General features: G+C 44.6%; 2 protein-coding genes across 2 annotated transcripts in view; both read right to left on the reverse strand.

Moving 5' to 3' along the window:
* Positions 1-22630: 22630 nt before the first annotated feature.
* LOC311226219 (amino acid transporter heavy chain SLC3A2) lies at positions 22631-44551 on the reverse strand (the record flags this gene model as incomplete). The annotated part of the gene is made up of 9 exons (XM_084311607.1): positions 22631-23056; positions 25541-25591; positions 26099-26206; positions 28087-28273; positions 39529-39581; positions 39978-40094; positions 40727-40830; positions 41780-41944; positions 44155-44551. 9 exons carry the CDS (start codon positions 44549-44551, stop codon positions 22631-22633), a joined length of 1608 nt encoding a protein of 535 aa, XP_084167733.1.
* A 10579-nt stretch (positions 44552-55130) lies between these two features.
* Positions 55131-72089, reverse strand: part of ppm1na (protein phosphatase, Mg2+/Mn2+ dependent, 1Na (putative)) — a gene marked incomplete at both ends in the record, with an annotated part of 25262 nt that continues 8303 nt past the window's right edge. Inside the window, 4 exons of the mRNA XM_084311620.1 lie at positions 55131-55293; positions 58691-58805; positions 60685-60802; positions 71074-71292. Of these exons, the coding sequence (XP_084167746.1) occupies positions 55131-55293; positions 58691-58805; positions 60685-60802; positions 71074-71292 (615 nt within the window). The remainder of the gene's footprint in view (positions 55294-58690; positions 58806-60684; positions 60803-71073; positions 71293-72089) is intronic.

Genomic DNA, 72089 nt, shown 5'->3' on the forward strand with positions numbered 1-72089 from the left:
AACGAATTTGAAGCAGTGACCTTTCCAAGCACCAGTGTTGTAGTTACACATACTGATTTTCAGGACTCGTGACTCGACTTGGACTTGAGCACCGATGACTCGGACTTGGACTTGGACTCGAGGATTGACTGCATTTGGACTCGGAAGGTGCAGACGAGGACTCGGACTTGATCATTGATAAATTAAAAAAAAATCTTTTTGTAATAGGCCCTAATCATTTGGCATAAGATATTGATGGCTAGTGCATTTGTTTGGCTATTGTGTCACAAAGTAAATAAACTCCCTTTGAAACGGTGACCGCTGTGTCATTTATGTTTAATGTAGACCTTCTTTTATTTGTACGTCAGCTCTTTGACTGCCAGAGTGGAGTGGACTCAACCTTGATGACTCGGACTCCGACTAGGGTAATGGGGACTCGACTCGGGCTCTTCTTTGGTGACTCGGACTCGAACACTGGGGACTCGAGACTCGACTCGGACTCGACATTTAGTGACTCGACTACAACACTGCCAAGCACACCACCCACCTACTGAAATACATTCTCTCTTTATTTTCTGTTCCACCTGATCAGTCCCTCGGTCGCTTTGACTCGCTGTGAATGTCGGTAGAATGCAGTCAGACAGACACGACCTTGTGTTCTTGTGAAGAACAAACACGCACAGGAAGAAAAAGCTTACAGTATGTCATCTATTGTGTTTTACAATGATCTCGGATTTTTGGAATCTGAAGTGCAGAATACAAACCAGAGTCCCCCGAGTGCATCTGTCATCATCGTTGTTGTGGAAACAATAGCCAAAAAGGCCCCCATTATTTGACTAAGACCTGGTGGTATTTAGTGGTAATTTTAGACAGGAGTCTAACCACATCCCTGTGGTTTTAACTTTGAATCCCAGCTCAACATGTTGTTATTCGAAAAGTAGAGTGGTTACATATTTATAATATTGTCCTTATCTGAGGTGAAAAGCTTTTTTCCATGACCTACTCCAACCACCAACCTGAATAACAAAGCAATGTCTGAATTCTTGTGAAATGTCTTGTGAAATGGGAGGAACAGATGGCAGCCTGGTGTCAAGAGTAAGACTAAGTGATTACGAGCAGTCAGCAAAAAACAGAACATTGCCTTGGCTGCATTTATTTATATAGCAGCTTTTATCCAAAGCGCTTTACCATCTTTGTTCCTCACATTTTACCCATTCACTCACACACCGACGGCGGAGGCAATCATGCAAGGTGCCAACCTGCTCATCAGGAGCAGTTAGGGGTTAAGTCAGTGTCTTGCTCAAGGACACGCTTCGACACGCTGCCCGGGAGGAGAGGGAATCGAACCGGGAACCTTCAGATTCCCAGACGACTGCTCTACCTCCTACTGTCGCCCCCTAGTGGCAGTAGAACAGAATCAAACAAACCCAAGGTCCAACGGCGCCTTTCACATGTCAACACCGTTGAATGAATGAATGAAAACTTTATTTAACAGATTGCAGAATGGGTACAATACAGTACGCCTCAATACATACAATTGTTAAGGGGATGCAGACCTGAGAAAGACGTTTGTCTTGTTTCCATCAGGGTCCCCCATTTTCAATTCATATAGACATATATGACATACATGACATACAGATAGTCAGTACTGCTACATCTATACATTTATGACATACCAGATTTGCAAATACAGTACTGTTTGTGATACAGAAGGAGTCAAGAAAAGGGAGTATATACATTTGACGTAGAAACTGTACATTGGAGGAGGTTGGGTGGGGGGGGTTGGGTACATTGGGATATTGACAACCATACTGGGTAATTTACATTGGAGGTGGTTGGGGGGGGGGGGGGGGGGGCGGGGGGCACACTGTATAAACAAGTAACACTGTACATTGAGGGGGGGGGGGGAGACACTGTACAAACAAACACAATTGTACATTGAACTATTGACAAAACCATACTAGGTAAATGACTGTACATTGGAGGGGGTTGGGTTAGGATATTTACAGGGGCCAGTGTTGAATTGCAGTCTCCCGTAGGTGTCCCTTGAGAGAGGTTTTGAAAGTGGGTAGTGATCCACATTCCTTTACAGCTTTGGGTAGGGCGTTCCACATTGATGTGGCATAATTGCTAAACGTGTTTAGTCCCTTATTTGAGCCGAATCTGGGTTTAACATGATTTGTGGAGCTCCCTCTGGTGTTGTGATCGTGGTATTCACTGACCTTTGGGAAGTATTTTGACATGTACATGGGTACCTTGGTCGTGTAGTGTATCTTGTAGACCAGGCCCATTGCAAGTTGTTGTACTCTGTCGTCTACTCTAAGCCATCCTAGGTTGTCAAAGTGGGCAGGGGTGAGGTGGGTTCTAGGAGTAAGGTCAAGCAGTAGTCTGACCAGTTTGTTTTGAGATGTTTGTAATTTTGTTTTTAGCGCCTTTGAGGTGCTTTGGTACCATGAGGTGCAAGCATAGTCGTAGTACCCCTGAATGAGTGCTCCTGCCAGAGTCTTCAGGGTGTTCTTGTTTACCAGAGAGGAGATCCGGTACAAGAATCGAGTTCGTTGGTTGACTTTTTTTATTACATTATTTACGTACATTTATTACGTTACTCTATCTATCCAATCAGCACCCAGCCACACACAACTGATGACATAATGCTGTGATCTGGTTAACTTGTGGGTGTCATAAGGATATAGGCCGGTGTACAAAGTTATAACAATATTATAATTATATAATTATATAACAATTAACAAGAAAGAACCTTCTTACAGTCTTGTACTATTATGTACTACTACTACTATCCACTATGCCTATACTACTACCTAACTTTCCCCCCCATATTATCACAGTTTGAATGTTTAAGAACATATTTACTGTAACAGCTAACACTAACAGTTATAGTATCTCTAAATAGTAACAGTTTGTGACACAGGTCTATAGTACCTGATTGCCAAGGTGTTAAAAATGCAAACTTTAGATTGGATTTCTCAGTTTTTCTCTGCTCTGAGATTCAAAGAACTATATCTTCTTCAAATATGTTCACACATCCTGTACTTTCATAATCTGTAAAAATCTGAAAAATTACAGAGGGAGACTTGTGCCACGAACTGCTGGGCTCGGTCACATAATGTCTATACTACTATGCACTCAGAGTGTAACACTCAAATTCAACACTGTTTGACAAACAATACCGCACTGACCCTTAGCTGCCAGATATGTACCCCTCACTTGTTGTTCACAATTTGTAAATCGCGTTGGATAAAAGCGTCAGCAGAATGATTAGATGTAAATGTAGTAATAATGACCTTATTGTCATGGTCATTGGTCATGCCACACTACTGCCGAGCGACTAACTTGTACAATAGCGCCCCCCTGTGGTTATGTAGCTACTTTCACAACCAGAGGCTCCCCCGTCACGTGCTCGAGGTGAGAGGCTCGTGAACCCCGTCTCGTGCTCCAGGTGAGAGGCTCCCCCCCCCCCGTCACGTGACCACACCACTCACATCCCTGATTGTGTGTCTCGTCAAGTAAGTAGCTGCGTTCATAATTAATAACAACAACCAACTACATTCATAACTTCACTTACATCCCTAAAGTTTAAACGTTGGTGCTATTTGCTTTGTGACAATAATCTACAGTAACTAGTATCTAAACTAACCTGCTAGAGAATGTGACATTGAGCTAACGTTAGTTATTATAACTATGTTTTAGATTTGACTAGTAGTAGGTTAGTTAGTTAGCCGCTAGCTAATGATGCTAACGGTCAAATCTAAACTAGTTATAATAATTCACGTTAGCTATAGAGGCCGTTGGTGGGCACAGTTAGTTAGTTAGTTAGTTAGTTAGTTAGTTAGTTAGTTAGTTAGATGATGCTAGTAAAAATCTAACGTTGGTTAATGAAGGTAACAGTTAACTGGGCGTTTGGATCGATGATAACGAGGCGAATCCTCCCAGTTAGTTAGCATAACCCAGCAGATTAACTAGTTACTGTAGGTACAGATTGATTGATTGATTGATTGATTGATTGATTGAATGAAAACTTTATTAACAGATTGCAGAATATATGATAAATTGAAAATGGGGGACCCTGATGTAAACAAGACAAGTCTTTCTCTGGTTTTTGATTGATTGATTGAAAACTTTATTAACAGATTGCAGAATGGGTACAATACAGTACAGCTCAATACACACAATTGTTAAGGGGATGCAGACCAGAGAAAGACTTTCGTCTTGTTTACATCAGGGTCCCCCATTTTCAATTCATCAGTCTGCATCACCTTAACAATTGTGTGTATTGAGCCATACTGTATTGTACCCATTCTGTAATCTGGTAATATCAATCAATCAATCAATCAATCAGAATGGGTACAATACAGTACGGCTCAATACACACAATTGTTAAGGTGATGCAGACCAGAGAAAGACTTTCGTCTTGTTTACATCAGGGTCCCCTATTTTCAATGCATCATAATGTTGGCAAATGAAAGTAGCTAACACTAACAGAAATATATTTCACATTTACAGCGTTGTTACAACAATAATGTCACCAACACCAGTGTCAGGGAAGGTGGTTCAAACGACATCAACAACAGCGACACCATTAAACAACAGGGGAGCGGGCAACAGCAATGGTGCTAAAACAAAACTCCCCCAAGAGGTGAGTAGCCTTGTATTAACGTTAGCTTGATTGATAGATAGATTGATTGATTGAAAACGTTATTAACAGATTGCAGAATGGGTACAATAGCTAACTGCTATTAATTAACTAAGGCTGATTGATTGATTGATTGATAGAAGGATAATGGCAGTGGCAGTCATTTCCCCAACACATGAATATATACACATTATGTTATAATAGTAGCAAGTTTCTTTTCAATAGATGGAACACGCTCCTGCACGTCAAGACAATTCCCCACCAAGAAAGAAAAAAGCTCCCATCAGTAAACCTGCATCTACTGATTCAAATAGTTTTGAATTTGAGGCTACAGTTGCAGGTATGCTATGACATTGACAGCTACATTGAAATGTGTTTACTGAATGGAAGAATCTGTGTAGACTGTCGTTGACTACTCTCTGAATGGTTGTCCTGGCAGTCACATCGGTTTCTCAGTAGCACCAGAATAGGTGACAGCCATGTTTTCTTGGTCCCCACATCATGTCTATACTTGTAGCTATATTTTAAAGGTCATCATATCAGTAAGATTGTTAATTGTTGAATCAAAACTGTCCTCACTGTTACGGAGTGTTTGATTGATTGAAAACTTTAAATTATAAATGTTCACACATTTACTGTAACATACAGGCTGGCATCAGCCACTTGGCATTGTAGCATGTTGATATTGAAATTTCATATAAATAAATTACATCTACTGGATTACTGTGTTGCAAAATGGCTGGCGGTTAATAAAAAAAAAAGGTGTGCTGTGTCTGGCAAAATAAATGGTAAAAACTAAAAAGTAGTGAATGGTGCATTTATATAAGAGCTTTTATCCAAAGCGCTTTACAATTTGTTCCTCACATTTTATCCATTCACTCACACATTCACACACCGACGTCGGTGTGAGAATGTGTGAGTGAAGGGGTCAAATGTAATGTGAGGAACAAATTGTAAAGCGCTTTGGATAAAAGCTCTTATATAAATGCACCATTGGTGACCATACAAGATGCCAACCTGCTCATCGGGAGCAGTTAGGGGTTAAGTGTCTTTCTCAAGGACACTTCGACCCGCTGCCCGGGAGGAGGAGCGGGAATCGAACCGGGAACCTCCGGATTACCAGACTACCTCCCGAGCCACTGTTTTACTGTTATTGAATATAATTCTGTGTCATTTTATGATTAACAAGCAAGGGCATGTGTAACTATTTTGTCACAACTTAGTGGGCTGTATTTGAGTAATGCATAGATCAGGGGTTCTCAACTGGTCTAGCCTCGCGACCCAACATTTTCCTTAGTCATTAAGGCGCAACCCAACATTTTTAACCACTATGATTTATAAAAAATAAAGCAGTAATACGCAATCTTTCATGCACTGTTAAAAACATGAAATAAACACAAAAAAGTGCAACAAAAGTGCAACTAGGGCTAAAAACCCAATGAAATAAAATAATAATAATAAATAATTATGCTTCAAGTTCTTAGCTTAACATAACAGACCTACAGTAAGTTTGGGGGAACTAATAGGATAACTGGGGTTGCAACAAAAGTGCAACTAGGGCTAAAAACACAATGAAATAAAATAATAATAATAATAATAATAATAATAATAATAATAATAATAATAATAATAATAATAATAATAATAATAATAATAATAATAATAATAATAATAATAATAATAATAATAATAAAATAATAATAATAATAATAATAATAAATAATATATCCTTCTTAGCAGACTTCTTAGCTTAACATCCCAGGAAACTAATGGGATAACTGGGGATGTTGTTTGCTCCTGACAAGAGTCTCAAAGTCTGGGGTGATGGTAGACAAAGCTAGGTAGTAAAAAAAAATTAAATTAAAAAAAAAAAACGTTTTTTTTCTTAAATGTTTTTTATTATTTTTTTTACACACACATCCGCGACCCACTCAAAATGGCCCCGCTACCCACTTTTGGGTCGCGACCCACCAGTTGAGAAACACTGGCATAGATCACAACTTAGTGGGCTGTATTTGAGTAATGCATAGATCACAACTTAGTGGGCTGTATTTGAGTAATGCATAGATCACAACTTAGTGGGCTGTATTTGAGTAATGCATAGATCACAACTTAGTGGGCTGTATTTGAACTCACTAACTTCCTTCATGGTGCAACATGGCTGCTGATCCTGTCTAGCTTGATAACTCACTGAACGTTACCTAGCGACTATATGGTTCTTCATACTGTCATCACGTCACTGATAATATCACCATGATGTACCACTTGCGTACCACTTACCAAGTATTTCTATTCAGTGAAATTGACGGTGTTGCACTTATTGATTTGTCGTCTGGCAACAGGTGTGAAAAGTGAGGTCAGCGTGCTGTTGTCTGAATATGCTGAAGTGTTAAGGTAAGCTCATGGTTACTACAGTAGCAATTAGGGCTGCATCTAACGATTATTTTGGTAATTGACTAATCTGTTGATTATTATTTTTTCGATTAGTCGACTAATCTAACGATTATTTTTGTCATTCGATTAGTCGACTAATCTAACGATTATTTTTGTCACACCCTCAATCTCTGCTTCCTGTGGGCATGGCTCCTTCTCCAATGCATGTTTTACCTCACATGCTCAAGTCTGCACACCTGTGAATGTCACCCTGTTGTCCAGTCCCTCTGCCTTAACAGTTAACTTAACATAACATGATGATCCCATAGCAAATTAAAATAATGACTCATGAAACATTTGAATTTGGATCTTAAGCAACTTTAAATCAAAATGTATTTGAACAATACAACAATCACTCATAACAAGATAAATAAATTAAATAATACAAATTAAAGTGGAAGTGTTTAAATAACAAACAAAAAATATATAGCAGACTTCTTAGCTTAACATCCCAGGGAACTAATGGGATAACTGGGGATGTTGTTTGCTCCTGACAAGAGTCTCAAAGTCTGGGGTGATGGTAGACAAAGCAACTCTGAGGTCATGCTCAAAGTCCAATCTGTTCCTCTGCTTTGTCTTCAGCTGGACCAGAGCTGAGAAGCCACTTTCACAAAGATAGGTAGTGAAAAAAAATATATATATTAAAAAAATATATATATATTTATGACTAATCGACGCAAAAATTCTTCGTCGACGAGTTTTTATGATCGACGTCGTCGATTATGTCGACTAATCGTTGCAGCCCTAGTAGCAATATGCTGAAGTGTTAAGGTAAGCTCACGGTTACTACAGCAGCAATATGCTGAAGTGTTAAGGTAAGCTCACGGTTACTACAGTAGCAATATGCTGAAGTGTTAAGGTAAGCTCACGGTTACTACAGTAGCAATATGCTGAAGTGTTAAGGTAAGCTCACGGTTACTACAGTAGCAATATGCTGAAGTGTTAAGGTAAGCTCACGGTTACTACAGTAGCAATATGCTGAAGTGTTAAGGTAAGCTCACGGTTACTACAGTAGCAATATGCTGAAGTGTTGAGGTAAGCTCACGGTTACTACAGTAGCAATATGCTGAAGTGTTAAGGTAAGCTCACGGTTACTACAGTAGCAATATGCTGAAGTGTTAAGGTAAGCTCACGGTTACTACAGTAGCAATATGCTGAAGTGTTAAGGTAAGCTCACGGTTACTACAGTAGCAATATGCTGAAGTGTTAAGGTAAGCTCACGGTTACTACAGTAGCAATATGCTGAAGTGTTAAGGTAAGCTCACGGTTACTACAGTAGCAATATGCTGAAGTGTTAAGGTAAGCTCACGGTTACTACAGTAGCAATATGCTGAAGTGTTTAGGTAAGCTCACGGTTACTACAGTAGCAATATGCTGAAGTGTTAAGGTAAGCTCACGGTTACTACAGTAGCAATATGCTGAAGTGTTAAGGTAAGCTCACGGTTACTACAGTAGCAATATGCTGAAGTGTTAAGGTAAGCTCACGGTTACTACAGTAGCAATATGCTGAAGTGTTAAGGTAAGCTCACGGTTACTACAGTAGCAATATGCTGAAGTGTTAAGGTAAGCTCACGGTTACTACAGCAGCAATATGCTGAAGTGTTAAGGTAAGCTCACGGTTACTACAGTAGCAATATGCTGAAGTGTTAAGGTAAGCTCACGGTTACTACAGTAGCAATATGCTGAAGTGTTAAGGTAAGCTCACGGTTACTACAGTAGCAATATGCTGAAGTGTTAAGGTAAGCTCACGGTTACTACAGTAGCAATATGCTGAAGTGTTAAGGTAAGCTCACGGTTACTACAGTAGCAATATGCTGAAGTGTTAAGGTAAGCTCACGGTTACTACAGTAGCAATATGCTGAAGTGTTAAGGTAAGCTCACGGTTACTACAGTAGCAATATGCTGAAGTGTTAAGGTAAGCTCACGGTTACTACAGTAGCAATATGCTGAAGTGTTAAGGTAAGCTCACGGTTACTACAGTAGCAATATGCTGAAGTGTTAAGGTAAGCTCACGGTTACTACAGTAGCAATATGCTGAAGTGTTAAGGTAAGCTCACGGTTACTACAGTAGCAATATGCTGAAGTGTTAAGGTAAGCTCACGGTTACTACAGTAGCAATATGCTGAAGTGTTAAGGTAAGCTCACGGTTACTACAGTAGCAATATGCTGAAGTGTTAAGGTGAGCTCACGGTTACTACAGTAGCAATATGCTGAAGTGTTAAGGTAAGCTCACGGTTACTACAGCAGCAATATGCTGAAGTGTTAAGGTAAGCTCACGGTTACTGCAGCAGCATCCTCCAGCATTAGTTATGAGTTATGAGTTATACTACAGTAACATCCTCCAGCATTAGTTATGAGTTATACTACAGTAACATCCTCCAGCATTAGTTATGAGTTATACTACAGTAACATCCTCCAGCATTAGTTATGAGTTATGAGTTATACTACAGTACCATCCTCCAGCATTAGTTATGAGTTATGAGTTATACTACAGTAACATCCTCCAGCATTAGTTATGAGTTATGAGTTATACTACAGTAACATCCTCCAGCATGAGTTATGAGTTATACTACAGTAACATCCTCCAGCATGAGTTATGAGTTATACTACAGTAACATCCTCCAGCATGAGTTATGAGTTATACTACAGTAACATCCTCCAGCATTAGTTATGAGTTATGAGTTATACTACAGTAACATCCTCCAGCATTAGTTATGAGTTATACTACAGTAACATCCTCCAGCATTAGTTATGAGTTATGAGTTATACTACAGTAACATCCTCCAGTATTAGTTATGAGTTATACTACAGTAACATCCTCCAGCATTAGTTATGAGTTATACTACAGTAACATCCTCCAGCATTAGTTATGAGTTATGAGTTATACTACAGTAACATCCTCCAGTATTAGTTATGAGTTATACTACAGTAACATCCTCCAGCATTAGTTATGAGTTATGAGTTATACTACAGTAACATCCTCCAGTATTAGTTATGAGTTATACTACAGTAACATCCTCCAGCATTAGCTGCCTGCGGTCACAATTGGCGCTGATGATATTCATGTTTCTTGGGGAAATTAGCACCTTATTTTCCTTAGTTTAGATTGTGTTATAAGTAGAGGTGCTACTAAATGATTTTAAGTAATTAATTACAATTACAGCTTCATGAAATGGAGCTGTAATTAACACAACACAAGGATTCAATGTCACTGAGTGGTGGCCATGTTCAAACTCATTACTCTCAATAACTGTCAAACTAAATTAATGTGTGCAAAATGGTTTAGAGTTTTTGAATGTGTGACAAAATAAATCAGCATTGGTTTTTGGCAAAGTGCCTCTTTAATAGACTCTGTGTTTTTTAAATATTTGTTTTGAATTATCTTATATCTAGTGTGGTAGTGAAAGGGTTAATATTAGGGGTGTAAAGGTACACGTATCCGTACTGGACCTAAGGTTCTGGACCTAAGGCTGTGTACTGAACGAATACAACGGTATGTTAACCACTAACAACCACTCACCGGGGGCTGTTTTTGTCACAATCTAATATAATTATAAAAAAATATATATATTATTTAACAAATCAATATAGAATATTCGTTGACAGCCCTACAAGTACAATCAGTTACTGCACACTACATCACCCCTGAGTGGAACATGGAAAGCCAAACTTTCCCCCCACTGTACCGAAAACCCGTACCGAACCGTGACTTCAAAACCGAGGTACACACCGAACCGTGGTTTTTGTGTACCGTTACACCCCTAGTTATATACTCGTACTGGCAATCGCGTCTCGCTCTTCGCCATATTGAGATATACCTCATCTCCAGTACCTATTGTACTACATGAACGAAAACAAAGCACCCTTGCACTTGACCAGGCCCCGCCCCAGTGACCTCCTATAAGTCACCAGGCGTGGTCATACTCGCCCTTCCTCTTTTTCGTTTTCCATCATGGACGTGCTTTGGATCCCATGTAACTAGGGAAATTGAACAATGTTGGTTTTCGCCGGAGATTTGCCAGCTCCTGGAATCTTCTTGGCATGTTCCAACGGCTCCTCGTATGGGTTCTGCGGTCCTGCAGCTGGATGCATCTCGATGCATCTCCGCGTCGGGCCTGTCCTGGTGTTTCCTCGTCTTTTGACAGCAGATCGAGGGACGTCACGCGATGTTTAGCTATCGGGCTAACTCGCGTCCATGTAGGATCTGCGCCACTAGGCATAACAAAAGGGGCTCTGATTTGTTTCCTTTGGCTGCGGGCCGCGTGTCTTCAATGAAGCGCAGGCGGCCCCACGTTCGCTTCTCATGGGGACAGGGGCTGACACCCAGTTGATGGCTGAGACTGGGTCTGTCCGTGAGAATGTTGTGCTGTCAAGCGGCTCCCACACCATAAGCTGTGTTGGTTGAGCCTGGTGTTAGGTCTGTCAACTACAAGGGTTGTCAGCAGGGGGGCTCGAGACCTTTTGAGGCAAACAGTGCAGGCTTCCCCGACCTCGCCTTCGCCAGGCCGGGTATCACGTTGGTGCCTCCCACTCCTGCAAGATTGGCAGTGGTCTCGCAGGCGCGCGTGATTTAGGTGGTAGTAATATCACTGCAGGGCTACGGTGTGTAGGAACCCATGGGGGCCTCACACCTTGCATGTCCAGCTGCAGAACAACTCAGCATGTTCTGGAGGGGTGTTCAGTAGGGGAGCTTTTGTCACCTAGTATGATGTCAGCTTCCCCCGTATCAAACCGGCCCTTTCTGTCGGGGTCCCCCCTTGGGTGCGATTGCCTCGTGGGTAGTGTCAGGGTCCGATGTCCCGACTCCACGGAACACTCTGCTTGCACGGGTCCAGGGTTGGCTACGCACAGCGGGTGGGACCGGGCCACCTATCTACAGTTCCTAGCGGACCTGCGCCAAATGGCGGCGGGTGCATTTGGGAGTATCACACATATGGCTACAGCAGTACCATATGTCGAGGTGGATGGAGAGAACGCTGAGGCGGGGACTTGTATTTACACAACCCCACCCGTTTTCAGGTTTGGTACAGACCCTATTGTCAGGGTCACCAGCAGTGACAGCTCTGGTCAACGAGATCCAATCTCTGTGGGCGAAGCAAGCCATCGTCGTGGCGTTTTCCTCCCGGTATTATCTGGTGCCCGAGAAATCGGGAGGGGGGGGTGTCAGACCCATGCTGGACCTGTCCCATGGGAAGGTTCAGCATTTTGGACCGTCTCCTACCTGTTGAACACTGTCAGGTGGGGGCCTGGTTCACCTCCATAGACCTGTAGGATGCGTATTCGCATCCCCGATCTTCCATCCTAGGGATTACCTACGCTTCCTTTGCAGGGTTTAGCGTATGAGTACCAGAGGTTGCTGTTCGGCTTTTCTCTGGCTCCCCGCATCTTCACCAAGTGCGTGGAGGCCGCACTGGGGCCTCTGCGTCGTCAGGGGTTACGAAGTGTATTCTGCCCTGGACGACGTTCTGGTCCTTGGCGGTCAAGGTGGATCGTCAGGTCTCATACCAGGCAGGTGGTGGAATTCCTCACCAGCCTGGGGTTTGCTGTAGACTGGAAGTAGAGTTCTCCTCTTCCCAGTCAACGGGTGGAGTACTATGTGCATCCCTCTCAGAGCATGTTATCGACACGCTCGGGAGGTTCCGTCCTAGGACGGTTACGGCGCTGTCCGTGATGCGCCTGCTCGGTATGATGGCATCTGCTCATTCCGTGGTCCCTCTTGGCCTCCTCTTCACCTCATGAGGATACGGAGGTGGTTTTCCAGTATGGAAATAGACCCGGTGAGAGGCAAGTGGAAGCGGCTAAGGTTCCCGTGTCAGTACTGGGGGACCTCGCCCTCTGGGGAGGGCCTGGGGCCCTCACCAGGGGGGTCCCCATGGGCAGTAGGCTGTCACACGTCACGGTTTTCACCGACGCGTCCCCAGTGAGGGAGGCGTCGGTGAAAACCGTTATGTGTGACAGCCTACTGCCCATGGGGACCCCCCTGGTGAGGGCCCCAGGCCCTCCCCAGAGGGCGAGGTCCCCCAGTACTGACACGGGAACCTTAGCCGCTTCCACCAACGCAGTAGGGGGCAGCTGGCAAGACCATGCTGCCCGGTCTGCGCTACGTTCAATGTGTTGGTATTGAAGGCGGTCCTTCTGGTCCTCAAGCGGTGTTTTGATCAGGACGGACAATACGACGTCAGCGTCGTATATCGACAGACGGGGAGGAGTACGCTCCCCCGTCTGCACCGGGCGGCGGGCGGCTGGCTATGGGCGTTCTCCATCTGCGCAGCCTGAGGGCTCTCCACATCCCCGGCAGGGTGAATGTGGGTACAGGTGTGATGTCGCGGGGCGGTCCTCACCCTGACGAGTGGGGATTACGTCCGGACATAGTCGGGCAGGTCTGGGACCGTGGCTGCCTGGGATTCTTCCCCCCATACATCTGATAGGTCAGTTGTTGGAGCGGGTACGTTGGGAGCGCAGGACCTTGATCCTGATTGCGCCGGACCGGGGCGCAGCTGTGTGGTTCCCGGTCCTGATCCAGCTCTTGGCAGCCCCGCCGTGGCCTGTTCCTTGGTCATCGCGGGCCCTCTCTCAAGCGCACAGGTCTCTGTGGCAGTTTCCTGTGCTGGGCCAGCCGCTGATGGTTTGGCTGGTGAGAGGGTGAGTCTGGAGAGGATGGACCCTTCTGTGGTCGACACCATCCGGAACGCGCATGCTCCCTCCACTATCGCGGTTTACGCGGGTAGGTGGTGTATTTTCCAAGAGTGGTGTAAGGTGGGGGGCTGGGACCCGGTGTCCTGCCCCCTGGACGCTGTCCTTACCTTCCTTCAGTCTATTTTTGATAGACTGTCGGCTTCGACGGTGAGGGTATATGCTGCGGCTATATCCTCTTGTCATGAGGGGTTTGAGGGCGTTACGTTGTTCAGCCACCCTCTTGTGAAGCGTTTCCTGCTTGGCGCTCGGCGCCTTAAGCCGGTGAAACGTTCTCTGTCTCCGAGTTGGGACCTTCAATTGGTCCTCGGCCGGTTGTCCGAGGCCCCGTTTGAGCCTCTTAAGCAGGCGTCTTTGGAACAGCTGTCTTTCAAGACTGCATTCCTGCTGGCCATCACCTCCGCTAAGCGGGCCCTGTGCTCTCTCTGTGCGGCCTGAGTGCTTGTCTATTCGTGTCAATAGCGGTGCGACTCTGAGGCCTAATCCAGTCTTCGTGCCAAAAAATATCCGGAGCTCTTTTCGCTCCTGGGATATTGTGGTTCAGGCGTTTCATCCGCCTCCTCACGCTGGTGAGTTAGAGGCGAGCCTTCACCTGTCGTGTCCAGTCCGGGCTTTGGGGGTTTACCTCAGCCGGACTCAGGACCTCAGGGCTACCGATCAGCTCTTTGTTTGTTACGGTGGCTCGCGCTGGTAAGGCACTGCAGAAAACAGCGCCTGTCACATTGGTTGTGCGAGGGCATTGCCCTTTGCTACACGTTGGCTGGGCTGGCCCCCCCTGGCACTCCACTCGTGGAGTGGCGGCCTCTGCCGCCTTGTTAGGGGGGGGCCTCGGTGGAGGACGTCTGTGCTGCGGCCTCCTGGTCCTCCCCGGGTCCCTTCGTTAGGTTTTACCTCATGGACATGACTGGGGGTTCTGTCTCCCAGGCGGTTCTGAGGTCTGGGACCTCCCCTGCGTCCCGCCCTTCGGTGGGTTAGCAGGGTTGTGTGGGTGTGTGCCACGAGGTGTTGTCACACGTGGTCCCGCCTGTGCTGTGCGTTTTAGGGGTTTCTAGTTCCCTCTTTTTCGCACTTGGGTGGAGTTGACTGCCGCCCCCTCTTCGTTAGGAAGGGGGGGTGACGGGACTCCCCTCCCCCCTGGTGGTAGGGCTTGCGGGTCCTCAGGGGGTACATTTGTCGGGCCTCGCGTCTGCTCTGCCCCATATCTCAATATGGCGAAGAGCGAGACGGGATTGCCAGTACGAGTATATAACGATAGGTTATGTGTATATAACCTAGTTATATGAGTACTGGCTGAGCGTCTCGCTCTTAGCGCGCCCTGAGGTCCCTTGAGGGTTTTTTTCCTGATGGAAAACTTTTCCCGAGGAAGGGCGAGTATGAACACGCCTGGTGACTTATAGGAGGTCACTGGGGCGGAGCCTGGTCAAGTGCAAGGCTGCTTTGTTTTCGTTCATGTAGTACAATAGGTACTGGAGATGAGGTATATCTCAATATGGCGAAGAGCGAGACGCTCAGCCAGTACTCATATAACTAGGTTATATACATAACCTATCGTTAATATGCATTGTGTGTCAGAACGTGTCCATGACGGTGCTCTTGCCTCCCACAGTGAGCGAGTGGTGATGGGGTTAGGGTTAGGGTTCTGTTGCAGAACATGTCCATGACGGTCAGGCCCCTATCTACATCACTGAACTCATCCATCCCTACACCAACACCCGCTCACTCAGATCTGCCGATCAGCACCTCCTGGTGGTCCCCAGGTCCAGGCTAAAAACAAGGGGTGATCGAGCCTTCGAGGTGACGGCACCAAGGCTCTGGAATGCTCTCCCCCTGGACCTGCGAACTGCCCCCTCTGAAAACTCTTTTTAAAAAAACAACTAAAGTAAAAACACATTTGTTCAGACAGGCCTTTGGTCACACATAGGCACTCTTTCTTGTCCTCACTGTTCCTATAGTTTTGTTTTTAATTAGTGACTGATGATTTTATTTAAATTCTTTTATTCTACTTTTTTATCTGGTTTCACTGTTTTTTAACTGCTGTCTGTTGTCGTCGTCATTTATTTCTGATTTTTTATATTTTTTTATATACTAAGCTGTAGTGTAAACTGTAAAGCACCCTGTGCATTCGTGCTGTGAAGGGTGCTATATAAATAAAAAGTCATTCATTCTTGCCTCCCACAGTGAGCGAGCGGTGGTGGGCGTGTCCCAGATGAGTCAGATGGAGGGCATCTTGATGGCAGCTAGAAGCCTGGAGGCCCACCGGAAACAGCAGAAAGATCACCTCAGACAGACCCTCGCTCTCATCTCTGACCAACTGCAGGGTTGATACCCTTGACTTACTTAATATAATATTTCAAATAAATCGCTGCCAGGTGAGCAAGGCAAGAGATAATGTGACTGTTATTTCTCCATTCACAGATCGACAGTGAGTGCACCCTTCCTGTGTATTACTTGTGCCGCAGACTCAGATTCCCCTAGGTTAAAAAATAAATACGCAATTTAAATCAGAATAATGTTCCATGTTGACTATTTCTGACTTCTGACACGTTTTTTTCCATTGACTAAAAATAGACAGAAATGTCATCCGTTTACTAAAATGCTCAGACATTTAGTTGACTAAAACTGACTAAACGAAAAATAAATGAAAATGACTAAATATGATAAACGAAAAAGGAGCACTTGACTAAGACTAAAACTAAAATGAAAATAGCTGCCAAAATTAACACTGGTTTACAGTGACATTCCATATAAATGCACATAGTCATACATGATACATATTCATACATGATGTTTATAGCATTGTTCTGTATATACTTATATATATTTGGTTTTGATAGTCTATCAGTGAGCTGGATGCAATCCTACCTTGAGGGGAGGGAACAGATGGTGGAGGTAAACGGTACCCTATCCCCCCCCCTCACAGTGAGCTGTGGTGTTCCACAAGGAAGCATACTAGGACCGCTACTGTTCCTAATTTATGCAAATGACATGTCGTCAGCTTGTGACTGCAACTTGTTCCTGTTTGCGGACGACTCAGCCCTGCTGGTCTCTGACAAGAACAAGTTACAGGTTGAAAAAACCCTCAGCTCGGAACTAGGCAGAATCTGCATATGGCTCGCTGATAACAAACTATCATTACACATGGGCAAAACAGAGTCCATTCTCTTCGGTTCAAATAACAAACTCAGCAAGACCGACGGCTTTTCAGTTACAGTGGGTGACAATATTGTCACAAGGAAAGATGAAATTACCTACCTGGGTTCCATCCTAGAGGCTAATCTCTCCTGTGACAAAATGGCATCCAATGTAATAAAAAAAGTCAACCAACGAACTCGATTCTTGTACCGGATCTCCTCTCTGGTAAACAAGAACACCCTGAAGACTCTGGCAGGAGCACTCATTCAGGGGTACTACGACTATGCTTGCACCTCATGGTACCAAAGCACCTCAAAGGCGCTAAAAACAAAATTACAAACATCTCAAAACAAACTGGTCAGACTACTGCTTGACCTTACTCCTAGAACCCACCTCACCCCTGCCCACTTTGACAACCTAGGATGGCTTAGAGTAGACGACAGAGTACAACAACTTGCAATGGGCCTGGTCTACAAGATACACTACACGACCAAGGTACCCATGTACATGTCAAAATACTTCCCAAAGGTCAGTGAATACCACGATCACAACACCAGAGGGAGCTCCACAAATCATGTTAAACCCAGATTCGGCTCAAATAAGGGACTAAACACGTTTCGCAATTATGCCACATCAATGTGGAACGCCCTACCCAAAGCTGTAAAGGAATGTGGATCACTACCCACTTTCAAAACCTCTCTAAAGGGACACCTACGGGAGACTGCAATTCAACACTGGCCCCTGTAAATATCCTAACCCAACCCCCTCCAATGTACAGTCATTTACCTAGTATGGTTTTGTCAATAGTTCAATGCACAATTGTGTTTGTTTGTACAGTGTCTCCTCCCCCCCCCCTCAATGTACAGTGTTACTTGTTTATACAGTGTGCCCCCCGCCCCCCCCCCCAACCACCTCCAATGTAAATTACCCAGTATGGTTGTCAATATCCCAATGTACCCAACCCCCCCCACCCAACCTCCTCCAATGTACAGTTTCTACGTCAAATGTATATACTCCCTTTTCTTGACTCCTTCTGTATCACAAACAGTACTGTATTTGCAAATCTGGTATGTCATAAATGTATAGATGTAGCAGTACTGACTATCTGTATGTCATGTATGTCATATATGTCTATATGAATTGAAAATGGGGGACCCTGATGGAAACAAGACAAACGTCTTTCTCAGGTCTGCATCCCCTTAACAATTGTATGTATTGAGCCGTACTGTATTGTACCCATTCTGCAATCTGTTAAATAAAGTTTTCATTCATTCATTCATTCATATACACACGCGCATATATATATTTATCCCATAAATACTGTATCATATTATAAATAATAAGCTGTACACCAACTGGGGTGCTCTTTGCCATGGATATGTATGTGTGTGTATATATATATATCCATACCCACATGGCAAAGAGCACCCCATAGTTGGTATACACAGCTTATTTACAATATGATTAATAAATTAGTGTTGGTATGTATATAAAGTGATATACAGTACATATACACATTATAGTATATTATGGTTGAGAACTTTGGTTCCGCACGGACGTTTATAGTGACATTCCATATAAATGCACACATGATACATATTCATACATGTTTATAGCATTGTTCTGTATATACTGTATACATACACATATACACACACGCATATATATATATTTATCCCATAAATACTGTATCATATTATAAATAATAAGCTGTATACCAACTGGGGTGCTCTTTGCCATGGATATGTATGTGTGTGTATATATATATATCCATACACACATGGCAAAGAGCACCCCATAGTTGGTATACACAGCTTATTTACAATATGATTAATACATTTGTGTTGGTATGTATATAAAGTGATATACAGTACATATACACATTATAGTATATTATGGTTGAGAACTTCCGCACGGACGTTTACAGTGACATTCCATATAAATGTTGTGCTTTCCATATAAAATGGTGTGCTAATAAATACCGCTCTCCTTCGAGACACCACCTCCGACTCATCTCTCAGCACTATACAATATTATGCTATATATAGTCGTTTCCTTTTCACCATTGGCAGATTATCATCCACATTGGAGAATAGAGCTTTTACATGTTTATTTCTACTTTTGACACATGAACTGTACTGACTTTTACAAGGTATATCAACTGTATGTATGAACTCCAAATATACTGAGAAGAGTGCTTGCTTGTGGGTTGTTGAACTGGAGTGCAGCTGAGACCATGCAAAATTAATACTTAACCCATTTAGACATAAAACGCCTGCTAAAAACTCCTATTAAAACCTATGCAATTAGGGTTTTTTTGGAAAGATTTTTAGAATTGTCAATGTTAATAAAACCAATCTGCCTCTGGAGCAGATTGAAACATGAAATGAAAACCACTTGATAGATTAGAACTTGGGCTTTTATTTGAACATCATTAACCCTAATGTGCATTGACATTTAAAAAAGAAAAATGTCTTGTCCAGATACTTTTAAAGGGATTTCAAATAATAGGTAATTTGAATGTAATTTTGAATTTGTATACAGCAGTTGGGCTGTAAAAATAGAGAATATATAGCAAATATCTGTATAATTTTTTTTCACTGCTGAACTTTGAGTTCTGTCACTTAATTGAAGGAGTTTCATCGTAATAATTTTGGAAAAACTTGTGAAATAACAGTGTTTCACTGCTGAACTTTTAAGTTCGGTCACTTTATTGAAGGAGTTTGATTGTAACAATTTAGGAAAAACCTGTAAAATAACAGTGTTTCACTGCTGAACTTTAAGTTCTGTCACTTTATTGAAGGAGTTTGATTGTATTAATTTAGGAAAAACCTGTCAAATAACAGTGTTTCACTGCTGAACTTTAAGTTCTGTCACTTTATTGAAGGAGTTTGATCGTAACAATTTAGGAAACCGAACGCGGAAGGACAACTGCCTTGGGTAAAGTATTCATGCGTTTAGGTCTGGTTGTGAAAGTAGCTACATAACCACAGGGGGGTGCTATTCTACAAGTTACAGTCGCTCGGCACAATTGTCTACTTTTGCACAATATCAAGTTGGACACCAAGATTCTAGTAGGTAGGTGTCCAACTTGATATTGTGCAAAGGTAGACAAGATTGTCCTTACATTTCCAAAGGTTTATGCATTTTGAGTGAGTATTTTGTGTTATGAGCTCTCATATCCAGAGAAAATGCAATCCCATTACATCGCCAAATTGCATTGTGGTTGAGAACAATTAGTGCACCAGGTCACAGGTCACTTCCAAGGGTGCGTTCCCCTGGCATGGATGTACACACCAGTGTTGTAGTTGAGTCACTAAATCTCGAGTCGAGTCTCGTGTCCCCAGTGTTCGAGTCCAAGTCACCACAGGAGCCCGAGTCGAGTCCCCATTACCCTAGTCTGAGTCAGAGTCCAAGTCATCAAAGGGAGTTTATTTACTTTGTGACACAAAAGCCAAACAAATGCACTATCCATCAATATCTTATGCCAAATGATTAGGGCCTATTATGTCCATTATGTGTTGACGAGTGACTGTGGCAGTGCAGGCTGGTAAATTAAACTCACTTCCCCATAACAGGGTTAACAGACGCATAGGTACGGTAGTTAGGAGTGAATTCACTTCTTAGTGCAGCGGCCTGTGTCGTCGGACGCGGGAGCCCCCTGTTCGACTCCCCCTCGGGACATTCTCATTTAACATCAACACAACGCAGACCCAGTATGATCCGTCACAGTGGTGCCCAGTGACCCGGATGTCCTGAGGGGCGTGAATTTAGGGAGGTGAGTGTAACGGGGAAGCCCGTGGGTATGTCCACAGTCACGGAAACAGGTGTGTTGACGAGTGACTGTGGCAGTGCGGGCTGGTAAATTAAACTCACTTCCCCATAACAGGGTTAACAGACGCATAGGTACGGTAGTTAGGAGTGAATTCACTTCTTAGTGCAGCGGCCTGTGCCGTCGCCCGCGGACGCGGGAGCCCCCTGTTCGACTCCCCCTCGGGACATTAACATTTAACATCAACACAACGCAGACCCAGTATGATCCGTCACACCTATTACAAAAAATAAATTGAAAATTAATAACTTTATCAATTAACAAGTCTGAGTCCTCGTCTGTCTGCACCTTCCGAGTCCGAATGCAGTCAATGCTCGAGTCCAAGTCCGAGTCATCAGTGCTCAAGGCGAAGTCGAGCCACGACTCCTGAAAATCGGTCCAGGACTCCGACTCGAGTACTACAACACTGGTACACACACATGGTGTGGCACGCTTTACCTGTAATTTACTGCATCAATACCACCGCAGCTGTAAAATATACAAACCCATAACTCAAGACCATATAAGCTAGGAGGAACCGCTTTAGAACGTTAGCATTTAAAACTATATCTTTCAGTGTCACCAAAAAGGTTTAAGTATAGCTTTAGACTTAAGAATTTGTACTTTTACTTTACTTAAACACATCACTGTGACTTGTACTTATCTGAAAATTGGCCATCATTACACTCTCGATGAGAAATTCATTAGCCTACTCGTTTACAAAACCTCCCTTGGTCTGACTCCTCCTTATTTGATGCACTTGTTAAACTTGCCATCTACTCCCCATAACACCAGAGCTGCTCACCATATCTCGCTAGGATGTTCCGTGTTAACACTTCCTTCGGTCAATCCTCCTTCCACTTTGCTGCTCCCAGCAGTTGGAACAAGATGCAAAATACTTGAAAATGGACAAATTGATCCCCCTCACTTTTAAGGACTATCTGACTCTAGTTGTTTACACACACCTGCAACTGTCAGCCAGCCTTTTAACTGTAATTTGACAGTTCTGCTTTATGTATTACATACCTTGTAATTGTATTTGGTTGTTTGATGTTTTAATAATCTCCCCTTACCCATTTTCTCTTGTTTCTCTTTTTTCTTCCGTTACCCTTCTATCTCTCACCAGGCAGTCATTGTAAATATGAGTGTTTTTAAATTGACCCCTCACCTGTCATTAGCACATTCAAAAAACTCCCACCCATTTTCTAACACTGCTTCTTCTATGAGGTTTAATGGTGGTTGTAAAACACATTACTGCCACTTAGTGGAATGAGTGATCATTACAGAATACATTAGGAGCCTCTAGGTGGCAGTATACACCTGATGGGACTATAAGTGTTATGCCCCAACACATGTAGAAGACAGTAAGGACTCAAATAGCTCTGTAGAGAGAGATGAGTTCCCATCTCGATGGTGTACTCTTATATCCATGCCATTCATTTAAAAATTGTTTTTCCTTAACGGTTTGGCCCCTCAGTACCTAGCTGAACTTCTCCATGTTCGCACCCCAGTTAAGAGCACTGAGGTCATCAAATGAGGTACTTCCACATGTCCCAAGAGACCTATAGGCTGAAGACTAAAGGCGACCAAGCTTTCGCACAAGCTGCCCCCCCAAGCTGTGGAATAGTCTGCCATTACAGATTCGGTTTGCCCAGACCCTAGAGATTGCACCCGAGAACATGTTTTCATTGGCTTATACACCCCTGGTCCTGTTGGGGACTATTTAGTGTATACATATAGTATTGCATTGGCTTGTGCATTAAACACAGCACACCTTAAAAAAAAATTAAAAGATGAACAACATAAGATTCTTTGTTTTATTCATTTGCAAGGACTTTGACCACATTTGGATGAAAACCTTTGTAAAAAAAACACATCTTATCGTCCCGTGTATTTCATTCTGTGACAACAGAAAGTCCCGACGCCCTCCTCTAGGGGGAGTAGCTCCCCGCCACAAACAGTTTGATGACCAGGGCCTCGTGGGGCTGCAGCGTCAGGTCCTGCAGGTTGGTGGAGCCCAGGCGGTCCATCCCCGAGCTGGTCACGAACACGCCGGCCACCGGCAGCTCGGGGGCCCAGGCCGGGTCGAGCGTGTGCAGCTCGGAGCCCGTGTTGAGGAGGACCAGGAAGTGCACGCAGCCCCAGGAGCGCAGGAAGGCCAGGAGGGGCGCGGACGACGAGGAGGGCGGCGGGGCGAGGGTGGAGTTGGAGAAGGAAGAGTTGGAGAAGGAAGAGGAGGAGGTGGTGTTGAAGGGGAGGAAGGTGAAGCTGCCGTAGAGAAGGGCCTCCTCTTTGGCTCTGGAGCGGCTGAGGGAGCTGAAGAGAGCCAGGGACGCGCGCTTCGCCTTCGCCTGGTCCTGAGTGACGGGCGGCAGAGACGGGCGTTACGGTGTATAGCAGCGGGATTACCACGTTTAGCTGCTATACTAGTGCGGCGGTTTCTAGTGTCAAGGATACTCATCATAGTATATACAGACGCAGCTCAATAAATTTGAATATCGTGGGAAAAGTTATTTTATTTCAGTAATTCAATTCAAAAAGCGAAACTCAGATTATAGATTCATTACACACAGTAAAATATTTCAAGCCTTTATTTTATCATTTTATTTTTATGATTATGGCTTACAGCCCATGAAACCCCAAAATTCTGTATCTCAGAACGTTTGAATATTACATAAGACATAAATATTTTTATATAGAAATGTCAGCCTTGTATGTTCATGTATGTTCACTCGGTACTTGGTTGGGGCTCCTTTTGCACAAATTACTGCATCAATACAGCGAAATATAATTGACTTTTCCACGATATTCAAATGTATTGACCCATGCACCTGCATATTATTGCCCACATTTATTGTAAAGTATAATATAACTGATACAGACCCTCATCTGCACCTTTGATCACGCTCATATCCAGAGTTCATTATATTGTTTACACTGCTTATTTCTACTTGTGCTATAATTGTATGGCCTATATTTATGTCTCCTACTATTACCCTGCCCATACCTGTACCTCCCCTCCCCCCCATGCTGCTATGATGTCTGAATTTCCCCAAGGGGAACAATAAAGGAATATCTTATTTTCAGACAGTCACACAACAGGCATTTTGCTCTCATGTCACGCTCAGGTTGCTGGAACAGAAAGGAATCCCAACCCGAGCATGACATAATGGGCAAAATGGCCGTTGTGTGAATTATAGTCAATTAACTATTTGCCTCAAAGAACCACCGCCTGAGAGAAGATCTACTATGGATGTGATTTAATGAATAACTTCTAGGGCTGTCTTAAATACTTCGAAGCTTCGTTCGATGGGCATGGGATTCGAATATGAAAATAAAATTCGATTATATTAAAAAAAAATAAAAAAATTGTGCAAAATCAACTCTGCCTCTTTGTTAACTACAACAAGCAATGCTGTTTGTTATTTAAGATGAGGTCGGACTCGGCACCGACAGATTTGTGTTCATTGTGCTGCTTTTATAAAGCCTCAAATGACAGCTTACAATATTTCATGAAAGCAAAGCGTTTTGTTTGTCTAAGATTTAAAAAGGTTTAAACTTTACAGCACTGACAAAGTTGAACAAAGTGCTGTACAAGTCCCACAACATAAAAAATTATTATAATTTATATATATATTTTTTTTTATCTCGAAGCTTCGAATTAAAATCGAATCTCGGCCCAGAAGCTTCGAATTCCAAAGAAAAATCCGAAGGTCAGCCGGTCTTAACTAAGTGGAGAGAGAACAGTCATCTCTTTACTTACTTTACTTTACATCATTATTCTCTGGAACTCCCTCCCCGCTGAACTCCGCACCGCCCCAACTCTGGACTCATTCAAAAATCTCCTCAAAACCCACCTCTTCAACTTGGCCTTTAACCCCTAATTTCCCACTTTGTATGTTGTGTCTGTCCACTATGTTTTTTACTTTAGTTGGTTTTTTCCCCCCTATGTAAAGCGTCCTTGGGTCTCATGAAAGGCGCTATATAAAACGTAAGCTATTATTATTATGAAGAACTCACTACAACTTCTACAGTATTTCAAAGTGTCCCAAATGTCCCACTGTCAACTCAGACCATCCACAGCTCTTATATATATATATATATCTTGTGCAATTCAACTAGCCTTCGTTTAGCAGAGGACCCCCTGAGGAGAGCGCCCAGACCCCACTTTGAGAACCAGAGGACCCCCCGAGGAGAGTCCCCAGACCCCACTTTGAGAACCAGAGGACCCCCTGAGGTAGCCCCTTTCGAGACGGTTATGCACAGAGTGAATACACCGTCCCGTATACATACCTCCATTGAAAAATCCTACAATTAAGTCTGTCTCGCTTTTCTCTATCAAAACGCTTGTCGTACAGGTGTCGCAAAGAAATTTCAAAGGTACTCTCAGTTGCACGAGGGTTTCGGACAGACAAACGCTAGGGTTTGAAAGCTCGGCGTTGCTAATAAACATTTAAAATATTTTTTTGAAACTGGTCAACACTGCTCAAAACGGCTTTATTTCCGGCTTTGGGTGCCTGATGCGCCTGCGCTGTGATCACGTTTTGAGCCGTGTTGACCAGTTTCTAAACATTATTTAAAATGTTTATTACTGTAGCAACGCCGAGCTTTCAAACCCTAGCGTTTGTCTGTCCAAAAAACCCTTGCGCAACTGCGAGTACCTTTGGAATTCCTTTGCGACACTTGTACGGCAAGCGTTTTGATAGAGAAAAGCGAGACAGACTTAATTGTAGGATTTTTCAATGGAGGTATAAAGGACTGTGATGGGGCTACCCCTGAGGAGTCCCCAGACCCCACTTTGAGAACCACTAAGTGGACTAATGTATAACCGTCTCACTCACCGCACTGGAAACTGACGGGCCTTGCAACGGGTCCATAATCACAGAGACATTCTGCACAGCAAAGGGAGTTCACGTGGTTAAATCAAAAGACTTTGTACTGGACTCAAGAGATACGGTTGTCTATCAACATTTGAATACTGGCCTGCTCAAATTGACCATCCTTCACAGGCTCTTAACAATCTCACTTTTAATGCCAATATTGGTACCATACAAAACTATTTAGCAAAGAATCCAATCCATAGATAGATAGTTAGATACCAACCGTTTCATTCTACCTTACAGAGAACAGGGCTAAATAAAGCTCTTAAAGTTTAGCAATATTTTGATGGGTAAGAAATGCAATATTTTATATAAGGTTAACAATATTTTACCACAATACTGTATGCTAACTCTCATGTTTATTTGTTGTTGGTCCCCACCCTCTAGCAGCCACAGTTTTTGCCATAGGAGGCTGGAATCGAGTGATCCTGGTGACTTAACAGGTGATCAGAGTCATCATACCTGTATGTGGCTGATCTCTTCACCGTACTGGACCACAGGTGATCAGAGTCATCATACCTGTATGTGGCTGATCTCTTCACCGTACTGGACCACAGGTGACCCCGGCAGAGTCATCATCAGCACCAGAAGTAACTTCCTCAGATCCATAGTAGGTGCCCCTCCAACCTGCCGACAGCAGAAACACAGTTGTGATCAAAATGGCCGACACACCCCATGGAATTTTGGTGATAAAAAAAAAACACCCATTTCTTCAAACAATGAGCTTTTCATAACGGCTTCTGGTTACATTATTATATCCACATTCTATTAAATCAAGACTCTCCCATCACACCACCTAACCACCAACTAACGGCAACAGAACACGAGAGAACTACTAGGAATGTCTGATCACTAAGCTGTCCGACTCTTACCACCTACACTGCATTGACTACAACGTATGGCGTATGTCATACCAGTTAGGGTACCTTATGTATACTTACTCATAGTATTATTCAGTTTCTACATGTTTATTGCCCATATGTATTGTAACGTATAATATAACAGATTTTATACAGACCCTCATCTGCACATTTGATTACACAGCTTAATTCCGCCTATTCTTATATTCAGAGTTCATTATATCGTTTACACTGCTTATTTTTTATCTTTACTAGTTTAAGTTTTCAAGTTCGTTTATAATTTGTCATAATAAAATACAGAATACTTTATGATGAAATGCTTGTTTCTGTACTATAGTTTTATTGCCTATGTTTTATGTCTTTCTACTATTACCGTGCCCATACCTGTACCTCCCCCATGCTGCTATGACGCCTGAATTTCCCCCAAGGGGATCAATAAAGGAATATCGTATCTTTCTTGATGTCCCACATGGTGTACATTTCATTAAGTTCCTCCTGGCAGATTTCCATATATAGAGTTAAATGGAGAACCAAGATAATGAAATGTAAGACAAGTCAATAATTGGACAGTGTCCACTTTGGGTCTAATTCATCATGACTTGGGTTTTTTTTTCCCCACAATTGAGAAACGTGTGGTCTATGATTAGCAGACACTAAAGTAATATGTCTGAAAATATATTTCCCATGTAGCTTTACAACACATGCTTCACATTCACAGACCGATGGCGGAGGCAACCATGCAAGGTGCCAACCTGCTCATATGGAGCAGTTAGGGGGTTAAGCGTCTTGCTCAAGGACACTCTGACACGCTGCCAGGAGGAGCCGGAATCGAACCAGGAACCTTCCAATTACCAGGCCAACACCTACCTCCCCCCTGTACCCTCCTTTCCTCTCCCCTCACCTGGTCACCGCTCCCCCTGTATCCTCCCTCCCTCTCCCCTCACCTGGTCATCCCTCCCTCTCCCCTCACCTGGTCATCCCTTCTCCCTGTATCCTCCCTTCCTCTTCCCTCACCTGGTCATCCCTTCCTCTCCTCTGCTCATCCCTCCCCCTGTATCCTCCTTTCCTCTCCTCACCTGGTCACCGCTCCCCCTGTATCCTCCTTTCCTCTGCCCTCATCTGGTTATCCCTCCCCCCTGTATCCTCCTTTCCTCTCCCCTCACCTGGTCATCCCTCCCCCCTGTATCCTCCTTTCCTCTCCCCTCACCTGGTCATCCCTCCCCCTGTATCCTCCTTTCCTCTCCCCTCACCTGGTCATCCATCCCCCCTGTATCCTCCTTTCCTCTCCCCTCACCTGGTCATCCCTCCCCGCATATCCTCCTTTCCTCTCCCCTCACCTGGTCATCCCTCCCCCTGTATCCTCCTTTCCTCTCCCCTCACCTGGTCATCCCTCCCCCGCCCCTTTCCTCCCAGATAAGATGATCCCACAGATTGAGGGGAGGTGCTTGATCCAGTCTCCTGGCCAGAGAAAGTCAAGTCCTCTACTGAACTCCTAACCTAAATTGTATTTGATTAGCCATGTTTCAACAATACACAATTGTACCAACCAAGAAGATTTGACCACATGATAAACCTCTCCGGTTTCACCACAACACAAAGTGATAATAATATACCCTGTGGGGGCATAAAGGACTGCTACCCCCTTACCGTCCAACTGGGCCATATTTCTTGCGAAACCGATTTCAGGTGCGTCTCCACGGCAATAGCCACTTCCTGTGCAGACAGGAGGTGATCCGCAGCAGGCAGGATTGCCCTGACGACCACCTGCACCAGCGTGGCGTTCACGGAGCCGCTGTGGAGCAGAGAGTCTCCCGTCTGCTTCACCACCACGATCCTGAGGGGGACCGACACGGGAACTCAGATGTAACTTCAAAACATTTTAACTGCATTTCAGACTAGAAACTAGGGGTGCACCGATATATCGGCCGCGTATCGGCCGATAATGCCTTGTTGACTGCAATCGGCCGATAAGATCAAATGTACCGATGGCAGTGGCCAATAATGATCAAAAAAAGAATATTACATTTTTTTTTCCTCAAACTAAATCCTCAATTTGAATAAAGTGATAACATTTTTTATTAAATCAACTTTCTTTAATGAATATAACTCATCAGTTTCGTCAACATAAATAATCTAATAAGGGCACGGTTGGTACAAAAGTGATGGTGACGTCTTGGAGCGCCGAGTGCCAAGCGGATGCAGATAGGCTACATCATTTATGATAAATGTTTTATTTACATTTTTATGACGAGTCATATACTATAATAGTATAATATTAGTGTAGCCTAATCTTTATCTGCAACTGTGAAGAAAAACCCCATTGGTTTAAACAGAATGAATAGACACATAAAAATAAATATATATAAAAATAAAATTCATATCGGTGCATCCCTAGTAGAAACACATCCGTCTACACGGGTCCATGGCTCCACACCAGTGTGGCCTCTACAGTATATTCATTACATCAGTAGTAGGCCCCCACAGTTAATAAAAAGTAAAATAACTTCCCCCCATTGCATAGAAAGAAGGTTGATATACCATTATAAGAAACGGCTCTTGTCGAGGTCATAAATTATCTACTACGCTGCCGATTCTGGTGAAAGTTCCATTTTAATCCTCTCTGCTCAGCTCTGCTTTTGACACGATTGATCGCACCATTTTAATAAACCCATCTTGGAAAACGAGTCGGCATCAGGGACTCGGCTCTTGACTGGTTTCGCTCCAATCTCATAGGATAGAAGTTGTTCCGTTTCCATTAGTAAAGCCTCTTCCTCTCTGGCGCCCCTTTCTTGTGATGTTCCTCAGGGGTCAATTTTGGGACCCTTTATGTTTTCCATTTACATGCTTTCCTTGGGAGGGGTGTTACGTACTAGAGGCTGGTCACTCCTGTGTCAACCAGGGCATGTAGGTGAGGGCTGCCAATTAGCCAATTAGTGCTGATTGGTTACCTGCTGGGGAGCTTCAAAGGCAGACCCAGAAACACACATGCACTGTCTGTGCCTAGTGAAAGAGCTGTCAGGTTCTTACAGTCCTTGTCCGTTGGGTTACCAGTACATTAGCTTATAGTTATATTAGTAGTTCCTTGGTTTAGTAGCATTTTTGAGTTAGAGCACAGGGTTTTGGTGTTGATTACACAGGTTGCGTACCCATGAGCCAGGGTCGTAACAGTTGGGCGCTCATCCGGGATCTTTTACCCCTAGAACTTTGTTTGGTGATTTTTTTTTGTGTTGCACAGGGTGTCATCATATTATGGTTTGGGTGGTGTTCGTTACACATGGTGTAGCGTGGGGGCTGAGCCATTTCATCAAACAGGTGAGTATGCCGTATTTGTTTGTAATTTGATGTGACTACTTATGCTGTTAAAATATATAGTTTAGTAGGCACCACATGTAGATAGGGACATTATTTTCTGGTTGTGGGTTAGCGTCCGGTGCACCACGTACTCCTGGGGCGGTCAATGAAATGATTGTATATGATCTTTGACTGGTAGCAGGTGTGGTTGAAGAAAGTTAGGTCTACAGGGCATTAGTTTAAGGGTAGGTAGATTAGGGCGGGCAGGAAACACAGGTAGTGTGGTAGGGCTTGATTTAGTGTTTCTTAGCGTAGACATGTGGTAGGCCGGTTTTTTCTGCAGTTTAGACGTAGAAGCATATGTGGTCACATCAGGTTAGAAGGCGCACCTGTTTGGGATTTATTTTTGTTGGATTTATTTTGTTTGTTTGAGTGTTTGGTGAGCATACCTGGTGGTAGCACCTAACACCCTGCGTATGACACGTCTATTTAGGGTGGGTGTGTTTTTTTTTTTTTTTGTGCAACCTGGAAAGGTGCGCTCCGTAGAGCTCACATTTCCACCGCGTTCCCTTCTGGTTGTTATTGTTGGCAATTAGCATTATTCATGGTTCTTCAGTGGTTCTTCGTGGTTCTTCAGTGGTTCGTTGGGGGCGTTGTAGGAGCCATTTCATTTGATTTAATAGTTTTGACTAAATAGCGCCGCCACTGGTCGCCTCGTAAAATGGCACCATGGTTCTCCTATTAATTACGGCACAGCTGTGTGTAAACGCACGCCAGACGAGAAACAGTTTTTCAACCGCTCGCTTGCTACACACACACACAGCGCAGATTGAATGAATGAAAGACTGAAAAGAAAGACTTTGTTTAGAATCATTATGAGTTTATTTGAAACCCTTTTGCTGCGCCTGTTTGTTTTGAAACCCCTTTAGTACAAGTCTGGAGCCTGTTTTGTTTCATTTGTTTGCTCCGTTATTGTTTGAAACTTTACGCAACTCCTTCCATAAAACTCAACCGGTTCGAACCCATCGGATGCAACTATCAACAACATCAAACAGTGAGTAACAAGACAGCCCAAGTCAATGTGGTGTGAGCGCGTTGAAGACGTATCCTGGCTTAGATAGGCAAATTGAGCCTACATTCAAGTTGAAAAACTCTCTGATACGGACACAATGAATGGATCTAATGGATGTGTCACGCTATTGAAAACAATGGACTGTGCAATATGATTGAATAAATGAACGCGAAAGACGCGCATTTCAAAATGGAATTGGAAGATCAAAGTATCTAATGGATGTGTGATGCTATTAAAGACAATACAATGTGCGATATCATATGGGTAAATGAACGCCAAAGACGCGCATTTAAAGTGGATCTGAAGGAATATATGTCGTCATCAAATAAACCTGTGCACCGTTATAAATAGATAAATAGATGGTGCTTAACGATGTCTGAGCAAGATAAAGAGGAATTGGGCCATTCTGATGCAGCTGCTTTGATTGTGACTGAAGGTGCTGATGCAGCTCCTGTGATTGAAGTTACCACCGTTCACACTGACACAAATGTTAGCTTGCCTGTGGTTGAGGGAAAGAGACAAGTGAAACCCACGCAACGGGCACTTGAGGCTAATTATACAAAACAATGTAATCGAAGAAAAGCTAAACTTGGACAACTCACAAGCAAAAGAAATGTGTTACAAGCACTTATGGTTGATTACAGAAATGTTGAATTGGTTAAACAAGAATACAATGAATTTAATTCTAAAACAAATGACTTCAAATCACTTCACAAAACAGTACAGCAGCTGTTATCAGAAGAGGAAGCGGCAGAAGAACAAGATCAGTGGTACATGCCGAAGTTCGAAATCATATGTGAATTTCATGATAAGGTTATAGAATGGATAAATAATGCCCCTGCAGCTATGGCACAAAGGCCACCAGAAGTGACACCAGCAGTGACACCAGCACAAAGTGAGAAATCATTTGGCAATAAATCAGTTGGCATGAAATCCACTTCAAGCACCGCAGCATTAAGACAGGTAGAGGCCGAAAGAGCCGATCTAGCCACACGTTCTGCTTATCTCAAGCAAAGACAAGCATTTGAATTTCAGGAGGCACAGCTCAAAGCAATAAAGGCAGCATTTGAATTGGAAGTGGAAATTGCAGCTGCTGATGCCAGGTTAAAAGTTCTGGATGTAACTAAACATGTAGACACCAGGCTTGATGTTAACCCCTTAATCATCAATGAATATTTTGACTCAATGCAATCCTTACCAGTGGACAGCCATAAGGTTAATTATAGATTGGATGATGAAGAGGAAGATGATGACTATGAAGAGAATAATGATGATGATGATGATGATGATGATGAATTTGAAGGAGCAGCTTCCCATCCACCACTGAGACTAAGGTCTCAACATGCCCCTAGTGGCCAATTACGGCAGCCACAGAAACAAATGGCTCAGCAGCCTACAAGGTCACGAATGCCTGTTGCTCACCAACAACCCCAACAGCCTAACCCAAACCTTGGCTTGCAAGATGGTGCTCAGGTTAATGTTCAACCAGGCGGAGCCATGATGGACATTTTGAGAAAACAAAATGAAATCACAGAAATGTTAATTCAAGAACAGAGGTTCTCACTCTTGCCTTCTAGAGAGATTCCTGTTTTTAAAGGTGATCCATTAAGTTATGTCTCTTTCATTAGTACATTTGAACATTGTATAGAAAGCAAGACAAGTAACAACAGAGATCGACTGCTCTTTCTTGAACAGTTTACAGATGGAGAACCAAAGGCAATTGTGAGAAGCTGCCTTCACATGGATTCCCAAAAAGGCTATGTGAAAGCAAAACGGCTGCTACGCAAACATTTTGGAAATGAGGTTCTCATTGCTGCTGCCTATCAGGAACAAATTCTGAATTGGGATGCAATCCGATCAGAAGATGGTAAAGCCTTACACAAATACTCACTCTTCTTGAGAACATGCTGCAATGCTATGAGCAATAATGAAATTCTGCAAGACATGAACAATCCTACACACTTGAAATCTGTCTTGTCAAAACTGCCATTCAAGCACAGAGAGAGGTGGAGGACAGTAGCATATGGTTACTATGAGCGTACACACAGAAGAGCTAAGTTCCCACAACTTGTAAATTTCATTGAAAGGCAAGCAAACATTGCCATTGATCCCCTCTTTGGAGAAATACAAGACACAAAACCGAAAGAAAAGAGGACAATCCCTTCTCCCCGAAATAGTAATTTGAAATACATACCAGTTTCATCATACACTAAGAGCAGTTTTGCGACAGTAACAGAATCCTCAGAACCACCAAGCACAAGCAGCTCTGCAGCCGTGCAACAGAAAACATGTTTCTTTTGCAAAGAAAACCACAGCACAGACCTGTGCAAGACATTGGATAAGAAAATACACAAAGACAAAGTTGAGTTCTTTAAAGTAAATGGTTTATGTTTTGGTTGTGTGACTCAGGGTCACATGAGTAAGGACTGTGAAAGACGTGTGACTTGTAAAATATGTACAAAGAAGCATCCTACTGTGTTGCACATTGAATTTAAAAAAGATACAAGTCAAACTAGTCCAAGCACCGATAGCATGTCAGTGGGCAGTGCATTAGTCACCATGAAAAGGCCTATCCATACTGGGGCCGGTGACCAACAGAAACTGTCAATTGTTCCTGTGCAAGTCAAGTTGTTGAATTCTAACCAGGTACTTCAAACGTACGCTTTCCTTGATCCAGGAAGCACTGGAACCTTCTGTACTGAAGCTTTAAGGAAGCAACTGAATGCTAAGGCGACACCAACTCGAATCCTACTTCGTACTCTAGGACAAGAAAGGGTCATAAGTATTAACCGAATCAATGGGCTGGAAGTGTCAAGTCTTGAAGGAGATGATTTCCTAAAACTGCCACCACTCTATACTCAAACAGAAATTCCTGTAACCAAGCAACAAATTCCCACTCAGGATGATGTGCAAGAATGGAACTACCTAAAAGAGGTTAAGTTGCCATATATTGATGCAGATATTGGACTCCTGATTGGTAATGATGCAGCTAAGTTTATGGAACCGTGGGCAGTAATTAATAGCAAGGGTAATGGGCCCTATGCTGTAAAGACAAGACTTGGATGGGTGGTTAGTGGGCTTCTACACAAACCCACAATAAGCCATAAGCAGCCAACCCATATTTCCGGCAATCGCATATCAATAATACATTTGAATGACCTCATGATCCAAAAAGGGAAATTCAAGAAAGATGTGGAGTTTCACAAAAGAAGGACTCACCATGGAGTACGCCACCCAAAGAAACGCAGACTGCGTGTAATCATGGCAAAGGCAAGAGACGCCCCCTTGAAACGGGTTACAACACCCAGAATGGAACTTACTGCTGCAGTACTAGCAGTGAAAGTGAACAGGAATGTGGATGAAGATACATTCAGAACCCAAGTGAACACCAAGATCAACCCTGCAGACCATGTGTCCCGAGGTCTTACAGCTGATGCATTTTTAAAGTGTGAAAACTGGAAGAAGGGACCGGATTTCCTACAGGAAAAGGAAGAGACATGGCCTAACTTACCTGCTGATCTCACCCCCATACCAGCCGACGATCCGGAAGTCAAAAGAGAGAAGGTTACAGTCAATACCATTCAGATGACAGATCAAGATCCTACTAGCACTCTCATACACCACTACTCAAGTTTCTACAAATTGAAAAGAGCTGTAGCATGGATGCTGTATTTGAGAACTCACCTTTTTGCAGTTGAGTAGAAAAAGGAAAGATCTGATGCAAATTCAAGAACCAGACACAGACAAACAAAGACAGACAATTGACGTAGAGATGAAAAAATTCAAAAACGCTGTAAAGGCATACAACCTCTCTCTGGATGAACTGGACACTTCAGAGATGGCCGTTGTTCAATTCTGTCAAAACCAAGGATTTCAAGAGGAAATCAAAACATTGCAGAAAGGAAGTTTGAACGTGCAGAAACAGTTCAATCTACAAGCTTGATCCCAAACTTGAAAACGAAATATTAAGAGTGGGTGGGAGATTAAGCAGAGCAGCCATGCCAGAAGATGCAAAGCACCCTGCCATCCTCCCAAAGGACCATCATGTGTCAAAGCTCGTTCTTAGAAAGATCCATAAGGAAGTAGGACACAGTGGGAGAAACCACAGGCTCTCCTCACTGAGACAAAAGTATTGGATTCCTTGTGCCAACTCATTGGCAAGAAAGATTATTTCTGAATGTGTGACATGTCGACGTCTCAATGGATCTGTCGGAGAACAGAAGATGGCAGACCTGCCAAGAGATAGAATAACACCTGACCTACCTCTTATGAATGTACATCAAAAATGGAACCGCATCCGCAGGAACTTTGAAAAGGAAGACATTGTGATCATAGCTGACACGAATGCACCAAGAGGATCCTGGATGTTGGCTAGAGTCCTGGAAACAATGCCAGACTCAAGAGGACTTGTGAGAAGTGTGCGTCTTCAGACAAAAACCAGTGTACTTGAAAGGCCCATCAGCAAGATTTGCCTGCTGGTGCCAAACTCAAATTAGGTACTGAAGATTCAAACAGGCCTATACATCATGCCTGTTTCCCACCTCACAAGTATTTATTTTGTTTTGAACATTTTGTATGGCTCCAGCAGTTTTTTGATTTTGTATTGTTATTAGAGCCTGCCCATAACAATAGGGGCCGGTTATGTAGGAGCCATTTCATTTGATTTAATAGTTTTGACTAAATAGCGCCGCCACTGGTCGCCTCGTAAAATGGCACCATGGTTCTCCTATTAATTACGGCACAGCTGTGTGTAAACGCACGCCAGACGAGAAACAGTTTTTCAACCGCTCGCTTGCTACACACACACACAGCGCAGATTGAATGAATGAAAGACTGAAAAGAAAGACTTTGTTTAGAATCATTATGAGTTTATTTGAAACCCTTTTGCTGCGCCTGTTTGTTTTGAAACCCCTTTAGTACAAGTCTGGAGCCTGTTTTGTTTCATTTGTTTGCTCCGTTATTGTTTGAAACTTTACGCAACTCCTTCCATAAAACTCAACCGGTTCGAACCCATCGGATGCAACTATCAACAACATCAAACAGTGAGTAACAAGACAGCCCAAGTCAATGTGGTGTGAGCGCGTTGAAGACGTATCCTGGCTTAGATAGGCAAATTGAGCCTACAGGCGTCTTCGTGGTTCGTTAGTGGTTCTTTGTGTCTGTGAGGTTGGGTGTGTAGCTTGGGGTGTCTAGTTCAGTGACAATGGCTTCCATCAGGGACTTTGTTGATCGCCCGTCTCATGACTTATTAAGACAAATTTTCCAAAGAACAACTGCTCGAGCTTGCTGTGCACTACAAGGTCGAGCTTACTCCCAGTGAGAAACGTTTGAAACCATCTGCCTTGGGTGCTTTGCGGGTTTTGCTCATTAGGGAACAGGTGCTTGAGGAGAGGGTGGAGGAGCCTCCATCGTCTGGCGCGTCTCCGCTATTACCTGGTATAGAGGGTGAGTGGAGGATTAGGGAGTTGGAGTTTAAGGAAAGGCAGCTAGAGCGAGAGCGTGAGGAGAGGAGAGAGGAGCGTGAGCTTAAGGAGAGAGAGAGTAAAGAGGAGCGTGAGCTTAAGGAGAGAGAGAGGAAAGAGGAGCGTGAGCATGAGCGTGAGTTTAAGGAGAAACAACTGTTGCTGGAGCACGAGCGTGCACAGAAGGAGCTTGAATATAAGTATGCTGCCTTGCAGGCGGGTGCTCTGCATCCAGAGTCACGTTCCGGGTTTGATGTAGGCAGGAATATCAGGATGGTGCCACCATTTTTTGAGAAAGACGTGGAAAGATATTTTCCCCTTTTCGAACGGGTGGCAACCACATTGAAGTGGCCTGATACCGCCTGGACACTGCTGCTGCAATGTGTTTTGGTTGGTAGGGCACAAGAAGCCTACACTGCTCTGTCCCTTGAACAAAGCGCTGATTATGAGCTGGTTAAAGCTTCCATTTTGAGGGCTTATGAGTTGGTCCCTGAGGCCTATCGTCAGCGTTTTAGAGGTTATCGTAGGTCCGAGGGGCAGTCTTATGTTGAGTTTGGAAGGGAGAAGGAGAACCTGTTTGACAGGTGGTGCACTTCTCAGAAGGCAGAGTCAAGAGAGCAGCTTAGGCAGTTGATTCTCCTAGAGGAATTTAAAAGATGTGTTCCTGATACCGTTTCCACACATCTAAATGAGCGTGGGGTATCGAAGATAGGCGACGCCGCTGTCTTCGCCGATGAGTTTGTGTTGACACACAAGTCCGTGTTTTTGGAGGACTACCGTGTTGAGTCCGGGGATAGGCGTCCTGTTCAGGGGGGCCGTTTCCCAAAACCTGTGTCTGCTGGTCAATTAACTTCACCTCCTAGGCGGGGTGGTTCTGCTGGTGCATTCCCAGAAGGGATTATCTGTTTTTACTGTAAGGAACCTGGTCATATCGTTGCTGGATGCCCGGTGCTTGAGCAGAAAAATGTCAGAACCGTGGCTCTGGTAGAAACCATATGCAGGACGCCTATGCCAACGTTAGATGGGGATGGGGAAGGTATCAAACGTGTGGACAAAGAGCTCGAGGGTTCCTCAAGGTTTAGGATGAATGGATTTGTTTCCCTAACTAATGCACTAGAGTCCAAACAGGCTATAACAATTTGGAGAGATACCGGTGCTTTTCAGTCCCTCATTCTGGAGGGGGTTTTGCCATTTTCATCAAACTCTTCTTTGCATTCCGATGTCGTTGTTCAGGGCTTTGGGGGTGGATTTGTGGATGCACCTTTGCATGAGGTCACGCTCAATTCTCCCTTAGTATCAGGCAATGTTGTTGTGGGGGTATGTTCTTACATTCCCATAAAGGGGGTGTCCTTCATTCTAGGGAATGATTTGGCTGGTGACAAAGTGTTGGCTACTCCGGTTGTAACTCCCATTCCTGTGGTTTCTGAGGTCTCTAATGAGCTGGCACAGAAACATCCAGGAGTGTTTCCGGTGTGTGCTGTGGCACGAGAAATGTCAAAGGACAAAAGTGATGTTGTTGATACTTCGACTTGGGACTTACACTTAGTGACACATTCTTTGTTGAATTAAAAGGTGCACCTGTTGAGAATTTTGGAAAGCACACTGTGGATGTACCTCTGCATAATTATTCTCTTGATTGTGGTTTTGTGTTAGGCCCGGTGGTGAAACCAGAGTTGACAGGCGTGCCGGAGAAGCATGTGACAGGAGATGATATGGCAGCGCAATGTCTCAAGGTCTTCCCAGCCTGTACGGTGGCTGAGGCCACGAACGAATTGGAGGAGGAGTGTGGGAAGGATGCTATGAGAGGTGCTGTTTTTTCATGTGACACCGTTCTAGTTGGAGGGGCTACTAAGCTTGATTTAGGCTGCCAGCCTTCCCACAATAGCTCTATTGTCCCTAATGTTTCACTTGTGGGCAGGGATGGTCCCAGTATGTCAGTTGATGATTCTGACATTGATCCACATGTCCACACTAATTCTCTGCCATGCACTAGGTGTGATGGTCAACCTAGTTACCTGTGTCCTGTGGAGCAGGAGCCGCCTTCGCGACCTGGTCTGTTGAGTGGCAGCCATTTTGATTTTGATCAGGACAAAGTTATTTTGGGTGACGCCATTTTAGATGGTGTTCCAGACGTTATGGTGGCTGTCGTACTGCCAGGTTCCCGGTACACTGGGGCTGTACCTGAGGCGGTACAGCCTACTCTGGATGTTCACGGTGTGCAGTATCCTGAACTGCCAGTGCCAGGTGGGATGGATATGGGTGCGGTGGTGGTATCAGTGATTTATGGTTTTGTTGTGCTGTGGTCTGTTCTGTTAAGCGCAGTTCTCAGGTTGATTTTGGTTTGCAGTATAATTTTGACAGATCGGTATCGGTGGTCGTGTTCGACAGGGGCCGACCCGGTTCTTGCCTTGAACCATTTTTATGTTTACGTTGGATCCTCCAGTTTGCCCCTTGTTGTGTATACAGACCATAACCCTTTGGTTTTTCTTCGCAGCATGGTGAATTCGAACCATCGTTTGATGCGATGGAGTTTGTTCCTCCAGGCGTATAACTTGGATATTCGCCACATTCGTGGGAGGGACAACGTGCTAGCAGACGCCCTCTCACGATCATAGTACCGGTGTTTGTGGTACCCGTTATTGCTGTTGTGGTAGAGGCCCTGACACCTAAGGGGTCACAGTTGTTTTTGTTTATGGTTTGTTGTGTAGTGGTTGCCTCTTGGGCAACCAGTTTGGTGGGGGAGGTGTTACGTACTAGAGGCTGGTCACTCCTGTGTCAACCAGGGCATGTAGGTGAGGGCTGCCAATTAGCCAATTAGTGCTGATTGGTTACCTGCTGGGGAGCTTCAAAGGCAGACCCAGAAACACACATGCACTGTCTGTGCCTAGTGAAAGAGCTGTCAGGTTCTTACAGTCCTTGTCCGTTGGGTTACCAGTACATTAGCTTATAGTTATATTAGTAGTTCCTTGGTTTAGTAGCATTTTTGAGTTAGAGCACAGGGTTTTGGTGTTGATTACACATAGGTTGCGTACCCATGAGCCAGGGTCGTAACAGGGGTATCGTGCAAAACATCCAGCCAAGGAGCCTCAACCGAAGCAGCCGCAGCTACAAAGCAGCAGGATCCTGCCTTGGCTGGCTGACAGGTCTTCCTCTTGTGCAGCTCAAAGCACATACAAATATGATAACAAGGCCACCCCCGACTTACCCCTACAGAATAATCTGACAAGTCACACCTGTGCTAGGGAAATACTGTCCACACATTACCTTTCCTCCTCTGCGCCGAACTGCTCGATCGCATCTCTCCACTCCAAAAGAATCTGAAAGACAAAGACATTTCTCATGTTGACATTTTTCATGTTGGGAAAATGCACTTGGTAAAACCACTGGCAACCACTCTTTGACAGTTACCTGGACAGTTACCTGCTGTTAGTAGGACAGTTCCCTGTTTTGAGTAGGACAGTTACCTGCGGTTAGGACAGTTCCCTGTTTTGAGTAGGACAGTTACCTGCTGTTAGGACAGTTCCCTGTTTTGAGTAGGACAGTTACCTGCTGTTAGGACAGTTCCCTGTTTTGAGTAGGACAGTTACCTGCTGTTAGGACAGTTCCCTGTTTTGAGTAGGACAGTTACCTGCTGTTAGGACAGTTCCCTGTTGCGAGTAGGACAGTTACCTGCTGTGAGTAGGACAGTTACCTGCTGTTAGTAGGACAGTTACCTGCTGTGAGTAGGCTGCATCCGTGTCACAAAGTGCAAATCCCGCCACGCCCTGCTCCAACCAATACCGGACTGCATACTGTGGAATTAATGCTATACTGGTGATACAGTTCAAGTTCTTTATCAAATACACAAAAATACAGGGGCATTGGAGGTAATGACATGTTTGTGTTTCGAGCTCAGAGTCAACAGTGCACAATTAAGAAACAACCATGAATACAAGAACGGTAACAATTAGTAAGATAAAATAAGTCAATTATTTACAGAAAGTGTCTTGCGTATAAGTGTATACGTGGGGCGGCTTTGGCTCAGGGGTAGAGCGGGTCGTCCAATGATCGAAGGGTTGGTGGTTCGAATCCCGCTCAAGCCCATGTCCATCCCATCGCCGTTGTGTCCTTGGGCAAGACACTTAACCTACTTGCCTCGTATGAATGTGTATGCATGTGAATGAATGTTGGTGGTGCTGGTCGGAGGGGCCGTAGGCGATGATTATTCGCCACGCTTCCGTGAGTCTGCCTCAGGGCAGCTCTGGCTGCAATTGTAGCTTACCACCACCGGTATGACTGTATGAACGAATAATGGACTCTGTAAGCGCTCTGGGTGTCATGAAGAGCGCTATATAAATCCAAGCCATTATTATTATTATTATTATGTGCATATTAAGGTGCAGTGCAGGGTGTGGTGTGTGTGTGTCAAGTTAAAAAAGGTACACCATGGTCAGGAGATAGTGTAATGCAAACCCCTGTGTACCTGTACTGTGGTCGTCAGTTCAGAGGGAATATCCGTGTGGTTTCCGGCCGCCTCGTGAGGTCCAAACAGGTCCACGTCACAGAAGTCCAGCAGCACCTTGAGACCTGCACGTCCAAGGACATGAGGTGAGGCCAACCGTCACCGACTCATTTAACTAGCAGGCTATATGCCTACAATGGCCTATAGGGCTGAGCCCAAACGTTCCGACGTTCGTTCGTTACGTCGGCGTTCGAATTCTAAATCAACATTCGAATTTAAATTATATATTTTTTTGTCTTTTCATTCCGTTAAACCAATGGGGGTTTTCTTGACAGTTGCAGATAAAGATTAGGCTATACTAATATTATAGTATCATTATCACTTTCGTACCAACCGTGCCCTTATTGGATTATTTATGTTGACGAAACTGATGAGTTATATTCATTAAAGAAAGTTGATTTAATAATGGGGAAAAAAAGACTAATTTAATCAGATTAATCACTTTATTCAAATTGAGGATTTAGTTTGAGGATATTTTCAAAACAAACAAAATATATATATATATTTTTTTATATATACTGTATATATATATATATCTTTTTTTATTACCTTTTTCACCTGCAAAGTTAAACTTTGTCAACATGTTTTATCTAATAAAATAAAGTTTTCAGTCTGTTCATCTTACTGCAATAATTTGTATTGCAGCAAATGGGATTTTCTCAAGCAGACAGATGTCAACACTGTAATCTGTGTTGCATGTACCTGACAAACTGAACTGTTTCTATTACAGTCATATTCCAACTTAACTGAACTGAATGCACGTGTGTGTGTGTGTGTGTGTGTGTGTGTGTGTGTGTGTGTGTGTGTGTGTGTGTGTGTGTGTGTGTGGACTACTGTACTATTACAGGTATTGAAATGAACAATGCAACTTCCTTATAAAATGTTTTTTTTTAATAAAAAAAATTATTGGCGTCGTCCTTGTATCGATACAGTATCGCCACGCAAAGTATCGCGATACTATACTGTATCGATATTTCCCCCCACCACTAGTAAACAGACGGGGCCTCCACTCACCTGCCTTGTTGCCCTCCACCAGGAGCTGCTGGAGCTGGGGCGCGGTCCCCACGCTCTCGTCGATCACCGTGAGATCCGGAAGGGGGGCCCCCTTCTTGAAGAGACCCTCCAGGAGCAAGGCCCCGACACCCAGGGACTTCAGGTAGGGGAGATGGTCACGCACCGCTGGGGAGCGATGAAAACATGAAAATTACATTCCTTGATATTAAGTTATGTCATGTCTCATTATTCATATTCAGTTTTATTTGCCATAATGTCATAAGAATGTAATTCTTACTTAAGGAATAAAAAAGCAACAATTAACGGAATAAAAAAGCAGGTATTTATATACAATAAACTCTCTGCGTGTTGCATTAGTTACAGCTCAGTGAGATCATACTAGATGAAATAAAATAGCAGGAGGGATTGCCATTGGATTCAGCATTGACAATTGTGTATATTCAGAGTTAATTATATTGTTTACACTGCCCATATGTAATTTTCTACTGTACTACAATTTGTATTGCCTGTATTTATTTATGTCTTTCTACCTTTACCCTGCCCATACCTGTACCCCCCCCCCCCCCCATGCTGCTATGATGCCTGAATTTCCCCCAAGGGAAAATAAAGGAATATTTTATCTTAATTATTGAGTTAATTGGGTTGAATGTCACCCAGTGAGGTTATAGGAATCCAATAGCAATCCAATCCCTCCTGCTATTGGTGTCCTCTCTCTGACCTCACTGGGTGACATTAAACCCAATTAACTCAATAATTGTCATGTCAATAGGCATGTCCTAGATTAAATTAAGTCATAGATTTAGTCAATGATTTAATCTACTGTACCAATCTGAAAGATTGTGCAATCACGCAGGAAGACCTTCATGCCATTCATGTTTAGACAGATGTTCAAATCATTTCAGAAAATATCTCATTCAGCATGGGGAAAAAAGCAAACGTAATGCTTTAAGATTATGTGCATAATCAATTCGATTTTCTTTTCATGACCCTCTAGTCAGATTTCCAAAGCTATACAACCACTTTAAATACTTTTGAACACACCATATGTTATCTATTACTAAAATATTTGCACTACATGCCTATCTCATTTCTTCATTTTAAAAGTCAGCATTTTACTTTAGTTTGTATACTTTTGTTGTATATTGCATCATTTGTATAGCGTTTGGTCTTTATTCTTTTTACTGTACGAAGCACAATTTCAAGAGGCTCATTATAGAACCAAGCATTTCACTGTAATGTACATGTACCTTATACATGACAAATAAAACAAAACTTGATGAATGTGATGACTGATTGATTGATTGATTGAAAACTTTATTAACAGATTGCAGAATGGGTACAATACAGTACAGCTCAATACACACAATTGTTAAGGGGATGCAGACCAGAGAAAGACTTTCGTCTTGTTTACATCAGGGTCCCCCATTTTCAATTCATCAGGACATATATGACATACATGACATACAGATAGTCAGTACTGCTACATCTATACATTTATGACATACCAGATTTGCAAATACAGTACTGTTTGTGATACAAAAGGAGTCAGGAAAAGGGAGTATATACATTTGACGTAGAAACTGTACATTGGAGGAGGTTGGGTGGGGGGGGGTTGGGTACACTGGGATATTGACAACCATACTGGGTAATCTACATTGGAGGTGGTTGGGGGGGGGGGGCACACTGTATATTCAAGCAAAACTGTACATTGAGGGGGGGGGGGGGGGGGACACTTTACAAACAAACAAAATTGTACATTGGACTATTGACAAAACCATACTAGGTAAATGACTGTACATTGGAGGGGGTTGGGTTAGGATATTTACAGGGGCCAGTGTTGAATTGACATTGAGCATTAGAAGACTAAAAGGCAGTCGGACAAAGTGCAAAGATATTTGCACTACAATTCATACCTCATTGCACCTTACCCCAAGTTGTACCTGATCCCATTGCTGCATTGTACCTCACTGTTACTCTTTTTTTTACTCTGTATTGTATATTGATTGATTGAACACTTTGTTTACACTCTTGACTTTTTCTATTTTATACTTTTTGGTTTAGTTGGAGAATAGTGGTGTTTGTTTGTCGTTTTGGCCTTGGCTCACCCTTGTGCTACAGCTTGCTTTGCATTTATTAATAAATATCAGTGTGTTTAATACAAACCTGGTCCATCATTTCTATCAACCAACATTTACATCACAGCCCTTTACCCCTATAGACCCACAGGGGTCGTAACACTTTTTATCTATTTTATCTAGCACACTCTCGGGAGCTCATACAGAAAAAAGCATTTCATGAAAAAGTATTCTGTATTTTAACAACAGAAACTTGAACTTGAAAGTGAAACCAACCGTCCAGGCCAGCCAGCCACTCACCGCTGATGCCCTGGGGCCGCTGATCGGCGTCAGCAGCAGCCTCCGTGAACAGGGCACCGGGCCGCAGCTGGTAGAACAGGGACCGCTGCCACCACCGGAGCGGCGTGGGAACCGGCCGGGGACTCTGCACCACGATGGCGACCGCGGTGGCGAGCATGGCGAGCCAGGCCAGCCAGAAGAGCCACACCAGGCGGGAGCGGATCTTCCTCCAGCCGGGCCCGCCCGCGGCGATCTCCAGCTCCTCCTTGGACATGGGGTGCCACGGTTCGGGGTCCGGTTCGGGGTCCGGGATCAGCAGGGGGACCGACTCGGAGCCACTACCCATGTTGCCGGGGCTCACCGCGGCCGCCGCCGCCACGCTCCCGTAGCCGGCGGGTTCACCGGCGTTCAGAGGCATCCTGGATGACTGCATGGTGTGTAGAGCAAAGCGGGATTCGGGAAGGGTTTTATGTTTGTTGGCTCAATTTCATTTCAATATGAAGATCATACGAATTATGATTTTTTTTTTTTTTACTTCCATACACTGGTTGATTTGATTTGATGTTTTTTTTATTTTCGTGTCTTACATACAGGTGTATGCCCAGCCCATGGGCTTACAAGACAAACAATATACTTGACAAATTATGACAGACCAAGATGGCCACACAAAAAAAATACAATAAAACGTAATATAACCTAAGCTGTAAGCAATGTATGTAAACAAAGAAACAAGAGGAATTCATATACAATTATATAGGATATAGTGTGTTTTGTCTCAAGTGCCATGCTTTCTCCAAAAATCCTGCAAAACTGAAGATGTCCTCCACAAAAAAACAACTCAACAACTCTCAGTCAGACTGCCAAAACAAATCCGGATTTACAATTAGAATGTTCTCAAGTAAAGCCCTCCTCAAATCGGTGTACAAAACAAAATGATAATTCATCTTCCACCACTCCCAGAGATCACATAGAACACAACAACCGCTCCTCCTCAGGTTTACCTTGGAATCTATACCCACTTCCACAGCCAATCGCCACTGGTAATTATTGCTCTGTCTGTTCGAATTGCTGCTCTGACAGAGAGATTGGCGGAATTCCCTTATAATTAAATCCTCGAACCCCAGACCTACCTCGTCCTCGTCCATTGCCGCAACAACGCCGTTGATTTCATTTGACATTTGAAAACGGACATCGGACAAACGGATATCCCCTGCTCCGCTGCCACAAGCTCTGTGCGTTAACAGCTGATTCGAATCATCTGGCAGGAGACCAATTAACGCAGGTTGACTGTTCGGTTGGTCTGTCAGACTGTCACTCACACTATAGGCTCAGATGATCATGTATAAATGAACAAAATCCATCCACATAATTTCCTCTCCTTCTTATCACACTCTAGGTAATCCGCCGAAATTGACCATTTCTTGATTGATTGATTGATTGATTGATTGATTGATTGATTGATTGATTGATTGATTGAAAACTTGAATTAACAGATTGCAGAATGGGTACAGTACAGTAGTACAGCTCAATAAATACACACAATTGTTAAGGGGATGCAGACCAGAAAAAGACTTTCGTCTTGTTTACATCAGGGTCCCCCATTTTCAATTCATCAAGACATTTACGACATACACAATACAGATAATACAGATATCAAAATCTAATCTAATCATGACATTTATGACATACATGACATATACAGACAGTACTGTTACATTTGTGACATACACGATATGCAAATATACAGTACTGTTAAACAGATCCTAACAGTATATATATACAATACGAGGGGGAGGGAACTGTAAATTGGGGGGGGGGGGGGGGGGGGGGGGGGGGGTCGTTGTTGTTGTATTTTTCCAAAATGAGACATTTCCCTAAAATGCTAAATGTGTTTCTCTAATTAAATTATGAGCACTCAAAGTGAGCTAAATGCTAAATTCTATTGACATCGTCGAATTGGACTGAATGAGATGGTTGAAAGACGATGTTCACTTCTGACCAGCTCGTACTATATGTTAAACCTTTTTACTCTAATAATATTTGTGTCATATAATTGATCAAAAGGCCCTTGAAATAAGTATTCCAGAGCAGTTATTTAGGGGGAAAAGTAATTACAGTGATTTATTTCTGTCCAATTTCTCCATTGACTTCCATAATAGAAACTGGACACGAAAGTTGCCTATATTGCACCTATTTGTACTTTTACATTGTACATTTTACATGTACATTCATAGTGACAGGAAGGTGATGATTCATATTTTCTTGGAACCAGTGACAGGAAGGTGATGATTCATATTTTCTTGGAACCTTCAGCTAGGGACTGAACAAAGAACACTCAGAGGTCAACTACATACTGTATCCCTATTGTGTTTGAGTTTTCTTATTGAGAGTCCACTGTACACATACAATCTCATTCAAATGTACAGAAGGGCGTTGCTTTCTGCTTTGTTAGCTGGAAATACAAAATAATGTCACAAATGACCACTTAAAGGAACACGCCAACATTATGGGACATGCGCTTATACCGTCTTATCCAGAGTCAGACAAGATGATATAGATACCAATTTCCTCTGTGTGTGTTCAGTAGAAATCTATCTGGCTGCAAGCTAGCCTATAGCTTCGCACAAATTAATGGAAGCGGATACAGACCAGCTACATTTACATTTACATTTAGTCATTTAGCTGACGCTTTTATCCAAAGCGACTTACAAGTTCTGTGCGACAAGACAGCAAGAAGGGTATAACTCTATCAGCTGAGTAACAATGTTCATCAAAGTGTTGCGTGTTACAGTGTAGGTTAATTTATTAGGACAAGTGCATGACAGTAAGGTTAGTCGGGGTTAGATTTTTTTTTCTTTTTTTTTGATCATTTCAGATAATGGTTGAAGAAGTGAGTCTTTAGTCGACGGCGAAAGATTGGACGGGATTCGACTGTCCTAACTGGGATGGGTAGTTCATTCCACCATTGTGGGGCAAGGACTGAGAATAGGCGGCTTCTCTTTGATGACCCTCCGGGAGCTTGGATAGGAGTAGATCTGAGGCGGCCAGAAGATGCAGAGCGTAGGGGTCTTGAGGGTGTGTAGTTAGAGACCATTGACCGGAGGTAGGCGGGAGCGGTTCCCTTTAGCTGTTTAGCGGCAGCTAGCCTATAGCTGTTGGCCAAACACACCTCTCCCAGAGTTTTAAGCTATGGCTAGTGGTCTATATCCACTTCCATTCATTAAAAATATTAATTATACATCCACAGAGCTTTTAACACTTTGAATGCCGACGACGTGTATTGTCGTCTTATCATGCCCCCCGTTGAGTGCCGACGACGCGATTTGTCGTTTAATTTTTTTTATTAGCAATCTGAATTCATATTTCTTCAACCGAGTCTCCCGTTGGTACAGCAGCCCCTCTAGGAGCCCTGATGGGAAAATACCGCCCCCTATCGTCTATCCCTGTGTAACTGCAGGTCATTCGATTATACTGCTGGCTCCACTGTGCTGGCGAGCCGTCTGATGAAGAGGGAAATGATCGCGAGTTGGAAAGCAGCGTGGAATATATATTTACAGCAGCCAATAATCAATCAATAAACGCGATCGATATTTGGAATGGCGATCAGGAATTGGAATCATCTTTTTGGAGAACATCTGATCTAAGGTAAGGAGTTTATGTTACCAGTTTTAGGATAATCAGAGCTGTATTCACTGAGATATCAGCATGTGCCGTGTGTGTGTATGTGTGTGTGTGTGTGATGTTGAGGAAATGAGAGAATAGATTTTTCAGCCCGCTTCTATAGCGTGCATAAGTACACATATACTATCGATAATCTAGCGTTTATTTGAAAACTATTCATAAATAGGCAGACAAATGACAACGTGTCTAGTGTATTCGAGAATATTCCAATAAATGCCGTTTATGGGGGAATCTTTCAATATTCCGAAAATGTTCGAGAGAACGATAGCTTTTAGAAATGCTATAAAAAGGATATGAACCGATTAAAAAACAATCCATTTCGACAATGTTGACTGCAAACAAGTCATTGATAAGCGACGGGCAGATTAGACACATAGCCATAATTTAAAACATAGATTATGCGTTTTTAACGCTAACATTGAAGTGGATGATGGCATTCAAGGGGGTAAAAAGGTAAACAAGGCCGGCACTGATAGTGTTAAAAGGTGCAGAATAATAATATTGCTCCCCCCCCAAAAAGATTATTGACGAATGAATGTATCATTAAAAAAAATATGCGGGTCCAAAATGAATGTTGTTTAGTGTTTACATGTTACAGGCATGTAATCCCCTCCCTACTTCTCATTTCCCCACATGGAATGCACCTGATTGGATGAATGACATGTTGATGCACTAGTGCGACATCTAGTGGCTGAATGTTATCTATAGCACCTTTTAAGTTTATGTTAATACAATTAAATTGTTATTCAGTTGCTTTAGGATCCATAACATGTGGGAACTATGTATAAACGGTTGCAATTCATAATATACGGTTCATCCAATCTTAATGTAAATGCTCTCAAAGAAAGTCTGCATCTTAACCACGTAGTAATTGTGCCATTTCAAATCCAACGAGTACAGAGTACAGAGCCAAAATAAAAACTTAAAGGCACTGTGATCTGAGCTGTAGTAGTAGTCTAATTCTAATCGGTAACACAATGCCAATGTGCACGGAACACAAACATTTCATTACCTGCAATGCCCCTGTATTGTTGTGTATTTGACAAATAAATAACTTGAACTTGAACTAGACGATCACATAATGAATTAATTAGTGTATTGCCTACAGTACATTAGGCTTTCCACAATAGCATTGTGAAGAAGTGGCGACTCTCCAGATAAATAAATGACAGTAAATCAATTACAGTAGACCTAACATTCACGTAAATGTAGCCTAATATTTCATACTAGCGTACGTGTGATTATACCCTATACGAAACCAACCAATCATCTCATCTATCGCTACTGTAGATGTCTATGTAAACATCTGCATGGCAACCCATATTGTAGCCTCTATGTCATTACTCACCTGAACAAAAATACTGCAACAATCTCTGAGGCTTCTTGACTTTTCCCTATAGGATATTTATCTCTTTATTCTCCTCTGGCACTACAGCATGTGTGCGTTCTCAGCTGACCACTGCTGTCCGGCGTGGAGGATAAGTTATGAGTGAAGGAGGTGAGAAAGGCATTCTTTAGAATGAAGGCCCCGCCGGGACAATTAATATGTAGGTGTTGGGTCTCGCCATACACTCACAACACATTCTGGAGAACCCATGACCGCTCAGTGTCTCAGGGCTGGCCGTGACGAGGCTACGAGGAAGTCAAGGCTGCTCTTTTGGTGGCGCCTTTGGCTTGACGTATGGTAGAAATCATTGGTTTGTTGTCATCTCTAATAATGATAATAATAATATATTTGATTTGTAGGGCGCCTTATAGTTGTGGAGCAAATCTCAAAGCGCTACATTTTAAAAGAACATAAAAACTAGCAAGAGAGTAAAAAAAAATATATATATATATAAAATAAGCAAGACTAAAACTAGTAAGGAGTAAAAAGAACACTAAAACTAGTAAAAGAGTAAAAAACATAAAATAAGAAGGGTTAAAACTGGTAAAAGAACATAAAATGTGTGGAGCTAAAACTAGATAAATATCTCTGGGATCTGCTGGTCTGAAGAGGTATTTTATTACCCTTTGCTGTGTGAGAAAGGTGGTAAACCTTGTGCGTTTTGAATGGGGCTGTGCAGCCAGTATTGCAGTGATTAAAAAAATATATTTTTAAATAAAATACAAAAAATAATAATACATTTCAGAACTTTGACATACAGTGGCTATGAAGATTTTATTCCACTCAAAACAAGTACACACTGAATTGCATAGTGTATTCAATCCCACACGCATTCATTTAGGTATGGGTTCTGAAGAAATACTGCAATCGATCAAATCTCTCAGAGAAATCTCACTCCAAACTTCCGTTAATATATTAATGCAGTCCATTTCACAGTGTCAGTAAATGTTTACAAAAATACAAATGAACAAATGGTAGGATTCGGTTAGCTCGGCATAGAATAAACCCTTTCACTTAAGATACATTTTTAGGGACAAAGAACTACAGAATAACTTTAAAACGTTCTATATACTGTATTTACCACCGCAGTGTAAATATATAGAACTTAGAAGTTATTCTCTAAAGGGCAAAATGGTACATTTAATGAGGTCTATACGTGCTAATTCTTGAAAGCATTTCATCCTTTTGTCTGCTATTTCTCTCCATCTCTCTGTCTCACTCACCTTTCTTTCTTTCTTTCTTTCTTATTCTCTCGTCATGTTGCCCTCTCTCTCTCTCTCTCTCTCTCTCTCTTCTCTTCCCCTAGTGGCGTGCACAGATAGCGCCAAAGGGGGGCTTGAGTCCCTGCCCTTTTGCCCCAAGTGCCCATCCCCTCCAAAAAAGAAAAATATATATATATTTCTTTCTTTTTTTTTGTCAAATATCAACACTGGGTGTTGGTGGGTTAAGTGCCCTTTTTGTAGCTTGAGCCCCTGCCCCCCAGACTGTCTGTGTGTGCACGCCCCTGCTCTACAGTAGATGTCTGCATGCTTGCCATAACAAGTAACTGCTATGCTCCTCCGTGTTGCTCCCTCACAGTATTGTGCAAATTAATATACTTACTGCCGGATCCTATGTGCCACCATAGGATACACTAGGACGATGCACACTGGATGATACACACTGGATGATGCACACTGGATGATATACTAGGATGATGCACACTGGATGATATACTAGGATGATGCACACTGGATGATGCACACTGGATGATATACTAGGATGATGCACTGGGATGATGCACTGGGAGGATGCACGTGACTTGCAGAGCTCCCTACCGTATGTTTTCAAAACAAGTCACGGTAACAGTGTTTATCTATCGCTTTAGAAGAAAGCGCGTTTCGGCCTATCGCTAAGATAAGCCTACATTACATACTCAACCTTACCGCCATGTAAACGTCATGTAAACTGCTTTATACAAAACAGAAGAGCCTCTAGTCGTGGGCGGATGTCTATCAGTATCCTATCCACCCAGGCACTGTACGGTTAGAATCTGTCGCGAGAGCGATTCTAATCTCTCGACGATAAAGAAACACGGGTGGTGGTGGTGGTGGAAGTGGCACCTCCATTACCGCTAACAACAACAACACGAGAAGTATTTTGATATTTGCACCGGTGAGATTTCCACCGTGCATCACGGCCTCTTTTAAAAAACGGGCAGTTTCAGGATCAAAGACGGGGGAATAAGATCACAGGAGCACACGCTCAGTTCATGCCTTCATTCGATATTATATTATTCTATAAAATTTGAACATTATATTATATATCGATTTAACCGAACGCATCTTCATCACAGTCGAGACGGGAATCTCGGGGTCTCTTGACTCAGATAAAGTGGTGAAACAGCAGTCAGTGCACCAGGAATAAAGGCTTAGACTGTCTGTATGCTCCAGTGGTCCTTTACCTGATTTGATGTTTACACTTTGATAGACCGAACGTGGCTGATTGTGGACCCGATTTTGTGTCCATTCCAAGGGAATTTATCACATCGAGAACCTTTCTAGATCACTTGATATCACATGGAGAACAGTTCTAGACAACTTGATATCACATGGAGAACAGTTCTAGATAACTTGATATCACATGGAGAACAGTTCTAGACAACTTGATATCACATGGAGAACAGTTCTAGATAACTTGATATCACATGGAGAACAGTTCTAGATAACTTGATATCACATGGAGAACAGTTCTAGATAACTTGATATCACAGGGAGAACAGTTCTAGATCACTTGATATCACATGGAGAACAGTTGTAGATAACTTGATATCACATGGAGAACAGTTCTAGATAACTTGATATCACAGGGAGAACAGTTCTAGACAACTTGATATCACATGGAGAACAGTTCTAGATAACTTGATATCACATGGAGAACAGTTCTAGATAACTTGATATCACATGGAGAACAGTTCTAGATCACTTGATATCACATGGAGAACAGTTCTAGATCACTTGATATCACATGGAGAACAGTTCTAGATAACTTGATATCATGTGGAGAACAGTTCTAGATAACTTGATATCACAGGGAGAACAGTTTTAGACAACTTGATATCACACGGAGAACAGTTCTAGATCACTTGATATCACGTGGAGAACAGTTCTAGATAACTTGATATCACATGGAGAACAGTTCTAGATAACTTGATATCACAGGGAGAACAGTTCTAGATAACTTGATATCACGTGGAGAACAGTTCTAGATAACTTGATATCACATGGAGAACAGTTCTAGATAACTTGATATCACACATATTTCCAGATCAACTTCCAGATCACATTCTCCCTTTTTGCCTATTCATGTTAAGCTTATTTTTCAGGTAAAAGGTAGTCTCTTGTTGGAGCTCTCTTATTTCGGCGAGGGAACGACTTCAGCGTGGGAACGACTTCAGCATGGGAACGACTTCAGCATGGGAACGACTTCAGCGTGGGAACGATTTCAGCATGGGAATGACTTCAGCATAGGAACGACTTCAGCATGGGAACGACTTCAGCATGGACTTGAAGCGTGGGAACTTACTTCAGCAAGATTCCGCTGACGATTCTTCAATGTCCTGAAATACAACAAGTCAGTGGTTGTGATGGGAGGTTGAGAAAGGATGGTGGGGTTTGACAGTGATGCCACAGATTACTTGTAAAAGTAATCCGATTACTGATTATTGATTACTCCTTTAAAAAGTAATCCAAGTTACTTTACTGATTACTTGATTATCAGAGTAACTTAGTTACTTTGAAAGTAACTAGGTTACGAAGTCGTCGTCGTTCCCCCAACCGTTTTTTTTTAAACGCTTTATTGAAAGTGCATAAATTGTTTTTAACTTGTTTCTCTGCACATAACGTAAATTGTTAAACTAGTGCTTCAGCTTCTGTACCATCAAGTATGGTAAAGCAACAGTCTATGATGCTCACAGCATTAGAGCAGCCAGCCAGTGGTTTTACAAAACCAGTGTATATCCATTCACATCTAACAAATGCAGGCTGAACTATTCAATTATATCAACTGTAACTATTAAATTGTTTTTATAAATGTCTCTCTATAAACATACAATCAGTCTCTCTTTAACATGTAAATTAACTGTAAATCTGGCAAATAAGAGCTTTTGCTCTGCCACCATCAAATATACATTAATCAAAAGGGAAAGAAACAATCTCTCTCTTTTGCTGTTTGGCTGGCCTCCGAGTCCTCCTGTACCTAGTCGAAGCGTCGGCTAGTGAATGAATGAATGAATGAATGAAAACTTTATTAACAGATTGCAGAATGGGTACAGTCAGTGGTGCGTTATTGAAATCATCTGGGGTGACACGCACCACGTGCACGCGCGCTCCCGGCGCGTGCGCGCGCTCCCGCGAATGCGCATTTAATGTCCCCAAGCTTGGGCACAGACTAAAGACAGTGCCTAATTGCCTCTACGAATGGAATGTAACACGTCTTTTTTAACACACCTGACGACCGGCGCTATTGATATGCAAATGGCGAGTGAGCTTGCACACCGTGCTACCCCGTCCCATGAACAACGCATGCCTGGTACAGTACAGTACAGCTCAATACATACAATTGTTAAGGGGATGCAGACCAGAGAAAGACTTTTGTCTCGTTTACATCAGGGTCCCCCATTGTTGTGATTCCAGATGCTTTCAATGCAATTGGATGTGCTGTTTTTAGCGGTAGACAGTATTTTGTTTCCTCCGCATATGAACGTGAAGTAGTGACTGAGGCTATACGAGCGTTTTGGGATGGAAGTCTGAACAGAAACTCACTTTTAATTTTGCCAAGCGCTTTGGGGTGGAATTCTCCGACGACGGAGCCCTGCTGTCACACGATTGGCGCATATGTCACATGACGTGCTGTGAAGACCCGCCCTACTCTGCCTCTGATTCGCAGACTGTGGATGGGGAATGTGATTGTACCAAAGCAGATGTCACTCACAGACAGAGTGTCCAGTCACGCCGCGGGGACACATTCTTGTGTAACCCTTTCACTGCCACACTACGTCACTCCCAAAAGAAAAACAGCTCAAAATGTATTTTTGACTGTCGAAAACGAAATAAAATACTGCATTCCGCCTGCATTATGAATTTATGATGAGATAGTAACGAAATAGTAATGCACAGCCACTTGGACAAGTAACTGCAATCAGATTACTGGCTTTTAAAGATTAACGCGTTAGATTACTATTTTCGGGGGAAAGTAATCAGATTACAATAACGCGTTACTTAGTAACGCGTTACCGGCATCACTGGGTTTGATATCGGTTATTGTTCTATTCTACTGTAAGATTTAGACCCTACTTTACTTTCCACCCGATAGGCTGTTTGAACTTAAACAGACTACACTTGATTTCCTGTCAGTTGTTGATACTGTAAACTACTAAACAAGTTGGTCGCAGTCAACCAGCACCTGCTAACACGTCTGAAGCCTTTAGCTCAGCTGGTTAGTGCGGCCGGCCTGTGGATCCTATGGTCCCAGGTTAAAATCCACTCGGTTACATTGGTGACAGCGGTGGGATCTCACTGCCCTGTGAATCTGTATCCAGGTGCACGACGTACTGTAGCGATGGGGGTGGGATCTCAGTGCCTTAACCCCTGGGAAAGTGTGCGCATGAACGAAAGAACGTGCGTGGACGCACTTCTCGGGGGGAGGACGACCGTAAACCACTAATGAGTCAGTCGCAGTCAACCAGCACCTGCTAACGGCTCTGACCCTTTAGTTCAGCTGGTTAGTGCGGCCGTCTTTGGATCCTATGGTCCCAGGTTCAAATCCACTCGGTTACAATATTAAGCAAACACTGAAATCTAGCAATCTATGGGTTGCATTTCTCCATCCAAGCTGTTCCCTAGCAATCTATGGGTTGCATTCTTCTTTCATATTCAATGGGCCAATGGATTTAGAGGTACGCCGTTAGATCTTTGAGGAAACCGATGACATTTGATCTGGTTCCTTTTCTTTGATTGTAAACTGCGTGGCTCACCATTAGCTCCTGAGGTTTATGGCATGGTGATGGCGCCAGCATGGCATGTCTCTGATACGAGGAGATGATACAGTCTCGTCTGCAAAGATAGAAACAAAGACAGTTGGTCAAAGGGATCCCTGATGTACAAACCTAATGTGCTGCTCATAGATAGATATGAGATAGATAGAGCTAGGACCTAGCCTAACGGCCGAGTCTAACACCGAGACTAATGGCCTAGTCTAAGACCTATACTAACGGCCTAGTCTAGGACCTAGACTAACGGCCTAGTCTAAGACTAACGGCCTAGTCTAAGACCTATACTAACGACCTAGTCTAGGACCTAGACTAACGGCCTAGTCTAAGACTAATGGCCTAGTCTAAGATCTAGACTAATGGCCTGGTCTAATACCTAGACTAACGGCCGAGTCTAAGACCTATACTAACGGCCTAGAACCTAGACTAACGGCCTAGTCTAATACCTAGACTAACGGCCGAGTCTAAGACCTAGACTAACGGCCTAGGACCTAGACTAACGGCCTAGTCTAAGACCTAGACTAACGGCCTGGTCTAAGACCTAGACTAACGGCCTGGTCTAAGACCTAGACTAATGGCCTAGTCTAAGGCCTAGACTAAAAGCCTGGTCTAATACCTAGACTAACGGCCTAGTCTAAGGCCTAGACTAAAAGCCTGGTCTAATACCTAGACTAACGGCCTAGTCTAAGGCCTAGACTAACAGACTGGTCTAAGACCTAGACTAACGGCCTAGTCTAAGACCTAGACTAACGGCCTGGTCTAAGACCTAGACTAACGGCCTAGTCTAAGACCTAGACTAACGGCCTAGTCTAAGACCTAGACTAACGGCCTAGTCTAAGACCTAGACTAACGGCCTGGTCTAAGACCTAGACTAACAGCCTGGTCTAAGACCTAGACTAACGGCCTAGTCTAAGACCTAGACTAACAGCCTGGTCTAAGACCTAGACTAACGGCCTAGTCTAAGACCTATACTAACGGCCTAGTCTAAGACCTAGACTAACAGCCTGGTCTAAGACCTAGACTAACGGCCTAGTCTAATACCTAGACTAACGGCCTAGTCTAAGACCTAGACTAACGGCCTGGTCTAAGACCTAGACTAACAGCCTAGTCTAAGACATAGACTAATGGCCTAGTCTAAGACCTAGACTAACAGCCTGGTCTAAGACCTAGACTAACAGCCTAGTCTAATACCTATACTAACGGCCTAGTCTAATACCTAGACTAACGGCCTAGTCTAAGACCTAGACTAACGTCCTGGTCTAAGACCTAGACTAACGGCCTGGTCTAAGACCTAGACTAACGGCCTAGTCTAAGACCTAGACTAACGGCCTAGTCTAAGACCTAGACTAACGGCCTAGTCTAAGACCTAGACTAACGGCCTGGTCTAAGACCTAGACTAACGGCCTAGTCTAAGCCCTAGACTAACGGCCTAGTCTAATACCTAGACTAACGGCCTGGTCTAAGACCTAGACTAACGGCCTAGTCTAAGGCCTAGACTAACAGCCTGGTCTAATACCTAGACTAACGGCCTAGTCTAAGGCCTAGACTAACAGACTGGTCTAAGACCTAGATTAACGGCCTAGTCTAAGACCTAGACTAACGGCCTGGTCTAAGACCTAGACTAACGGCCTAGTCTAAGACCTAGACTAACGGCCTAGTCTAAGACCTAGACTAACGGCCTAGTCTAAGACCTAGACTAACGGCCTGGTCTAAGACCTAGACTAACAGCCTGGTCTAAGACCTAGACTAACGGCCTAGTCTAAGACCTAGACTAACAGCCTGGTCTAAGACCTAGACTAACGGCCTAGTCTAAGACCTATACTAACGGCCTAGTCTAAGACCTAGACTAACAGCCTGGTCTAAGACCTAGACTAACGGCCTAGTCTAATACCTAGACTAACGGCCTAGTCTAAGACCTAGACTAACGGCCTGGTCTAAGACCTAGACTAACAGCCTAGTCTAAGACATAGACTAATGGCCTAGTCTAAGACCTAGACTAACAGCCTGGTCTAAGACCTAGACTAACAGCCTAGTCTAATACCTAGACTAACGGCCTAGTCTAAGACCTAGACTAACGGCCTAGTCTAAGACCTAGATTAACGGCCTGGTCTAAGACCTAGACTAACAGCCTGGTCTAATACCTAGACTAACGGCCTGGTCTAAGACCTAGACTAACAGCCTGGTCTAAGACCTAGACTAACAGCCTGGTCTAATACCTAGACTAACGGCCTGGTCTAAGACCTAGACTAACGGCCTGGTCTAAGACCTAGACTAACAGCCTAGTCTAATACCTAGACTAACGTCCTGGTCTAAGACCTAGATTAACGGCCTGGTCTAAGACCTAGACTAACAGCCTGGTCTAATACCTAGACTAACGGCCTGGTCTAAGACCTAGACTAACGGCCTAGTCTAATACCTAGACTAACGGCCTAGTCTAAGACCTAGACTAACGGCCTAGTCTAAGACCTAGACTAACGGCCTGGTCTAAGACCTAGACTAACGGCCTAGTCTAAGACCTAGACTAACGGCCTGGTCTAAGACCTAGACTAACAGCCTGGTCTAAGACTAACGGCCTAGTCTAAGACCTAGACTAATGGCCTAGTCTAAGACCTAGACTAACAGCCTGGTCTAAGACCTAGACTAACGGCCTGGACTAAGACCTAGACTAACGGCCTGGTCTAAGACCTAGACTAAGGGCCTGGTCTAAGGCCTAGACTAACGGCCTAGTCTAAGACCTAGACTAACGGCCTGGTCTAAGACCTAGACTAACGGCCTAGTCTAAGACCTAGACTAACGGCCTGGTCTAAGACCTAGACTAACGGCCTAGTCTAAGACCTAGACTAACGGCCTGGTCTAAGACCTAGACTAACGGCCTGGTCTAAGACCTAGACTAACGGCCTGGTCTAAGACCTAGACTAAGGGCCTGGTCTAAGGCCTAGACTAACGGCCTAGTCTAAGACCTAGACTAACGGCCTAGTCTAATACCTAGACTAACGGCCTAGTCTAAGACCTAGACTAACGGCCTAAGACCTAGACTAAGGGCCTGGTCTAAGACCTAGACTAACGGCCTAGTCTAAGACCTAGTCTAAGACCTAGACTAACAGCCTGGTCTAAGACCTATACTAACGGCCTAGTCTAAAACCTAGACTAACGGCCTGGTCTAAGACCTAGACTAACGGCCTAGTCTAAGACCTAGACTCACAGCCTAGTCTAAGACCTAGACTAACAGCCTGGTCTAAGACCTAGACTAACGGCCTGGTCTAAGACCTAGACTAAGGGCCTGGTCTAAGACCTAGACTAACGGCCTGGTCTAAGACCTAGACTAAGGGCCTGGTCTAAGACCTAGACTAAGGGCCTGGTCTAAGACCTAGACTAAGGGCCTGGACTTACTTGCTGGTGACCCCCCCCCCCCCAGGTGGACTTACTTGCTGGTGACGCCCCCCCCCCCCAGGTGGACTTACTTGCTGGTGACACCACCCCCAGGCGGAAGCCCTTTGAGTCCTTCTGAGGCCAAGAACTTTATTACATACAACAGGTCAGGTTCCTCGTTTCTGGACCTCAGCAAGGCGATGATCTCTGCGACAGGAGACAGGAGAGATACAACATCCTCGTGTTAGTGAGATGATTTTGATCCCGAGGCTTGGTTTGCTTCCTAACCTCCTCCTCTCTCTCCTCTCCATCCCCACCACCAACCTGTCGGTCCCAGAGCCGTCTGTGTTGCCGCGCCCACCCTCTGGAACTCCCTCCCTCCAGACATCCCTGGACTCCTTCAAATCACTACTCAAATCTCACCTCTTCACCAAATGTATTAAGGACTCTAGAGGTATATGTCCCTCTGATGTCCTTCCTCTTAGTTGGTCTCCCTCTTTATATGATAGAGGTATATGTCCCTCTGATTTCCTTCCTTTTAGTTTGTCTCCCTCTTTATATGATAGAGGTATATGTCCCTCTGATGTCCTTCCTCTTAGTTTGTCTCCCTCTTTATATGATAGAGGTATATGTCCCTCTGATGTCCTTCCTCTTAGTTTGTCTCCCTCTTTATATGATAGAGGTATGTGTCCCTCTGATGTCCTTCCTCTTAGTTTGTCTCCCTCTTTATATGATAGAGGTATATGTCCCTCTGATGTCCTTCCTCTTAGTTTGTCTCCCTCTTTATATGATAGAGGTATATGTCCCTCTGATGTCCTTCCTCTTAGTTTGTCTCCCTCTTTATATGATAGAGGTATATGTCCCTCTGATGTCCTTCCTCTTAGTTTGTCCCCCTCTTTATATGATAGAGGTATGTGTCCCTCTGATTTCCTTCCCCTTAGTTTGTCTCCCTCTTTATATGATAGAGGTATGTGTCCCTCTGATTTCCTTCCCCTTAGTTTGTCCCCCTCTTTATATGATAGAGGTATATGTCCCTCTGATATCCTTCCCCTTAGTTTGTCTCCCTCTTTATATGATAGAGGTATATGTCCCTCTGATTTCCTTCCTCTTAGTTTGTCTCCCTCTTTATACGATAGAGGTATATGTCCCTCTGATTTCCTTCCTCTTAAGTTTGTCTCCCTCTTTATATGATAGAGGTATATGTCCCTCTGATGTCCTTCCTCTTAGTTTGTCTCCCTCTTTATACTATAGAGGTATATGTCCCTCTGATGTCCTTCCTCTTAGTTTGTCCCCCTCTTTATATGATAGAGGTATATGTCCCTCTGATTTCCTTCCTCTTAGTTTGTCTCCCTCTTTATATGATAGAGGTATATGTCCCTCTGATTTCCTTCCTCTTAGTTTGTCCCCCTCTTTATATGATAGAGGTATGTGTCCCTCTGATTTCCTTCCTCTTAGTTTGTCTCCCTCTTTATATGATAGAGGTATGTGTCCCTCTGATTTCCTTCCCCTCAGTTTGTCTCCCTGGTCTATGATATATGATAGATATTTTATTGTCGCAGCTTTTTTAAATGTACATGCAATCAGAAAAAAACGTGAGATGCTTGTTTTTCCCGGCTCCTCAACCGTAGTAGATTTGTAAACATAATACACAATGTATATATTCTGCAAACTATAACTATAAACTATAACTATAAACTATAAATATAAACTATAAATATAAACTATAACTATAAACTATATACTATAATCATAATACACAACGTATATTCTATCTGTACAAACTATACAATACAAGGTGGACAGTGGATACATTTAAAAGAAAAAGATAAATGATTCTACAGTGTAAGTAGCAGCCGTGTGTGTGTGTGTGTGTGTGTGTATGTGTGTGTGTGTAATACGTGTGCTTGTGTGGTGTGTAAGTCACTTAAGGTGCTTTTGTGGGCGGTGTGAATGTGAGGCACAAAATTGTAAAGCGCTTTGGATAAAAGCTGCTATATAAATGCACCATTGACCATTTTTGTAAGATCTTGTTATAAATGTTTTATTTATTTATCTTTTTTAATCTGTTTTTCTGTTTTTCTGTTACCTTCCACCTTCTGGTCAATCAGTTGTTCCAATTCTGCTTCCTCTTGCAGTGCCTGTTCTGACACCCGGGGGGCGCCAGGGAAGCAGACTATGATGATGCTCATGTTGTCCAGGCTTCCCTGCAGGGGGCGACAGAGAGCACATGTACCGACGTAGCTAAGTCAAGTTCAAGTTTTGTTTTATTTGTCACATATAAGGCACATGTACATTACAGTGAAATGCTTGGTTCTGTGTGAGATTGTGCTTCATACAGTAAAAAAAAAAAAGTTTAAGAATAAAGACCAAACACTATACAAAATATACAATATACAAAACTAAAGTACAAAATGCTAAAAAAAATTGGTAGAGAGGTAGTGCAAATCTTTTAGTAATAAATATATAAAATATGGTGTAATGTTTAAAAAGTGTTTAAAGTGAATGTTAAAGGTGATTGTTTAAAGTGAGTGTGTGCATGTGGATGTGTGACTGTGCAGTGAATGTACTGTAGAATGGATGGGTTAATGTTGCATAGAGTCCACACTGAGCATCCTGATGGCCTGGGGATAGAAGCTCCTTTTGACTCTCTCTGTACTGGCCATGAGACTCCGGTAGTGCTTGCCTTCCTCATAACTCATTTTACCTTCAGCAGCCCCCCCCCCCCCCCCCCCCCCCCCCCTGCTGGGACCCAAAAAGTGGATCTCTACCCATAGTTTGAAAACCACTGTACCTAGATATTGCACATTTATATTTAGTCATTTCGCTGACGCTTGTAGGCCTAATAGGGAGGTGTAGTCTGACGTCACTTTAGTTTCCCGCGCGGTCCACCCGTATAGGGATTTATCATTGGGAAAATGTATTATCGGCTATTGTAATAATTCTGCCTCATGAACATTGGCATGCTTTCCATTTTTGCACAAAATTAGTTCCCTTCTATCGCTACTAACATTATTGTTTAAGCATTTTTGGTTGAAATAAAATGATACGTAATTATTTTACGATTAATTGCGAATTGTTTCATGTTGAGCTATAGGTTGTGGATGAATACACACAGAAAGGTACACCATGCCAATGTTCATGCTTTATTTGTTTTATAAACGAGACGATTTAGAAAATGTGTCCATTGGAAATACATTGCAATTTCAAGCGAGGTGGACCGGCCGGAAACAACAATGACGTAACCACTACACCTCCCTATAATGCAGTTGTCTGTTGTCTATAATACAGGTAAGCCTGTTTGGCTGCCATTGATCAAATGAAAGCCCTTCTTGGCCAAGGTAAGATCTCTCAGGAGCGTATCAACCTGTCCCCCTGGGGCGGTCAGGTGGCGTAGCGGAGATTGCGTTCATCACCAACGCCGGAGATGCTGGGTTCGAGCAGCTCCCGGCGTTGTCACCAGCTTGGCTGGCCGTTCACACTAATACAATTGGCAGTATTAGGGGGTGGGGAAAGCTGGCGGGTGGGTCCTGGGCATTGTGGACAGCGACCCCTACAGTTCGGTCGGGGCGCCGGCACAGCGAGGGTAGGATCTGGAGAGAGGTAGTGCGACCTTCCACACGTTACACTCTCCCGGTGAGAATCTGCGCTGCCAGGCTGGCTGCCGGCTGGCTGCACATGCGTCGGAGGAAAGCATGTGACAGTCTCCGGCCTCTCTGACCAACAGTAGGGGAAAGTGCGCATCAACTAGGAAGGGGGTTGGGAATTGGCATAACGACTAACAGTGGGATGGGAGAAAAATCGGAAAAAAGAAGGAGGGGGAAAAAGATAATAAAAAAATAAATAAAAAACCTGTCCCCCTGAGTCCCAGGTAACGCACTCAGATTGAGCCTTAAATCCAAAGCCAGCATAACTGTTCCGTCCTCCATCTTGAGCTGTAAAGGTACACCTATTTATAGAGTAGACTGTCCTAGTACTGCGTGACGTGTGGCAGAGTTAAGTACTCACCGGCGTAAGCAGATCTGTGGGTGATATCTGTTGACGTAACGCCACGCACTTTGTAAGGCTGAGACGATATGCCATTTGGAAGAATGGATACATCGGGACAAAATTATTTTTTTATTTTATTATTTTACACGAAAGAAAAATAATTTAAATACCTCTTTCTTAAAAAAATCTAAAATATGTTATTTAACATTAGTTCTTTAACACTACGCCATATTTTATGTATTTATTAAAGAGATTTGCACTACATCCATACCTAATTTTTGCATTTAGCATTTTTTTTAAGTTTGCTTTTTTTTACCTCATTGTCTGCATTTTTACTTCATTGTACTTTCATTGTACTTAGGTTGTACTTTAGTGTGTATATTGTATATTTGTATAGTGTTGGGACTTTATTCCTCTTTTACTTACTTTTTTTTTTACTGTACAGTATGAAGCACATTCTCAGGGGCTCATACAGAAGGGGTGTAACGATTCGACCCCACAACGATTTGATTAGATTACGATTACGATTCTTCAGGCAACGATTCAATGCATCATGAAATCTCTTCATTTGACCACGATTCGATTCGATACATTTTTTATCAGTTCATTCCCCCCAAAAATTTGAATACACAAATGTGGCTGGGGGAACTGATTCACTCAGCAATAATATGGGTGTAAATATTTGACCCCACAACAATTCGATTCGATTACGATTCTTCAGGCAACGATTCAATATTAATTTGACCACGATTCGATTCGATGCGATTCGACCTTAGGATCGATGCATTGCGATGTATCGATGCATTGTTACACCCCTATACAGAACCAAGCATTTCACTGTAATGTACTGTACATGTACTTTATGTCATGACAAATAAAAGCAAACTTGAAACTTGTAAAACCCAGGAGCTTTTTCACCCCTCCCCACCCTGTCTTTTACAATTCAGTCTCTATAGAGCTGTGTGTTGAAATTAAAACACATATCCAGGGCAGGTCAAACACTTGGTTCTAGCAGAGCGAGTTCAGAGGTGGACATTTTGTAGCAGCATGGTGGTGTAGTGGTTAACTCTGTCGCCTCACAGCAAGAAGGTTCTGGGTTCGATTCCTGCTTGGGGACCAGGTCGTCTTCTTCTTCTTCTTCTAGCAACATTACAATTTACCTACCGGTCGTAGGCTGGTAAAGATATGCCTCCTAAAATGTCTAAACGGAAGTACCGGCTACAGGCTTTCCGGTTTCGACAAAACAATTATAGAGACATGTGAAGTGCACAATATTTCCTCGTTTAAGCCACTGCAACGGCTTTGCCTGAAGAATTTACTACATGACCGGGATGCGTCAACATTTTAGGCAACCAACTTGTGTTCAGCGTTTCTCTGATTGGCCACGACGCCCATGTGACCGTGGCAGCGCGAGAGAGCGGCAGTGCGGAAATAGGCTGCATTCTATTGCCATGCTTTGCGACAAACTCTAACCTTAACCAACTCCGAAACAATGCCTAAACTTAACCCTAACCTTAACCAACTCCGAAACAATGCCTAAACTTAACCGGCGAAAGAATGCATGTTAAAAAAAAAGAAAAAAAATTGAAGGAATTCGAACTTGTCACCAACACACCGCAGGATCCACAGCAAGGCAGCGAACCAGTTGAGCTAACCATTGATGTTGTTATGGTTTGTAACCGACCCCAATCGCACAACACAAGACAGGTATGGTGGTTTGCCAAGAAACAGATATTTATTGTGAACAGGGAAAAAGGGCACTGTCCCTTTAAGGGAGAAAACACAAAACACTGGAATAACACAAGAGGGGAAGGTAAAGTGCCTTTAAGAGGCGGGCAGGAAAAGGGAACACTATGGGAAAGTAAGGGAACGCCTAAGGGAAGGTTAAGGGAACGCCTTGGGACAGAGGAACTAGAGACTAGGTAAACCAGGGACAAGGAGAACTAGGGAGAGAGGACTAGGGACTAGGAGAGCTAGGGATAGAGGACTAGGGACAGAGGGGACTGAGGCCCGCGGAGGCGGGCTGGGGAACAGGGAGGAACTGGGGACAGAGAGGACTGAGGCCCGCGGAGGCGGGCTGGGGAACAGGGAGGAACTGGGGACAGAGGACCGCGGAGGCGGGCTGGGGACAGGGAGGAACTGGGGACTGGTGGGAAAACATCTGGGCCGCTCTGCAGAACAGAGGAGAGGGTTAATATTCAAAGGGAACAAACAGAGCAGATGCAGAACAGTCCAAAAAACAAAGTGACAAAGTAAATACTATCTTCGTGTGAACAAACACACAGTGGGAGATGGAATGTCCAAAATAATATCCACGAGAGAACAAAACAGAGAGGGAGATGAAATGTCCAAAACTAATAACTAAGTGAGAACTAAAGGAGGCAATACGCTGGGGAACAGCAGCGGGACGAGGGCAAGGGGCATTACGCTGAGTGAGTGACATCACAATCAAAACTCACCCAGGCGTATGCGTAAAGGTACAGGGACAGCAGCGGGAACGGGGGGCAAGAGGCATTACGCTGAGTGAGTGACATCACAATCAAAACTCACCCAGGCGTATGCGTAAAGGTACAGGGACAGCAACGGGGCGAGGGCATCGCCACCGGGTGGCTGGCTGTCCGAGCCGAGGAACAGAGCGCTGGAACAGCGGCGGTGGCGAGGATGTCGTCCACCGGGTAGCCGCTGTCGGAGCCGAGGAACAGAGTGCGCGCCACACCTTGGTGTGCGCGTCGGAACAGTGGCGGTGGCGAGGGTGTCGTCCACCGGGTAGCCGCTGTCGGAGCCGAGGAACAGAGTGCGCGCCACACCTTGGTGTGCGCGTCGGAACAGTGGCGGTGGCGAGGGTGTCGTCCACCGGGTAGCCGCTGTCGGAGCCGAGGAACAGAGTGCGCGCCACACCTTGGTGTGCGCGTCGGAATAGAGAGCTGGAACAGTGGCGGTGGCGAGGGTGTCGTCCACCGGGTAGCCGCTGTCGGAGCCGAGGAACAGAGTGGCGCGCCACACCTTGGTGTGCGCGTCGGAACAGAGAGACGCCTCGGGGTGCGTCTGCGAGGAGGAGTGTGCCAAGCACGAAGGTCTGGAAGATGCGCGTCGGCGCGCTGAGGTCTGGAGAGCGTGCCAAGCTCGAAGGTCTGGAAGATGCGCGTCTGTGCGCTGGTACGGAGGAGCGTGCCAAGCTCGAAGGTCTGGAAGATGCGCGTCAGTGCGCTGGTACGGAGGAGCGTGCCAAGCTCGAAGGTCTGGAAGATGCGCGTCAGTGCGCTGGTACGGAGGAGCGTGCCAAGCTCGAAGGTCTGGAAGATGCGCGTCTGTGCGCTGGTACGGAGGAGCGTGCCAAGCTCGAAGGTCTGGAAGATGCGCGTCTGTGCGCTGGTACGGAGGAGCGTGCCAAGCTCGAAGGTCTGAAGTGGAACACTGGAATACCTCCCGTAGAGGATTAGAGAGCGCAGTACAGTGTCTCCCTCCAGGCAAACGGCGGCAGGTGGCGAAGGCTTGAGCGCATCTGGCGCGCTGGTCTGGAGTGGAACACTGGAATACCTCCCGTAGAGAATTAGAGAGCGCAGTACAATGTCTCCCTCCAGGCAAACGGCGACAGCAGACGAAGGCTGGAGCAAACATCTCAAGGCTGGAGAGATCCATCTTACAGCATTGGTAGACCAGAGGATCTCCCGAAAGAGTCTAGATGTTAGAGAATATGACTCAGCATGAATACAACACGACCCCACGCCGAAACGAGGGGAAGAGCCCTGGTATTTAAAGCCCACAGGGGAACTAATTAGCCTGCCACCACAGGTGCGAGAGGTAATTGATAATAGTCCAGGTGTGGCCACTGAGAGTAAACGAGAGTAAAGAACGAGAGGGTGGGGGCTAGAGAGAGTGAGTGAGAAGGGAATTTCTAACAGTAGGCTTTAAAGAAACAGAGAAAAGGTGGTGAGCAGCGGGCAAAACCTCACAGTACCCCCCCCTCAACGGGAGCCACCCGGCGACCCAAAACAAATACAGACAGAGTGGCAGGGGGCAAAACAAGAGGTACTGGCCAAGCCAGCAGGGGAAGCCACCACAAGAGTGGGGCTAGCAAAAGAAACAGGGTCGCCGAGGGGTAACTAGGGTAGCAGAGGGGCAACTGGTCTAGAGGAACTGGGTCTAGAGAACTAGTCTAGCGAACTGGGCAAGAGAACTGGTCTAGAGAACTGGTTTAGAGAACTGGTCTAGAGGAACTGGTCTAGAGGAACTGGGTCTAGAGAACTGGTCTAGAGCAACTGGTCTAGAGGAACTGAGGGGCAAGCAGGGTAGCTAAGGGGTAACCATGGAAGCACCGGGAAAGGGCTAGCAGAGGGAAGGTTAGCTGCCAGGGCACTGATAGCTACAGGGCCTATGCTAGCAGTACTGCTACATCAACATAGAGGCTGCGCAAGCTGCCGGAGCTAGGCTGGCAGACAGGGCTGGACCAGCATGAGAGCACAAGCTAGCTGGAAGGACAGTCCTAGCTGTGTGAGAAAAACTGACCTTGCTAGCTGAAAGGGCAGTCCTAGCAGTGGGATAAACTACACAAAAAAGTGGAGGCCATGCAGAGGGACCGGGTTAGCTGCTTGGGCCTGGCTAGCTACAGGGCCTATGCCAGCTGCAAGGCTGCATTAACATAGAGGCTGTGCTAACAGCCGGGGCCAAGCTAGCAGACCGGGGCCATGCAGAGGGAAACTGGGTTAGCCGCCAGGGCATGGCTAGCTACAGGGCCTATGCCAGCAGCAAGGGCTGCATAAACATAGAGGCTGTGCTAGCAGCCGGGGCTAAGCTAGCAGACAGGGGCTCTGCTGAGGGACTGGGTTAGCTGCCAGGGCATGGCTAGCTACAGGGGGGTCAAACAGGGCAAAACGGGAAGCAAACAGGGGAGCTAACCGGGGAGACTAACAAGCTAAACAGGGGAGTAACAGGCTAACAAGGGAGCTAAACAGGACTAACAGGGAAGCTAAACTGGGCAAACAGGGAAGCTAACAGGGCTAACAGGGGAGCTAGAGGGGAGACTAACAAGCTAACAGGGGAGCTAACAGGGCTAACAGGGGAGCTAGAGGGAACAAGAAAAAAAAAGGGCAAACTCAACATACACCGTCTGTGCTGGCTGGGGTCGTCGATTTGGTGGGGTCGTACTGTTATGGTTTGTAACCGACCCCAATCGCACAACACAAGACAGGTATGGTGGTTTGCCAAGAAACAGATATTTATTGTGAACAGGGAAAAAGGGCACTGTCCCTTTAAGGGAGAAAACACAAAACACTGGAATAACACAAGAGGGGAAGGTAAAGTGCCTTTAAGAGGCGGGCAGGAAAAGGGAACACTATGGGAAAGTAAGGGAACGCCTAAGGGAAGGTTAAGGGAACGCCTTGGGACAGAGGAACTAGAGACTAGGTAAACCAGGGACAAGGAGAACTAGGGAGAGAGGACTAGGGACTAGGAGAGCTAGGGATAGAGGACTAGGGACAGAGGGGACTGAGGCCCGCGGAGGCGGGCTGGGGAACAGGGAGGAACTGGGGACAGAGAGGACTGAGGCCCGCGGAGGCGGGCTGGGGAACAGGGAGGAACTGGGGACAGAGGACCGCGGAGGCGGGCTGGGGACAGGGAGGAACTGGGGACTGGTGGGAAAACATCTGGGCCGCTCTGCAGAACAGAGGAGAGGGTTAATATTCAAAGGGAACAAACAGAGCAGATGCAGAACAGTCCAAAAAACAAAGTGACAAAGTAAATACTATCTTCGTGTGAACAAACACACAGTGGGAGATGGAATGTCCAAAATAATATCCACGAGAGAACAAAACAGAGAGGGAGATGAAATGTCCAAAACTAATAACTAAGTGAGAACTAAAGGAGGCAATACGCTGGGGAACAGCAGCGGGACGAGGGCAAGGGGCATTACGCTGAGTGAGTGACATCACAATCAAAACTCACCCAGGCGTATGCGTAAAGGTACAGGGACAGCAGCGGGAACGGGGGGGCAAGAGGCATTACGCTGAGTGAGTGACATCACAATCAAAACTCACCCAGGCGTATGCGTAAAGGTACAGGGACAGCAACGGGGCGAGGGCATCGCCACCGGGTGGCTGGCTGTCCGAGCCGAGGAACAGAGCGCTGGAACAGCGGCGGTGGCGAGGATGTCGTCCACCGGGTAGCCGCTGTCGGAGCCGAGGAACAGAGTGCGCGCCACACCTTGGTGTGCGCGTCGGAACAGTGGCGGTGGCGAGGGTGTCGTCCACCGGGTAGCCGCTGTCGGAGCCGAGGAACAGAGTGCGCGCCACACCTTGGTGTGCGCGTCGGAACAGTGGCGGTGGCGAGGGTGTCGTCCACCGGGTAGCCGCTGTCGGAGCCGAGGAACAGAGTGCGCGCCACACCTTGGTGTGCGCGTCGGAATAGAGAGCTGGAACAGTGGCGGTGGCGAGGGTGTCGTCCACCGGGTAGCCGCTGTCGGAGCCGAGGAACAGAGTGGCGCGCCACACCTTGGTGTGCGCGTCGGAACAGAGAGACGCCTCGGGGTGCGTCTGCGAGGAGGAGTGTGCCAAGCACGAAGGTCTGGAAGATGCGCGTCGGCGCGCTGAGGTCTGGAGAGCGTGCCAAGCTCGAAGGTCTGGAAGATGCGCGTCTGTGCGCTGGTACGGAGGAGCGTGCCAAGCTCGAAGGTCTGGAAGATGCGCGTCAGTGCGCTGGTACGGAGGAGCGTGCCAAGCTCGAAGGTCTGGAAGATGCGCGTCAGTGCGCTGGTACGGAGGAGCGTGCCAAGCTCGAAGGTCTGGAAGATGCGCGTCTGTGCGCTGGTACGGAGGAGCGTGCCAAGCTCGAAGGTCTGGAAGATGCGCGTCTGTGCGCTGGTACGGAGGAGCGTGCCAAGCTCGAAGGTCTGAAGTGGAACACTGGAATACCTCCCGTAGAGGATTAGAGAGCGCAGTACAGTGTCTCCCTCCAGGCAAACGGCGGCAGGTGGCGAAGGCTTGAGCGCATCTGGCGCGCTGGTCTGGAGTGGAACACTGGAATACCTCCCGTAGAGAATTAGAGAGCGCAGTACAATGTCTCCCTCCAGGCAAACGGCGACAGCAGACGAAGGCTGGAGCAAACATCTCAAGGCTGGAGAGATCCATCTTACAGCATTGGTAGACCAGAGGATCTCCCGAAAGAGTCTAGATGTTAGAGAATATGACTCAGCATGAATACAACACGACCCCACGCCGAAACGAGGGGAAGAGCCCTGGTATTTAAAGCCCACAGGGGAACTAATTAGCCTGCCACCACAGGTGCGAGAGGTAATTGATAATAGTCCAGGTGTGGCCACTGAGAGTAAACGAGAGTAAAGAACGAGAGGGTGGGGGCTAGAGAGAGTGAGTGAGAAGGGAATTTCTAACAGTAGGCTTTAAAGAAACAGAGAAAAGGTGGTGAGCAGCGGGCAAAACCTCACAGATGTTAAAAGAGAGGGGAATTACGGCTGCATAATGCCGCGGCAGAGCTTTGCCGCTCGCTCTGCCGCTGCCACGGGGGCGTGGCTAGGCGCAAGCTGGTTGCCTAAAATGATTAAGCGACCGGCGTGTTCGAGCTTGTTTGCCGACAGGATTCGGGAAAAGTTTGGTCCGTTCGGAGGCAGCTTCCAGGGGAAGTACATACACTGGAAATTCTACCCCATAGACACTTTCGGCAGTAGTTCTTTTCCAGGCTTTATCTCACGAGGTTAGTAACTAAGCAACAGCTCACATAATTAGAGTAATGTCTCAACTAACTAACTAACCCCAAAACCTTTCATCCGAAACCTTAAACCTTTCTATAAATCCTCAAATAAATCGTAAACACCGTGGCATACGCTCAACAACTATTACGTTTCTTTTCCCACAGACGGTACGCGTCTATGCCAAATACAACGCAGTTAGGTTTCCGGGTTCCTCTGATTGGCCACTAAGCCCACGTGACCGCGCGCTAGCACGCCCCCCTTATCGCCCGCTGCCGCGCTGTGAAGCGGAAGAGCCAGCGAGGCGACGCGAGGCGACGCAAGGCGGTGGTTTCAGCAGCAGCGGCCGTCTTCTTCCGAGGCGGCTCGTTCTTATTAATCCCTAATGTCATGTATGTTGTGTATGTCATAAATGTCGATATGAATTGAAAATGGTGCCTGAACATTCAAGACATGCTGTATTGAGTGGGGCTTTTAGAGAGGAAGATCCGTAGGACATCACAACGTCGATTCCTGAACGCAACCTCTTTGATATAGCTAGAGGAGAGATTACACCCATGCAGCCTCGAGTGTCGTGTGCAGTGTAAACAAACACGGCCGCTGCTGCTGAAACCAGCGCCTCGTGTCGCCTCGCTGGCTCTTCCGCTTCACAGCGCGGCAGCGGGCGATAAGGGGGGCGTGCTAGCGCGCGGCCACGTGGGCTTAGTGGCCAATCAGAGGAACGCGGAAACCGAACTGCGTTGTATTTGGCATAGACGCAGACGGTACCGCACGACGACGACCCCCTCTCACCTTGTAGAGGCAGAGGTCCACCACCTGGGCGCAGATGTCGCGCAGGTCGTCGCACACCTGCAGGCGGGAGCGCACGAACCCGCACAGCTCCTCGTTGCCGATGGCGTCCCACACGCCGTCGCACGCCAGGATCAGGAACTCGTCCTCGGGCGTCCTCTCCATCTCGCACAGCTCCGGCTCCGGGGACACCAGCTGCTCCGTCTGGGGCCGCCAGTCCACCTGCATGAATGAATGAAAGAAAACTTTATTAACCCTTTCACTGCCACACGACAGAAGGTTAACCCTTTACTATCCCTTAAAGCGGCTAGGTGGTGTAGTGGGCAAGGCGCTCGCCATCAATGCTGGAGACGCTGGGTTCGAGTCCAGCTCTCGGTGTTGCTATCAGCTTGGCTGGTCGTTCATACTAACACAATTGGCAGTGTTAGGGGTGGGAAAGCTGATGGGTGGGTCCTGGGCATTGTGGACAGCGACCCCTACAGTTCGGTCGGGGCGGGGGAAAAAAAAAGATAAAAACCCTTTACCTGTTTTAACCTGCTGTTGTGTGGCAGTGAAAGGGTTAACCTTCTGTGTATTGTCGCAGTGAAAGGGTTAACCGTTTTGGTAGTGCAGCGGTGAAAGGGTTAACAGATTGCAGAATGGGGTACAATACAGTACGGCTCAATACGCACAATTGTTAATAAGGGGATGCAGACCAGAGAAAGACGTTTGTGTCTTGTTTACATCAGGGTCCCCCATTTTCAATTCATAGTGACATTCATGACATACATGACATACATGACATCTCATGACATTTATGACATAGGGACATACATGACATACAGGTATATAGTACTGTTACATTTGTGACATACGATATGCAAATATACAGTACTGTTACCCAGAGATCCTAACAGAAAATATATACATATGATGGGGAGGAGACTGTACATTAGGAGGGGGCGGGTGGGTGGGTAGGAAATATATACATACGGTGGGGAGGAAATATATACATACGGTGGGGAGGAAATATATACATA

The sequence above is a fragment of the Notolepis coatsorum genome (assembly GCF_963971535.1).
Source record: "Notolepis coatsorum genome assembly, chromosome: 1".
Lineage (NCBI taxonomy): Eukaryota > Metazoa > Chordata > Actinopteri > Aulopiformes > Paralepididae > Notolepis > Notolepis coatsorum.